At 36.7% G+C, this 72,089-nt stretch overlaps 1 protein-coding gene across 4 annotated transcripts; it reads left to right on the top strand.

Annotated features, from left to right (window-relative positions):
- The first annotated feature begins 42,266 nt into the window (after window positions 1-42,266).
- On the top strand, window positions 42,267-54,632 carry LOC145044565 (ABC transporter C family member 12-like). Of its 4 annotated transcripts, none has more exons than XM_078993209.1 (25): window positions 42,269-42,593; window positions 42,688-43,067; window positions 43,555-43,733; window positions 43,921-43,960; window positions 44,351-44,507; window positions 45,075-45,270; window positions 45,408-45,432; window positions 45,513-45,569; window positions 45,717-45,782; window positions 45,905-45,979; window positions 46,595-46,702; window positions 46,780-46,914; window positions 47,066-47,172; window positions 47,256-47,349; window positions 47,459-47,626; window positions 47,715-48,062; window positions 48,166-48,264; window positions 48,356-48,508; window positions 49,029-49,408; window positions 49,490-49,670; window positions 49,951-50,274; window positions 50,808-51,564; window positions 52,097-52,218; window positions 53,245-53,490; window positions 53,884-54,019. In XM_078993209.1, the coding sequence occupies exons 2-25, from the start codon at window positions 42,735-42,737 to the stop codon at window positions 53,887-53,889; spliced, it is 4,356 nt and encodes a 1,451-aa protein (XP_078849335.1). In that variant the 5' UTR covers window positions 42,269-42,593; window positions 42,688-42,734; the 3' UTR covers window positions 53,890-54,019. The 4 variants fall into 4 exon arrangements, with proteins under 4 accessions (XP_078849336.1, XP_078849335.1, XP_078849334.1 ...); XM_078993208.1 differs by lacking the exon at window positions 53,884-54,019 and adding an exon at window positions 54,157-54,632 and having other exon boundaries at window positions 42,271-42,593; window positions 48,166-48,228; XM_078993206.1 differs by lacking the exon at window positions 53,884-54,019 and adding an exon at window positions 54,157-54,632 and having other exon boundaries at window positions 42,272-42,593.
- Window positions 54,633-72,089: the final 17,457 nt, after the last annotated feature.

Below are 72,089 nucleotides of genomic sequence, written 5' to 3'. Positions count from 1 at the left end.
TGGTGTTGAATTTTGGGTTTCACTTAGAACGTGGTAATCGTATCTAAGATCATTAACACAGATTTTGTGTAACCATAAACCTCAGTGGTAAAGACCAAGAGTCTCATGGGTTACATAAGTGAACCGAAGGTAGATGGAGAATATAAGTAGGTGGTTAAGGAACCGAATGTACCTTCTGCTAGATAAGCGTGACAGAGTAGAGAAACTCTTTACTCAAATGAGAAGAGTAAGGTAGCTCTAGACCGAGTGAGTTAAAATAGTCTGATTTGGAAGAAATGATGGGTATCAATCGAATCATTAAGGCTTACTCGAGATCATAGAGGCTTTATGACAACATATAGCAGCATGCTTCTAGGGACACTTAACTAGTTTGTATAAAAGTTAAATCATACCTGCTTTGAGAATTTTCAACGGTTATTCTTGTGTTTTACCTATTAATAACAAAACAAACAAGCAACAAAAAGAAAAGAAAGAAAGAAAAAAAAATTGGATTTTTGGATATTTTCTGAGAAAAAATAAAATAAAAATAAAAACAGAAAGATCAAATATTTTTGGATTTTTGGATATTTTCTGAAAAAAAAAATATTAAAATAAAAATAAAAACAAAAAGATAAAATGTATATGACCGCAACCTTGTCTTATTAGTGAGAGCAGACATAGCAAAGCCGAGATTCACGGAGACGAGATATATACAGAGCGTTCTGTTTAATTCGAAAAGACTAGAGCAGAGATAGACCGAGCGCTCTGTCTATCTCTGTTGTCCTTATTTTAAGGAGAAAATTGAAGATTCGGTACCGACTCTCCTTCCATCATACCCAAGCCTTGTAAGATTTTATTGAAGGTTGTTTCTGGTAAGGCTTTAGTAAAGATGTCGGCCAGTTGATCGGCAGAACGAACAAAATGTACTTCAACGTTCCTGTCTTCTACGTGATCCTTGATGAAATGATACCTTAGTGCTATGTGCTTAGTTTTCGAATGTTGCACTGGATTATGACAAATCATGATTGCATTTTCAGAGTCACAGTAGAGAGGGATCTTTTTCATACTCAGCCCATAATCTCTCAACTGACTTTGAATCCAAACAACCTGAGAGGTACAAGATGCGGCAGCGATGTATTCTGCTTCTGCTGTGGACAAGGAAACACAAGTTTGCTTCTTTGATTGCCAACTGACAAGTTTTCCATCAAGGAATTGACATCCTCCGGTAGTGCTTTTCCTGTCCAATCCACATCCTCCAAGATCAGCATCTGAAAAGGCTTGTATGAAGAATCCAGATCATGCGGGATACCAGAGACCGAGAGTTGATGTCTTCTTCAGATATCGAAAAATATTCTTTACAGCAGTCACGTGGGGTTCTCTTGGATTAGCTTGAAACCTGGCACAATAACAGACAGAGAACATGATATCTGGTCTACTAGTTGTTAGATACATAAGGGATCCTATCATTTGTCGATAAAGAGTTATGTCTACAGCCGGTTTCTCCAGAGATGGGGTCAGCTTGGTACCAAATGCCATTGGAACCTTTACTTTTGAATCACCCTTCATTCCAAACTTAGTCAGCAGATTTTTGGTGTATGCTTCCTGGTTTATAAAGATGCCCTCTGGTCCCTGTCTAATACTCAAACCAAGGAAAAAGTTAATCGGACCCATTGTGCTCATTTCAAATTTAGTCTCCATCAACTTTCTGAATTCAGCGGTTAAGCTAGGATTCGTAGAGCCGAAGATGATATCATCAACATAAATTTGAACAATCATTAGATGTTCGCCTTCCTTCTTTCGAAAGAAGGTTGGGTCAACTGAACCTTGTTTAAACTTTGACATTTTTAGAAAGCGAGTAAGAATTTCATACCAGGCTCTTGGTGCTTGCTTTAGCCCATAGACAGCTTTATCCAGTATGTAGCAATGATCCGGGTACCTTTCATTCACAAAACCGGGTGGTTGCTCAACTTAGACGGTTTCTTCTAATTCTCCATTCAAGAATGCACATTTGACATCCATTTGGAAAACTTCGAAGTTCTTGTGAGCAGCATATGCTAGGAAAATTTGAACAGACTCTAACCGTGCCACAGGAGCAAACGTTTCTTCATAATCAATCCCTTCTTCTTAACAGCAGCCTTTTACAACCAACCGAGCCTTGTTACGAATGACATTTCCTTCTTTATCCAGCTTATTTCTAAATACCCATTTCAATCCAACAACAGAGGCATCTTTCGGTGTAGGAATCAATCTCCAAACTCTGTTTCTTTCAAATTCATTGAGCTCATCCTGCATTGCTTGAACCCACTCAGAATGATCGAGTGCAGCATTTACTGTTTTCGGCTCTATTTTGGAGATAAAAGAGTTAAACATACAAAATTCCACTTTGGAGAATAATGTTGTTTGTTTTGCCTTCAGTTGAGATCTAGTAACAACACTTTCAGACGATTCACCAATAATTTGCTCTTTGGGATGGTTTTTTGTCCATTTTATAAGCGGAGGATAGCTTGGATCATATTCTGGATTTAATTATGCTTCAACTTCAATTTCAACATCTGACTTATCCGCTTCACCTTCGTCAGTTGAACAATCACTTGTTCTCACCTTCTCCCCCTCGACTGGCAAAGTGTAGCCTATGTCTTCAACAGAATCAGCAGTAGGAGTCTCCCCCTCGATTGGAGTTACGCTTGTTAATTTTGGTTCAGTTGTTTGAGTATCAGATGTGGCGGAATGGTAATTCTCCCCCTCGATAGAAACTCCGGATGGTTGGAAAGTGTTATCGTCCTCCCCCTGGAATGTTTAATTGGAGTTTGAAGTACTAGTTGATGGTTTAGGAGTAGGTGTTTCGGTTTCCAATGATTTGGCAGCTTCGTCTATAACTTTCTTCAGATTATCTACCTTGTTGTCTGCTGCTGTTACTTCCGAATGGATTGCCTTTTCCGGTTCATCGAACAACCGAATGTATTCATCAAACAGATTTGATATTGGAACCGAGACCTGTCCAGATGAAGGAAAGATGTCTCCAAAGGCATCTTCTGTCCGTTGAACCATTTTCATGTAATTGTCGTCAAAGGTGACATAGTAAGTCTCTTCTATTCTTTTGGAATGCTTGTTCAATACTCGGTATGCTTTTGATGACAGAGAATAACCCAGAAAGATCCCCTCATCGGCTTTAACGTCAAACTTATTTCAGTTTTCTTTAGAGTTAAGGATAAAGCACCTGGAACCGAATATGTGGAAAAACTTGACGTTTGGTTTCCGATTGTTTAAAATCTCATAAGGAGTTAATGAGAATCGCTTGTTGAGGAGGGACCGATTCTGAGTATAACAGGTCGCAGCAATGGCATCAGCCCAGAAGTATAGAGGTAGAGAGGCATAACTGAGCATGGTCCTGGCTGCTTCACACAACGATCAGTTTCGTCTTTCAACGATTCTGTTTTGCTGTGGAGTATAAGGAGCAGAAAAGTTGTGTGTGATCCCCTTATCCGCCAGAAAGTCTTCGAAATCCTTGTTTTTGAATTCCAGCCCATTGTCACTTCTGATGTTTCTCACCGTCGTCTTTAATTGAACTTCCACTTGCTTGATGAACATCTTCAGCTTGGGAGTTGCATCTGATTTCTGTCTAAGAAAGAAAACCCACGTGAAACGTGAAAAATCATCTACAATTACTAGAATATACTTACTTCCTCCGATACTCTCTATAGCAGATGGTCCACACAAATCGATATATAACAATTCAAGTGCTTCCACGATCTTGGTATTAGCGCGTGTTGGGTGGCTTTTTCTGCTTTGCTTTCCCATTTCACATGCTGCACACAAATGCTCCTTTTCGAACTTTAGAAGAGGAAGACCTCGAACGTGATCACCAATTACCAGTTTGTTGATATCTTTGAAGTTCAGGTGAGATAGACGTCGATGCCAAAGCCAACTTTCATCAGTGTTTGCCTTTGATAGCAGACAGATAGCTGGTGTCCCTCGAATAGGATTAAGATTCAGAGGATACATTTCTCCTTTTCGTGCCGATTTTAGCAAAACTTTCTTGGTTTGCTTTTCGATAATCTCAGATCCTGTATCATCGAATGATACCTTCAAGCCTGTGCCCACAACTAATTGCGAGACACTTATGAGGTTGTGTTGTAATCCCTCCACATAAGCCACCTTTCTGATGGAAAAGTCTCCATTAGTTATCATCTCGTATCCTTTGATTGTTCCATAGGAGTTGTTTCCAAATTTCACCGAACCGCCATCCTTTAGAGACCGAAACTCCCTTAATTCCTCCTTTCTTCCTGTCATGTGACGCGAGCAGCCACTATCTATATACCATTCATCATCGAACTGCTCATCACTAATTACCTGCAATTTCAAGCAGATTTAGGAACCCAAAGTTTCTTGGGTCCTGGTGAGTTTTGCACAGAGAAAGGAATTACAATAGAAGCATCAACAAAATAAGTTCTTTTGACGAGAGTTGTTTGATCTTTTCTTTTGATAGTAAATACCTTGATTTTTGTTTTATCTTCTTTAAATTTTAAGGTACTTTATTAGTTAGTTTAGTGTTTTTCGTTTGATTCTTAGGGTTAGGGGAGAATCGCTTATGCTTATGTTGGAACGTGGAGGATCCATATCTAGTATTGGGATCGAACCCGGTGTCAGAACTGAATCTGGTGTAAGGACTGAACTTGGGTTGATGACGAAAGCTTGGTTTAGGACCGAAACTTGGTTTAGGACCGAAACTCGGTTGAGAACCGAAACTTGGTTTAGAACCGACACTCGGTTGAGAACCGAATCTTGGTTTAGAACCGACACTCGGTTGAGAACCGAATCTTGGTTTAGAACTGACACTTGGTTGAGAACCGAATCTTGGTTTAGAACCGAGACCTGACTTGTGGTTTTGGGATTTGGAATAATAGGAGTTAGGAGCAAAATCTTCCTTTAACTTTTGCTTCCCTTTATCCATGGATTCTTTCCTAGGAGATTCATAGTTAGGATTTTGAGAATTTCAATGCCTTTTCCGTTCATTTAGATTCGAGGCATATCGTTGATTTATGAGTCTTTTCTGTTCAGCTAGCTCCTGCTGAGATTTGTGAACACTGAAACTTGACTCTGATTTCTCCTTCATTCTCTTGTCTTCCACTCTGGTTTCGGTGCGTTCCTTAGTTTGAACTGCCGATGCTTCCTGTCTCTTGAGTGGAATTTTCGGTTCTTTTCTTTCGATTGGAGCGTCAGGTTGCATTGATGGTTCTTTAGGAACATATTTCGTTCCGCTTGTGCTGGGAATATCGAAACTTGAAGGTTTATTGATGGGTTCTGGTATGTATCGCCCTTTGACTCTCCATGTGGTTTTCTCAGACAGACCCACAGTTTCATCTGCATTGTCAATGGGAGCAAATCAGAAATAGTCTTCGCATCCTTCAGCATTATCCTCTTCAACTATCGTCCTTAATTCAGTTGTTTGTCTGTGAGTGACTCCAGTCACAGCATAAACTTGATTTGGTACGGTCTGTACCTTCTGATAAACCATAGCCTTTTCTTTCAGTTTCGATTTCTGTTCCTTTGACAAACGAGCAAACTCAACTGAGTTTTCTGAAATAAGAGGTTTTTCACTCTTGGCTTCATCTTTCACAAACTCATAACAATCAACAACATCCTCTACTGAGATTTCACTCATCTCACTCTCTGTTTCAAATTCAGAAGTATTATCTATTATAATTTTATTTTCCTTGACGATTTTGGCATTTGATTCATCGAATGTTTGTATAGTTTCGGTTTTAATATTCATCCTATCATTTTCATCTAAGATATCTCTTAACATACTTTTATGTTCCTTAGAATCGATGAAAGTTTCTATCTTATCTAAACCTAGCCTATATGACATGGATATTTCTTCAGAGGAAACTTCTGATTCACACTCTGCTATAACATCATCTTCCTTAAATTCAAGAAAGGGCAAAATCATTTTATGTATTTTCTTTCCAATTTCACAATTAAGATGTAATTGAGCAATATTAGTATAAAGACGCTTAGCAATTAAACAGAAAACATTTCTTTGTTTTAATAATTTCAAATTGTCTCTTTGTAAATAAATACTCTCATCCTTAGCCCTAACTAACTCCGCTTCCTTCTGCTCAATCCAGATCCTTCTCTCCTCACTTTTTGAAGACACCCTGCCGAGTTGGTCAGTTAGGTTAGAGTTTGCAAAGCGAGTTTACATGAGGCTGCTACTTAGGTTGTTAAATTTAAAGTTTAGTTCATTTAATTCTTCTAGATATTCAGTTTTGGAAATTTTAAGAGATTCAAGGAGAGAATGTACCTTCTTGATCAATCGATCGCAGTCGTTGATCTTCTCACTCACTGGCTTGGCTGCAAAACACTTGTTCTCAGTCATGTTCGGTTCTGTGTCTGCACTTTCGGTTGATGGTCCGGCAGTGACTATCAGGCATTTTCCACCAGAACCTCCATTCTTTGCCAGAAACGCCTTTCCGTGCGTGGGTCTTCTAACCTCTTCGTCTTCAGAATCAGCTGACCAGACTTCTACGCCACCAAACTCGTCTTCCCCTGCATCTTCTTGTACAATTAGAGCATTCATCGAGCTGTTGGAAGCCTTCTTCTTTTTTACTTCTTCAAGTTTTCTCATATAATACACTTCATCGTCTTCACCCTCTTTCTTCTCAGCCATCTTTCTTAACATGCAATCTTTGGCAAAGTGGTTCTTGCCGTGACAGTAATTGCAGTCGTATCTAGAGTCTCCCGCACGTTTGTTTTCTTCCACCTTTTGGGATGAGCCTTTCGGTTCTTCTTTTACTTTCTCGGAACTGTAACTTCCTTGCCAATTTCGGTTCTTATTGGTAGGAAATTTTCTTCTAGCAAATTTCTTTGGATTTGTTAGCATCAGAGCATACTCCTCACTTGTAAGATCACATTCTAACATGTCTGACTCTTCTTCTTCTTCAACAGTACTTTTTCCTTTAGAGACAAGAGCCAATGATCCCATGCTAGAGACCATTTTCACCTCCTTAGTTACAACACTTTCATGTGACTTCAGTATGCCAACTAGTTTCTCTAGAGAGTAGGATTTGAACTGTTCATGCGCCTTCACAGTGGAAACCACAGCCATCCATTCTGGTCTGAGCCCGTTCATGAATGTAACTTTCTATTCGATCACCTTCCTTTCAATTCCATGCTTGATCATCTTACTTAAAAGATGATTGAACCAATCAAAGGTCTGAATGAGCTTCTCTTCAGGTTTTTGTTCAAATGCTCCGAATTCTGAAAGCAACAGAGTTTGAATGGAATGTTCCAGATTCTCATCAGTTGAGTAGAGTTCCTTCAACCTATCCCAGATTTCCTTAGCAGTTGTGCAAGAGCCTACAAGCCGAAAGGTGTCAGATTGTAAGGCGGATCTTATCATTCGCATGGCCTTGACATTACACAGAATCTTGTCCTTCTCATCTTGCGGCATCTTTTGAACATCTGTTACCAACTTATTGTAATCTTTCTGTGTCTTGACGATGGTGTTTGTTTCTGAGTGCACGAACGGTCCAAGCAAAATAGCTTCCCAGATGAGATAGCGATTATCCTCGGATCCAACCACCTAATCTTCAAAGTGATGAGCCCATACTTCGTAGTCTTGAGTGTAGAGTATGGGTACTCTGGTTGGAGAACCGATGCTGTTTGATATGTTAATAGGGTTTGAATGCGTATCTTCATGAGACATGGTGAGCTGCTAGAATCTTACCTGTAAACTTTAGATTAGGGTTTTATCAAAAGCTGAGTAATCGTCGTTAAGAAGACGACGGCTTCGATAAAAGCGGAAACCCTAACTATTTGTGAATACAGAAGAGAAGTGTATCGACGAACACAATCTCCTGCTCTGATACCAATTGTTAGAACAAAGTTCTATCAGGATCGTATGATTCTAAGTAAAATATTACTAAGAACGTAAATAAGAACACAAGTATTGCGATGAAGATGTCGAATGATTAATGCAAAATACCCCAGAAGAGCTCGATTAAGAACTTCAATCTGTAGAGGTAAAAAACTAGGGTTACAAGAATCAACGTGAACGACTAATCTGTTATATACGCATACATGCATGCATATATTTATAATAAAACCCTAACAACTTATTTAGATAAAGGAAACTATTCTAGATAACTATGGATGGATAAGCCCAATCCGATTACAAAACAAATAACCCAATACGCAACACTTAAAATATTCAACAATATATATGAACGAAAGCAAGACGTGTCTTCTACGCACTCAGTCTTCGGCAAAAGGATCATCGGGTACCTATCTAATGCGGACCTGAAATACAAGCAGTTTGAAAATTAGCATAAAGCTGGTGAGTTCATAAGCGGTTTTGTTTCGTGAAAATGTACGAGTTTCTTTTTGGTTTCTGAAAATGTTGCGACCCAAGAAAATCTCATATTTTCTTAAAAGTAATGTTTGGTTAACTGTTAAGTTACACAGTTCTGGTTATGTTCGATTGTGATCCCAGGAAAATCCCATATTTTCCTAATGTGAAAGATGTATACTGAATACCTGGTTATCCTTGTAAAGTTTATGTTAGTTCATCTATCCAAATGTAATGTAAAGGATGTACACTAAAAATGTATTAGTTTTAACACGTTTATAAAACTAATAAATATCAAGTAAACTAGTTACTAAACCCATTATTACTAAAATGTAAATCTCTGTTATCTAAATTGCGAGTTCCATAACCATACTATAGACTAGTTATGGCAATAAGTAATCCATTTCACTCTATGACTTTTGTCACCCTTTAACCTTTCGGTTCGGTTGTAGCTAGCAGCCAGGTGTGGGGTAGTCATCCCCGTATAGATCTATACACTCAATTCACGCTCCCTATCTAAGAGATTCTGGTTACGGGGGCGGTCCTCCACTCGCGTATCTCTGTGGAGTGTTCACCGAGGACGTGTCTCCAATTTATAGGAATAACAAATTTACTAGTAATAATACTGAAAGATCAAATGACTATCCTCCACTCGCTTATCTCTGTGGAGTGTTACCGAGGACAAAACCATGTTCAAATGTTATACTTTTAACTGTTATAATGTGGGAAAAACATTTGTGAAAATATAAATACAACAATTTATAATGTATTTCACAAATAACATGATAATGTGTTTTGTAGGTTCAAACGGTTGTTTGTTACGACTGTCAGTGTCAAAAGCATATGTGATATGAAACAAAATGTATATAAAACAAGTTTTGAGTACAAGTATTACTTGTACTTTGCTTGTATTCCCCCTGAAAACAGTGAAAGTATTGAAAATGGGTAGGGGTATGAACTCACCAGACGAGAAAACGTGACAGTTTGGATGCTAGACGTCGGTTTGGGGCTTGATAACGCACAAGTTTCCTATGTAATATGAAATGGTATAAAAATGTATCTAATTAGACTTTAAATCACTAATTAGATATGATTACACACTCCAAGACGCGAAAACACTTCAAATCAAGTGTTTGGAGTGACCTGGGTGACATCTACGGACGTATATGGCTTGGATAACGAGTTTAGACTCCAAGAGTAAACTCCTTAGAGATTTTACGGCCCTAAACACCACACCCACATGAGTTCACAGCCGTGAACTCATAAGTGGTGTTTTTAGATGCTAAATGGCCTTGAAACACTTGGGGGTTAATTCTAGGTTTGGCTTTAAGGCATTGGAAAGCATTTTTAACATTTTAAGGACCATTATGGGAGTTTACGGCCCTAAACTAGGAGTTTACGGCCGTAAGCTCCTATACCCATCTTATATTGATGATTTGGTGGCTTTAGATCAATCACATGTGATTCAAACTAATTTTACAAGCCTTAGAATGAAGTTTGGGCATCGTTTGACTTGTGTAAATGAGTTTACGGCCCAGGAACCCTTTATAGGGCGGTTTACGGCCGTGAACACTCCAATGGGTTGTTTTCATCTAGTTTAAGGCCCCTAAATCGATTGTGGTTGGTTCTAGAATTTATTCCAGGGCTATTGGTGTGTTTAAGTGGCTTTTAAACACTTGGATTTCAGTTTACTCTCCATGAATATGAGTTTGCGACCCAAGCATGTTCTTGGGCAGTAAACTCATGTTTACTCCTCAAAAATGATGTTCAAGGTGTTCTAAGTCCGAATTGGTAAGCCATTTAGTCATATCTAAGTCCCAAAGTTGGTTTGGAAGGGTTTAAAGGCTCAAAAACCCTCTTCACATGTGTTTACGGCCCAAGCATGTTCCAGGGCCGTAAACTCATGAATATGGTCCTTTTCCAAAAATTAAACACGAATTTGAAGGCTAATGGTGCTATACTATGAGTTAGGGAAGTTACCTTGATGAATTTGAGCCTTAAATTGGTGTTTTTGGACCTAATTCTTTGGTTTGAGGAGAGAGGTTAGAGAGAGAGAGAGTAGTGAGAGAGAGAAAAAGCTTCAAATGGAAGCTTAATCCTCTTTAAATAGGTTCTAAGTTATGGACACGGTAGAATTCTACCCGATACCAGCGTTATACGGTGCTTGGTCGTACCCGATTAAGTTACCGTAACCCGATATGGTCAATTTTAAAATGTTTCCGATTACTAATATGGAGTGCTAATATAAGTTCTAAATATGTTTAGACACTCATTAAGTCATAATAGAAGTCCCACATTTATGACTTAATTTATTGACGTAACGGAAACAGAATTGAAAACGACGAATATATTAACGAAAAGGGTTACAATTGATGGAACGAACTATGGGTTGTCATAGTAAACTCATGTTTACTCCCCAAAATTTAATTTTAAGGTGCTCTAAGTCCAATCCAATAAGTCCTTAAGCCATATCTAAGCTCAAATGGTGTTTTGGAAGGGTTTTAAGGCTCAAACCCCCCCCCCTTTTATATGTGCTCACGGTCCAAGAGTGTTCCAAGGCCGTAAAAACATGTTTATCGTCCTAATCCATGATTTGAACACGAAAATGAAGGCTAAGATGTTATACTAGGAGCTAGGATAGTTACCTTGATGATTTGGAGCCTTAATTTGATGATTTTGGACTTATAGTTTGGATTTGACGAGAGAGGTTAGAGAGAGAATGAAAAAGCTTCAAATGAGGCTTAATCAACTTTATATATGGTTCGGGTTTGGGACACGGTAGAATTCTATCCGATACGGACGTTAAACGGGGCTTTTGGTCGCACCCGATTAAATTTGTCGTAACCCGGCGGGACCAATTCTAGAATTTTTCAAATTAATAATTTGGGTTGTTTACATGAGTCTCTAGGGAGTTTGGACACTCATTAGATTATAATAAACATATAAATTTAAATAACTTTTCCCAAAAACGAAATCGGAACGAATTGTTAAAGACGAGTTTTACGGGCGAAACGGGTTACGACAATGGAACAACTTCGGGTTGTCACATTATCCCCCCGTTAGAAGGAATTTCGTCCCGAAATTCAAAATTTAGATACAATTTATGGATTCGGAAAGAAATACGGATAATTCTACTTGGTCGGATTTTCACGCTCTCAAGTGAATTCGGGTTCTAGTGTGGCATTCCAGTGAACCTTCGCTATTGGGGATATTGCTAAGTTCTGAAGGTAGTCGGAGTTTGTAATTCACAGGATCAATCCTAACGAGGATCTCGAAGGTTCCAATGTACCTCGGGTTAAGTTTTCCGCTGTTTCCAAGGCGTACCATGTCTCTCTAGAGTAAGACCTCCAACAAGAAGGTACATCTTTTTGTGTCAGAATGGTTAGGGTTTTGGCGATTCAGGAAAAATTCTGGATGAACTTGTAATAATCGCCACCAAGACTCAAGAATTGACGGGTTTTGTGGATATATTCGGTGCCGACTAATTCTCTATTGCTTTGATCTTAGGAGGATTCCACACGTATGTCTTCATCGTCTACTACATGACCAAGGAAAATGGTTTGACCGATGGGCATCACTACGAACTTATGGTGACCATATTGAGTCCTGCATACTGTCCAAGAAACATCACTCTCATGGACTCGTAGTTGATGGTATCTTGACCTAAGGTTTATCTTTGAGAAGTGGTTGGTTCCCTGAAGTGGATCGGAAAGGTCATCTATTCGAGGAAAGAGGATATCGGTTTTGACGGTCAACTGACTGGATAACTCCGGTATTTCTGTTGATGTCAATCGATATGGAGATTTGGTTGCAGAGTTTGCTCCAGGAATTAGATCGATGCGAAATTCTACTTGATGTTCGGGAGAAATTTCCGGAAGTTCTTCGGGAAAAGACACCAGGAAAGTTATAGACTTCGGGGATGCAACTTACTGTTTCTCAATGGTCACATAGGCTAGGAATTTATGGCACTCCCTTCTGGGAAACCTTTTGAGCTTTGATGCAGGAAATGATATGAAGATTTGAGTTAAACTTATCGCTATAGATCGTGAGAGTCTGACTAGAGGGAAGGTTGAGGCGAATGGCTTTTTCGTAATAAAGGATATCCACATGATTGAACTCAATCAATCAATGCCGATGATAACATTAAAGCTCTCTATGGGAACTAACATTAGGTCGATGGGAAAGGAATAATCATTCGAGGTAAGGGTACAGCCTATGAATCTATCGCTAACGTCCTCTTTCTCACTGTTAAACATCTCGACGGTAGACATTTCGGTTACAAATGGAGGACTAAGGTTAAGATGATGTTTGATTGAATGAATAACGGATTCTCTTCCAACAATATAATTGAAAAAAAATTTGCAAGTATAAGGGTTGTTGAGGAAGAATATATATACCTATGGCAACGGTGGGATCGGCGGCTGCCTCACCTTGTCCTATAGCTAGGACTCTTACAGCGTTGCCAGTTGCTGCTACTTTGGGGCAATTTCTCTTGAAATGCCCTACTTCGCCACAACCGTAGCAAGCTTGAGTAACACCTGCTCCGGATGATTGGTTGGTTGGTTGGGCTGGTTTTCTGCAGTTTCGAGCAAGGTGGCCCTTCTTGCCACAGTTGTTGCTTCTTCGAGGGCTCCTAAGAAAGCTGACTCTTGTTCTTATTCCAAAATTTTCTTTTCTCACCACTCCTTTCTGATGGTTCAGGAGTGGTAGCTGCTTCCTCAAGGTCATCACTATGATCGATTAAGGTTTGTGCTAAGCTTTTGGCGCTGTCGTATGTATCCGGCCTCGTAGCTAATACGTTTCCTTTTGTTGGATGGGTCAGCCCCCAAATGAATCTCTCTATCTTCTTACTCTCCGGGGTAACCATTCCTGGGCAGAGTAGCACCAAGTCATCGAATCTAGAGGTATTCCCGGGTAGAGTAGCGCCAAGTCATCGAAGCATAGGATATTGGCGCGATGGGGACTCAACCAGTCCATGCCCACGATGACGTCGTAACTCTTGATCGATACTGGTATGAGGTCGATAGGAAATGAATGATCATCTAGCGTGAGGGTACAACCTATGTAGATCTCGTTAGAAATTTCTGTCTTTTCGTTAGCCATCTCCACGATGAAGTTTTCTTTTAACGGTTGTGAGGATTGTTTAAGTAAGTGTTTAAAGTTTTGGTTTACGAAGCTTCTTTCTACTCCACTATCGAAGAGGATACAAGCATAATAGTTATCGAGAAGGAACGTACCCATGACTACTGTGGGGTCTGCTACCGCTTCATTGTGACCGATAGCAAGTGGTCTTCCTGTTCCTCCCGCATTGCCAACTTTCGGGCAGTTTCTTTTGAAGTGTCCAACCTCTCCACAGCCATAGTAGGCTTGACTCACTCCGGTACTAGGAACTTGGCTGATGGGTTTGGGTTGAGACCTGCAAAACCAGACGGTATGACCCTTCCGGTTGCAGTTTGTGCAGTGCATTTCACGACAGGGGCCGTGATGATGGAAAGAGCACTTGGGTAGGTTTCCCGCATAGGTTTTCGTTGGTGTAGGGGCAGCAGGAGTAGTGACAACATGGACAGCCACCGTCTGTTGGTTTTTGGAGGATGATTTAGTTAACTTGCCCTTCATTCGGTCCCACCGTTTCCTCTTGTTGTCGGATGACGTGGTTGGTGTAGTGGCAACCGTTGTGGTTGTTGATGGGGTGGAAGGAACTTCATGATCAATCAACCTTTGAGCCAATTCCTTGGCGTTGTCAAAGGTCGTAGGGCGTGATGCTAAAACGTTCCCTCGATACGGGGGCACTAAACCCCAAATGTATCGCTCAATCTTCTTGCTTTCGGAAGGGATCATGTTAGGACACATAGCTACCAGGTCGCAGAACCTAGCCGTATAAGCCACTATCTCGGTCCCCTTCATTTTGAGGTTCCAGAGTTCCTCTTCGAGTTTCTGAACTTCACCCCTAGGGCAGTACTCTCTCATTAATAGGTCCTTCAGTATGTCCCAGCCCATGGTGTTGTCTGTTACTAGGGAGAGTGATTTAACATGGCTATTCCACCATGTCAAAGCCCTTTCGGTGAATGTGCAAGCAACGAATTTAATCTTGCTTTCCTCTGGGCACGAGCACATCTCGAAGACGGCCTCCGTTCTTTCGAACCATTGAGATAATGCAAGGACTCCTCCGGTCCCATTGAAGAAGGTTGGTTTGCAGTTAATGAAATCCTTATAGGTGCATCCCTGTGTCCGTTGATGATCTTCACTATGTCTAGAATTGCCACCCATTCCAGCACAAGTATCACCAGAATTTATTTGAGCCAGAGCTGCAGTCACCGCTGCGGTTACAGCTGTTTGAAACATCACCGGATCGAACTATGGAGGGGGTGGTGGTGGTGGAGGAGTTTGAGTCACAGGTCTGCCTCTGTTTGGGCGCTTACGGGGAGGCGTCTTTTGCTGAAAATTTATAAGGATGACGACAATAGTGAGAAACAATTGTGAGTATGATGAGAGCGTTTTATGAATTAAACCACCATATACAAGTTGTCAGACAAAGTCATATACCGAGTAGGGAAACATAAGAGTATAGACTTTTCCCAATAGGTTAAATAACTGTCAATATTAATGGTATTACTTATGTAAATAAGTTCTGGAAAAATGGTCTAACGGTAGACCTTACATCAAACCATAAGGGGAAAATGATTGACAGTCTAGATGACTACATAGCATACTAAAAGATGAGAATATTATATAGACAAGTGTTTCATTCAAACGCAGATGCTAAAAGCTATCCCTAAGTCAAAAGAATAGATGCGCTAGTCATCTTTTATCGGCGGCGGCGGATGTTTCTCGGACTAACTCGAAGATCAGCCAATTAGCATTCCATGTCGAGGAGGTGTCGCTCGTATACCCTCGTGATCTGCTGCAAACCTCTCCCTAGCATGCTCCAGGCGGCTGGTGCGAAGGGAGTGCAGTCCTCTATTTGTATCAACCTCTGCATTACGCTGGAGGGCTGTCATGCCTTGAATTTCATTGCGGGAAACTATTTGGACCAGGATGGGTAAGACTCTGTCCGCTGATCCTCCTTCGCTTGTTTCATAAAAGCTTCGGTCTCCATTGAATGGCATGGGTTGATTTTGCTCCTCAATCCACGTTTCTATGCATTCCACTCATGCAGGCGTCGGCTCGTGGAAGGCCTGCCGGGGGTTAGGGTTTGGGACCGGGGACACAGGGGGTAGGTTGTTGACTTCAGGTTCGGAGTTAGACCCATCCGAGAAGCCTTCTGCTTGGTGGTCATCCAAAGGGATTTGATGTTCCTCATCAGGCTCTTCTTCAAGCCATCCCGCATTGCCGTGATTTTGGGAAGTATGGGTCACCATGATGAAATCCGGCCATGATATCTATACGAGAAAAGGGGAAGAATAGTTAATAGACGTACTAATCTAAGATACTTATAAGAGGATCATTATTACTTAGACCAATACTTGCATAGTGCATACTAATTACATGAGACCGAAACAAGATAGACCTTCGAATAAGCGACCCTAACTCTAAATCCACAACCAAACAAGGAACAAGAAGTAAAGCAAAGATCACAGATTCTAAGTCTATGACTCTTAGTCACATGTAATCGTAGCATATCTACTTAGCAATTATTACTCTCCTAATAATGATGATTTTAGTTCTCACATATGTAAATTATAAAGATGCAGAATACTCATATAGTATTCTCGTGTTAGAGTTCTTGTGGTAGTGTTGGTAAGTTTTAGACTTGTTGCAACACCACAACCACTCTTAGGTACATGCTAGTCACTCCCAGATGTGACTATATGTCTCTAAGCCTAACTGTTTTGCTCAACAATCTTAATACTTTTGTTCTGTTCTAGTATGATACTATCCCTTTGTATTCGTGGATATATATATATATATATATATATATATATATATATATATATACACTTAGTTAAATATTTTAGTATTAAAAGTATATATTCTTGGTTAGAGTGTTTTAGTCCCGAAGTGTTTATAGTTTGTGTATCTTTTATGGGTTGATATACTTGATTCACTATAAACAATGGTTTGATACCAATCTGTCACACCCCAAAACCGTGAACGGCGGAATACGTTCTGGGGTGGAGGACGTCATGTACAGTATCATAACAATGCATAATAGTAAAAAAAAAAAAAAAAAACCACATCCATTTCATTAATATAAGGATTGTAATACATGTGTGTTCTGTACAATAGACACCAAAAGTATAATCAAAATAAAAGATGAGTCTTATATGTGCTCCATCTTCTCAAAAGCTACATCAGTACCTGTTTATTGTTGACCTGAGAATAGAAGTTATTTTGAAAACGAATATCAGCATAAAGCTGGTGAGTTCATAAGTATTTAGTGTCGTTGCTTGTATAAAAGTGTTTACAATCTTCTAGTGAAATGGCAGTTATCAAAATTTGAAAGTAGTTTGATTCATAGAAAATCCCATATTTTCCAGCAAAAGTAATATTTTACCAAAACTAGGTTATTTGTAAGTTCGCTTCTTTGTAAAGGTAATAGTCTTCTTGTGAAAATACCAGTAATGAAAATACAATTTTAAACTCGTTCATTATAAAGAAGGAATAGAGTTTCACCCCAGTAGCGTCCCTGCCGGTTAAATGTAATATTGAATGTAAAATCCGGATAGTATTAATTTGTGTACACCTCGGGATGTGTATTTAATTAAAGTTTGAATGTGAACTCGTATGTAATCATACTGAGTGATAGTAGTACAGCGGCCGACCCTCCAGATCACCAATAGTGTAGTAGTGTTTTGTCATCCCTGGGCCAAAAGTCTCGGACTGTAGCTAGCAGTTAGGATGGGGGAAAATCTGTCCCGTATAGATCTATACAGGTAGTGGTCGCTCTCCTTCTAGGAAGCGATGGTTACCCGACAGTTGCATAGCAAAGTGTCGTATAGAGAAATAGTACATCACATTCCATTGTAGTATTTTTTCTCGTATAGTATATAGTATTCTCTTAGTGTACTATGTAATGTTCTCTTGATGTAGTTTACAGTGTTTCTTCGTATAGTGGATAGTGTTACCTTAGTATAGTATAGTATATAGCGTTATTTTCACATAGTGTATTGTACATATAGTCTTGTAATTGTACTGGCCATAGTGTGTATCATAGTAACATCGGTAGTGAACTGTAATCCTTAACTATACCTATTATAGTTAAATAGAGTACTTAATTAAATGTCTTCGATATGTAGGAATATCGAACTAGAGTGAAAACTTTTATATCTAACACAAATATACAAGATATATAACTAAGCATTAAATGACAGTTGGATAGATAACCTAATACCCTAAGTACACAAACAAACAAGAACAGGAAATAAGGTCGGTTATCAGTTCTAAGTCCTTCAATACTTATTTATATAAATATATTAGTGTAGATATGATTTGGAAATAATTTAAGGTTTGAAAACATTGAGAGTCAGTTTTGAGACAGTTGATTCGTGAAAATGAGGTTGATAAACATTTGAAATAACTTTACTGACAAGATACTTTGAAAATTTAGATGTCACACCCCAAAACCGAGAACGGCGGAATACATTCTGCGGTGGAGGATGTCATGTACAGTATCATAACAATTGCATAATAGTAAAAACAAGCGACAACAACCATTGCATTAATATAGTAATTGTAAATACAAATGTGTTATGTACAATTAATAGACACCAAAAGTATAACAAAAATAAAAGATGGGTCTTGTATATGCTCCATCTTCTCAAAAGCTGCACCAGTACCTGTCTATCTTTGACCTGAGGATACAAGTTATTTTGAAAACCAGTATCAGCATAAAGCTGGTGAGTTCATAAGATTTTAGTGTCATTGCTTGTATAAAAGTGTTTACAATCATGTAATATAAAAGCTGAAATAAATGTTGAGAGTACTAGAAATCCCTAGAAAATCCTATATTTTCCAGAATTGTATATTTGTAAGTTAAATCCTTTGAGTGTGTAGCATTATTTTCTTTGAAACTTTCAGTGTTAAAAATAAGGTAATAAATTTCATACAAGTAATGTAGATGGGTAAAAGTATTGCTGATTGACTGTAGTAGTGTTGCAAACTTCAATATATTTTTATTTACTTTGGGAAATTAGCTTAGACTTTAAGTCTTAGTGTGGTAATTTGGATATGGATGTGATTTCTCATGTAACCAAACTGGGTGATTATAGAGGGCCCGATGACCTTCCTGGTCATCCGTAGTGTAGTGATGTAGTGCCATCCCTAGGCCTAGTCGGCTCGGACTGTAATTAACAGTCGGGATGTAATAGCATCTGTCCTGTATAGATCTATACATGTAGTGTTGCTTTCCTTCCGGGAAGCCCTGGTTACATGGTATTTACGTAGTAGAGTGTCGTATAGAGGGATAATGTGTTATATTCTAGATTAGTGTATTCTCTTGTATTATAGTATAGTAACTTTTAGTACAGTATAGAGAGTGTTCTCTTAAACATGTCTTAACTTGTGATAGTAATAATTATAGCAGGTATCATAGTGATAGAGGGAGCGAGCAGTAATATTAACTATACCTATTATAGTTAAATAGAGTGTGGACTCGCATGCCTTTGATTTACAAAGGTATTGTATAAGATGAAGACTTTCATATCTAACACAATATATATGATATATAACTAAGAAATCAACGACATTCAGACGAATAACAATATACCCTAAGACCATAATCAAACAAGAACAAGAAATAAGGTGAGCTATCGATCCTAAGTCCTTCAAGTCTTATTTATATAAATATATTGATGTCGATATAGTTTAAAAGAAAAGTAGTTTAAATACAATTTGAAAATAGTTTAACAACAATTTAGTTTAGAAAATGCGTTTGATGAATATTTAAAACAGTTTTATTAACAAATAGTTAAAAGTATAGAAAAATCCTTTTTGGTTGTATGTTATAAATCACATATGATTAGGAACTAGAACTTGTTGCATTTACTTGTATCCCCCCCCCCCTAAAACATTTAAAAAGGTTAATTAAGGGGTATGAACTCACCTGTAGCGTGAAGTGTCGGGTGAGCGCTTAGTGTCAAGTGAAGACTTGAACAAACTTTATGACCCTAGTAACGTATGAAGACATATGTTTACATGAAATTAGTGATTAAGACACTAATTAAACACATATAGACATCCTAATGCGAAGAAAAACTCTTTGGTCAAGTGTTAGGAGGCTACTGGGTTGCAAGGAAGGAGTGTAAGGTCCCACTATGGAGTTTACTCCTTAATTACTCACCTTAGGTGAGTTTGTGGTTGAGGGACCCATTCCCCCACGAGTTTATGGTCGTAAACTCATGGGAGGGGTGTATTTGTGTGCTTTTAAGCTTCATGCCTCACCAAGGAAGGTTCTAGGGTTGATTTCAAGGGTCTGAAGTGGTTAGGGCATGAATTGCCCACTATTTGGAGTTTACAGTCCTAGGACCTTTTTGGGGAGTTCACTACCGTAAACCCATGAGTTTACGATAGTAAACTCATGGTTTATCCATCCACTTCGAATTTTGAGGTTCCTAGATCATCCAAGCAAGTTCCTAGTCCATAAGTCATGCTAGATAGGGAGTTGGGTCATCAAAACACCCTTTTTGGGGTGTTTACGGTTCTTGAATGGTTCTTGGGAGTTTACTACCATAAACTCATGAGTTTACGGCAGTAAACTCATGGCTATTCCATCCATTTCGTGATTTGGGGTCCTTAGGTCATTTATGCAAGTTTCTAGGTTAATATCCAAGCATTGGGAGGGTTTGGGGCATCAAAAACCCCTTTGTTTGGTGTTTACGATTCATGAATGTTCATGGACCGTAAACTCATGTTTATCCCCCTAAATGCACGATTTTGGGTTTCTAATTTCATGCATGCAAGATCCCAAGTCATATACAAGCATTAGAAGGGTTTTGATGGGATTTTGGGGCCTTAAAACCCCTTTATGGGAGTTTACGGTTTTGGGTGATTAAATCCCTAATTTGAATGAATACAATGCAATACAACAAGCTAGGAATGATTACTTGCGGATTTGGAGCTTGAATGAGGTGTTTCTTGGCCAAAACCCACTTGTAGAGAGAGAGAGAGTAGAGTAGAGAGAGAGAGAGAGAGAGAGTGACTAGAGTGGTAAAAAGTTTAAGTTGTTGACCACTCAACCCTTATATAGGGTTTGAGTTTGTGGGCAGGTGGAAATCTACCTGATATCAATGTTAAATGGGGCTTATGGTCGTACCCGGTTTAGTCGTAAACTAAAAATTTTCTATAATTAAATTCGAGCGTGTTACACGTATATTTATTTTGTTTCAACCCTTATGAAATAAAATAAAAATATTAATTTATTTGTCTAACCCAAATCTTAATGGAAATAATAATAAAATATTTTATTAACGGAAATGGCTTACAGTGACGGAATAAATTTCAGGTTGTCACATTAGAAAATCCTTTTGATAGTAAGTCTTAAATCACGTGTGATTGATTCTGCAATGTATTGGATTCAACTTGTATCCCCCTCCCCCCATAAAAGCAGTTAAAAACATTCAAAAGGTTAATTTAGGGGTATGAACTCACAGTTTGACGTAGGGTTCAAGTGTGCTATCGATATGAGTGTTGAGTGTCAACGGATGCTCTGAACGCAAGTAGCCCCTATTAATCATATGGTGACACATATATAAGTTAGAGCTAGGGTGTTTCATGACTAAAATGATGGGAAATCACTCTAAGGACTTGGTATCACTAGGACTAAGTGTCTCGTGTTCTATACTCAATGATCTATGCAAGTTTAAGGCCAAATATGAGTTTTAGGGTGGTGTATAACCATAAAAGTGAGTGTGCGGTTGGGGAATGCGGCCAGACTTATGCATGAGGCTGCACACTAGAGTGTGCAGCCGTACACTCCTTGTTTGAGTCCTATGTGTCGGTTGTGGCCATACTCTCACTTTGGAGGGTGTTTTAAATGTGTGCGGTCACCTGATGAAGGTGTGCAGCCGCACTCCTTCAAGGGGTGAAGAATACGAAGAACACTATGAGTTTTGGGCTTGGATTCAAGTGTTTTACCTCTATAATAAGCTGAAAGATGATTTTTTCACGTTTTGGAGGCCTTCTAAGTGTTCTTGGGTGATGTTTTTAGAGAGAGAGAGCATCCAAAAGTGAATGGAAAGGGGCCCTCTACTATATATAGGGTCGGGTGTGAGGCTGGAGGGGGTTTGCGGTTGGGTGTGCGGCTGGCTGGCCGCACACACCTCTCTTGGTGTGTTTGGCTTGCTTTTGTAATGCAACACCCTTCCTAACCCTTCCTAAGGCCCATATCTATGATATACTAAGTCTAAAGCACTCGTGCGGACCCAAAATTCTGCTAAAAGATGCTAAATTCAAGTGAATGATAGATATATGGATCGATTGCACAGTGTAGACAGATCGGGTTGTCACACATATAATTATAACTATAACCTTAGTTAATTTACTTCACCCAAGAAGTTGAAGGAAAATTTAATAGAATCTAAATTTTTATTAATGGAGGTGGGTTAAAATAACGAAAGAATTTTTGGGTTGTCACACTACTTCTATTGTGGAAACTTAAGAATTAAACAATGCTCATCAAAGCTTTGCTAAATTGCATAGACTTATATTGTGGAACTCAAGAATTAAAAAAATTTCATCAAAACTTTGCTAAACTACATAGACTTCTATCGTGGAACTCAAGAATTAAATAATGCTCATAAAAGCTTTAATAAATCGCATATACTTCTATTGTGGAGCTCAAAAATTAAACAATGTTAATCAAAGCTTTGCTAAATCGCATAGACTTCTATTGTGGAACTCAATAATTAAATAATGCTCATCAAAACTTTGCTTAAATTGCATAGACTGTTATTGTGGAACTCAAGAATTAAACAATGCTCATCAAAGCTTTGCTAAATTGCAAAGACTACTTCTATTGTAGAACAAATGAATTAAAAAATGCTCATAAAATGTGTGTTAAATTGTATAGACTTATATTGTGGAACTCAAGAAATAAACAATGCTCACCAAAGCTTTGCTAAATTGCACATACTTATATTGTAGAGATCAAGAATTAAACAGTGCCCATCAATGCTTTGCAAAATTGCAAGGACTACTTCTATTGTGGAACTCAAGAAATAAATAGTTCTCATCAAAGCTTTCCTAAATTGAATAGACTTCTATTGTAGAACTCAAGAAATACAAAATGCTTATCAAAGCTTCGCTAAATTGCATAAACTTCTATCGTGGAACTCAATAATTAAACAGTGCTTATCAAACCTTTAGTAAATTACATAAACTTCTGTTGTGGAACTCCAGAAATTGACAAAGCTCAAAAAAGCTTTGCTAAATTGCATATAATTATATGGTAGAAATAAAAAATTAAAAAATGCTCATCAATGCTTTGCTAAATCGCAAAGACTACTTCTATTGGGAAACTTAAGAAATAAACAATGCTCATCAAAGCTTTGCTTAAATTGCATAGACTTCTAGTTTGGGAACTGAAGATTAAGCAATGCTCATCTAGGTTTTGCTAAATTGCATAAACTTCTATTGTAGAACTAGAGAATTAAACAATGCTCATCAAAACTTTGCTAAAGTTGCATAGAATTTCATTATGCAACTCAAGAATTAAACAATGCTCATCAAAGCTTTGCTAAAATGCAACGACTACTCATATCATGGAAGTCAGGAAATAAACAATGTTCATCAAAGCTTTGCTAAATTGCATAGACTACTATTGTGAATCTCAAGAATTAAACAATACTCATCAAAGCTTTCACTACTAGAAAAACAGCCTTTTACGACGCTCATTGCGCGTCGTAAAAGGCTCAGACGACACGCAAATGCGCGTCAAGGAAGGCCATGTCATAAAGAGAGACGACGCGCATTTACGATGCTCATTTACGACGCGCAATTACGACGCGCGTTTACGACACGCAATGCGTATCAAGGAAGGCCCTGTCATAAAGGAAGACGACACGCATTCGCGTGTCATAACCTTACGACGCGCGTGTTAATGACACGCAATCCGTATCAAGAAAGCCCCTGTCAAGAAAGGCCATGTCATAAATGAAGATGACACACATTTTTGCATATCGTAAATTTAAATGTTTAAAAAAATTATATATTTATTAATTTTTAAATTAAATTTTCATTTAATTTCTCATAATAGAAATAAAATACTTTTTTGATAGATTTACTAATTTTCAAATTAAATAACACATTAAAAGTCTCATAATACAAAATAAAATACCATAAACAATAAAGATAATTCATTGCACTAAGGACCATGTTAACAAAAGAATATAATATTATATACCATAAGTACCCTCAAGTAATCAATCTCTTACAATGTTACTAAAAATACCCTCAAGTAATCAATGTCTTACAAAGTTAAGAGACTTAGATACTCAGTTGGTATGTAATATGGCACTAAGAAGCCTAAAAATTGTTTGTGTTTTTCTTGTTCTTGGTGGATCCTACATGGACAAAAGGTAAGAATTAACATTTTCAAAGTACAATGCCTCAATAAGGAAATCAATGGTAAAAGGCAAATCCGAATAAGAACAAACTTTATACATATATACATGGAAGTATTGTAATACACAATAACAGCAACAAATACCACATTACCCTTTGCTTACCTTTTCTTATGGCCACCTCCAAAAGTGAGAATTTGATAAAAGATTTTGGTCACACATTCTCTCATCAAGCTTTGTATCCAAAAGTGAGAATTTGATAAAAGATTTTAAAAGTGGGAAAATATCAAGAATATAGAGGATAATACATTAAGATAAAAAAAAATTACCTTCACAAAGAGCAAGTTTCAACCTTCTTCCCCAACAATGTTTGAAAGCAAAAAGCTCATATATATCGATCTCTGCTAAAAGGATATCTATTGCTTGATGATCTTTCTGCAAATTGAAGTACAAAATATATTAGATCATATGCCTAATATATTTTGTACTTCAATTTGCAGAAAGATCATCAAGCAATAGATATCCTTTTAGCAGAGATAGATATATAAAAGGGTTGTTATACTTGTTTACCTCTTCATCATCCTCATCACCAAAGTCCTCTTCATCAGCATCCTTTAAAAAAAGAATTTCAAAAACAAAATCAGTAACACAATAATGAAGGAAGGTGGATTTCAAAAAAAGAAAAAGAAAAGGTTTTAAGAAAGGTTTTATTCAAGCAAACAATAAAAAGATGCTTATTTTTTATGATTAATTAAAAGAATATATAATCTGAACATACTCCATCTTGAATTTAATCCATGTCATCTTCACATTGGGTCCCACTTAACCAACTAAAGAAGCTGTTGCATCAAACCAATCAAGAAACAAAATATAGACCTTTTAGTTTATGTTTCTTGTTTACTTAACAAAAACAAGACTTAATCAAGAAAAAAAATATAGACCTATCCCTAACCTTCTGTGCTGTGGAAAAAGCTAATCCAACCAAACCTCTTATCTTACCAACCTCTTTCTCAATTGTAGCCTTCAACTTAGCATCCACCTGAAACCAAACTCATTTTATACATTAACCAATTATAAAACACTTTATATCAATATCTTAAAATTTTAACTAATGACAAAAATAACCTTGTCAATGCAATGATCAGCATCCAGGAGATAACATAAGTAGAGAGTTGCTTGTACACATCAGCCTCCGTATACTAGTCAAAAATTAAATTTTCAGTTTTTGATCAAGGGTAATGACAAAAATAGTGTTTTTGACTTTGAGATGAAAACCAATCCGTCTCACAAGACGACCATTACAGCGAAGGTAATTTGGGCATACTGTTCCTCTCTCAGATTCACCAACAACATGCAAGTTTAAACTCCATGTTGTATAGTCGCATGTTTCATCATCACACTGAAATTTTACATCCAATTCCAGTAAAAAAAATTAAAAAAATAAAAATCATAATAGCATTGTTTGCATACCATCATAATTCCTTTGTAGTATGTGGATATGAAGAATTCAATTCGTCTTTTTACCTGATTCCATTCCACCAATAATTTACTCACTTTATTTCTTTGATTTCCATGTATTATATACTATATATGTAGGAAAAACAAACCTGATTGGCTAAAGATGTTGGAGGGAGTTCCACTTGACACTTAGGGCAACAGAATTTCTGCCAAAAGGTAGTGGTGGTGTTATATCCACTGGAACCTGCAAAATACAAATCAAAATAAAATAAGGAGTAAATATAAGGGATAATTAAAGTTATATACTACTAAATAGAAGTAAATACATGTTAAGTTATATACGACTAAAGTCATATATGTAGGATGGAATTAAGCACAAAGTCCAGCAAGAAGATGCACACCACCAAGTCGCACATGAGAAGGGTGTTTATTATGAACGACTGCAATGAGCTGATGCAAAAATATCTTGGTCCCTTGGGGAATGTTGTGGATTCCTATGACTTACCAGTCAACAATTCCCATGAAAGGCTACACCGGAACAAGATTCTGCAAGTTATCAAGAAGAAACACATTGAAATGTTCAGCAAGATTGCTGAAAACAAGAAAGATGGAGAAGCTGTGGTGATATCTAATGAGAGGAATTCTGCATCGGGGAGAACTTCTCACTCTAGATTTATGGAGGAGGGTAGCTGTAGTGAGGTTAAAGAATCAAAAGAGAGTCAAATAGAAGTCATTATATAGTGGAAGGGCAAGCTTATATCGGAAGTTACTTGGGAAAAATTCATAACTGTGCCTTACGTTTTTTCCTTTCACCTTGAGGGCAAGGTGCATCTTTTGGGATGGGGTATTGCTAAGGCTTTAGTCATGTTTAAGAAGGATGATGGTTCTAGTTTCCATTATTTGCCCCCATGTTTGATTATTCATGAGAATGGCAAGACTGATGAAGCTGTTAAGTTGATCATGGGTGCAATGGAACAAGTGGGTGGAATATATATGGTGATTGGTGTGGTGGTTGCAGATCATGGTAAGACTGATGGCAAGAAGAAGAGGCCACCTGAGAGAATTTGGGTGTCATGCATTAATTCTATCCACCTTGAGGAAAAGGTGGTTCTTTTGGGGTAAGGTATTGTTATGCATCAACTTCTGCCATATATGATAGATAAGGGCAACATGGGAAAGTCAACAAATAAAGGGAGATTAGGGGCATTTTAGGTATTTTATAGGCGGGGGTTCAAAACTCAGCTTTTCAACTACACATAGTTGACACGAGTTCTCACTCATCGAGTGTTTCAGAGCTTAAATCTTTTCTACATTTGCTTTGCTCTGTATAAAATGAGAGATTCAAAAACAAACACCAAACAAGCATAACTCCATAAAGTAAAATGCAGATTCTGACCTTGCCAACCCACTGCCTGAGACCTGTTATATGCTCACGAACCTGCCTGAGATCTGAGACCTGTTATATGCTCACAACCTGTTATATGGTGTATTAGATATCTAAAAATTAATACAAATGATTAAAAGATAATGAAATGAAATCAATCATAAAAGTTGAAATAAAGAAAATATGTTATAAAACTGACCTTCATTTGCATGTGTTATAAAACTGACCTTCATTGTTGTTAGTTCTTCCACACACTACATTAGAACTCCACACTCTAGTACCTATTCAACCATTTGTGCGTGGATGAGAAGGGGGGGATAGATAGATTTGTTTCAACTTGAAATAAGAGGTGTATACGTGTAACAAAGCTCTTTTGTGTGTTTGTAAGAAAACTCTTTCAAGTAAAGTTACAGGTTTCAACCCATACTGTGAGTACATAAGTAGTATAATACCTTAAATGCCCTTAAAGTTGTTATGTAGCGTGATGTACAACATCATATGGTTCACTAACCCCTTTTCCAGATTCCCAACCCAATAATCATAGTCGAATCCAGAGGTAGAACAGTCTTCTGGGGAGCAATCGCAGCCTGAGTCAGACATTGAAGCAAACACCTCACGGGCGTCAAAAAATTCATCTTCGTTATCACTGTAACTACCCATCTTCGATTCCTAAAATTTCACCTTGTGAAAACCTAACTGACATATGTCACTAAATTAATATAATTTAGCACGGAAGATTGTATCTTGAATAAATGGAATTTTGGTTTAAGAAAAGGTGAAACATCTGAACCCTAATGCACCTAAGAAATCAAACAAGAAGAATTAAAATAAGGGAGAAGGAACAAAGCATACCTGAGATGCTAAGAGAGTAGAAGTGAGGACCGTGGAATGATGAGGAAATCGCCATTGAAACCTGCATAGTTTTTCAATTAGGGTTTTCACATGAGAAGATGAGAAGATCCAAAATCAAAATCAAAGCTATGAATAGAGGAGAGATTAAAGAAATAGAAGAACAAAAACATTAGGAATAGAGAATAAACATAGCATATCTTAGTCGGGCTAGGGTGTGGAAATTTGAGCAGTCTCTGAAGAGGTCACATGAGCCCAAGGTCACCGGAGGAAAATACCCCTAAGTTCGTTGAAGGAGAAGTGAGCAAAGATGTTGCCGACGAGGTGAGGCGAGATCATCGATCGATTGTTGTAGAGGCCAGAGAGCACCAAGTGTTTCCGTTCATGAAAAAAAGCCCTAGTCCCTGCGATTTTGTGGAATTTAGTAGTATTATCCTTGCTTATCTTCTTTTTTTCTTCTTAAATCTTAATAACAATCTCTATGAAATCGCAGGTTGCCTTTTTAGGTTAGAAGAAGAGAGAGAGAGAGAGAGAGAGAGAGAGAGAGAGAGAGAATTAAACAATGCACATCAAAGCATTGCTTAATTGCATACACTTCTATTATGGAACTCAAGAATTAAACAATGTTTATCAAAGCTTTTCTATACTGCAAAGATTACTTCTTTTGTGGAACTCTAGAATTAAAAAATTCTCATCAAAACTTATCTAAATTGAATAGACTTCAATTGTGGAACTCAAGAATTAAACAATGTTGATCAAAGCTTTGCTTAAATTGCATAGACTTCTATTATTGAACACAAGAATTAAACAATATTCATCAAAGCTTTGCTTAAATCGCATAGACTTCTATTGTGGAACTCAAGAATTTAACAATGCTCATTAAAGCTTTGTAAATTGCATAGACTTCTATTCTGGAACTGTAGAAATAAAAAATGCTCATCAAAGCTTTACTAAATTGCATATACTTATATTTTTGAACTGAAGAATTAAACAGTTCTCATCAATGCTTTGCTAAATTGCAAAGACAACTTCTATGGTGGAACTCAAGAAATAAACAATTCTTATCAAAGCTTTGCTAAATTGCATAGACTTCTATTATGGAAATCAATAATTAAACAATGATCATCAAAGCTTTACTAAATTGCATAGACCTCTTTTGTGGAACTCAAGAACTAAACAATGCTCATCAAAACTTTCGTAAATTGCATACACTTCTATTGTGGAACTCAATAAATAAACAATACTCATCAAAGCTTTGCTAAATTTCATATACTTATTGTAGAACTCAAGAATTAAACAGTGCTCATCAATGCTTTGTTTAATTCAAAAGACTAATTTTGTTATGGTAACTCAAGAAATAAACAATGCTCATCAAAACTTTTCTAAATTGCATAGACTTCTTTGTGGAACTCAAGAATTAAAAAATTCTCATCAATGCTTTGCAAAATTGCATAGAATTCTATCGTGGACCTCAAGAATTAAAAAATGCTCATCAAAGCTTTGATAAATTGCATAAACTTCTATTGTGGAACTCAAGAATTAAACAATGCTCATCAAACATTTTGTAAATTACATAGACTTCTATTGTGGAACTCCAGAAATAGACAATGCCCATCAAAGCTTTGCTAAATTGAATATAATTATATTGTAGAACTCAAGAATTAAACAGTGCTCATCAATGCTTTGCTAAATTGCAAAGACTACTTCTATTGTGGAACTCAAGAAATAAACAATGCTCATCAAAGCTTTGCTAAATTGCATAGACTTCTAGTGTGGAACTCAAGAATAAAACAATGCTTATCAAAGTTTTGCTAAATTGCGTAGACTTCTATTGTGGAACAAGAGAATTAAACGATGCTCATCAAAACTTTGTTAAGATTGCATAGACTTTTGTTGTGGTACTCAAGAATTAAACAATGATTATCAAAGCTTTGCTAAATTGCAACGACTACTCCTATTATGGAACTTAAGAACTAAACAGTGCTCATAAAAGCTTTGGTAAATTGCATATACTTGTATTGTGGAACTCAAGAAATAAACAATGATAATCAAAGCCTTACTAAATTACATAGACTTATATTGTAGAAATCAAGAATTAAACAATGCTCATCGATGCTTTGCTAAATTGAAAAGACTACTTCTTTGGTGGAACTAAAGAAATAAACAATCCTCATCAAACCTTTGCTAAATTGAATAGACTTCTGTTTTGGAACTCAAGAATTAAACAATGCTCATCAAAGCTTTGCTAAATTCCACAAACTTCTATCATGGAACTCAAGAATTAAACAATGCTCATCAAGGCATTAGTAAATTACATAGACTTCTATTACAGAACTCAAGAAATAAACAATGCTCATCACATCTTTGCTAAATTTCATATAATTATAAGATAGAACTCAAGAATTAAACAGTGCTCATCAATGTTTTGGTAAACTGCAAAAACTACTTCTATTGTGGAACTCTAGGAATAAACAATGCTCATCACAGCTTTGTTAAATTGCATAGACTTCTATTGTGAATCTCAAGAATTAAACAACACTCGTCAAAGCTTTGTCAAATTACAAATACTACTACATTTGTGGAACTCAAGATTCAAACAATGCGCATCAAAGCTTTGCTAAAATTGCATAGCCTTCTATTATGAAACTCAAGAATTAAATAGTGTTCATCAAAACTTTGCTTAAATTGAGTAAACTTCTATTATGGAACTCAAGAATTAAACAATGCTCATCAAAGCTTTGCTAAATTGAATAGACTTCTATTGTAGAACTCAAGAAATAAAAAATGCTTATCAATGCTTTGCTAAATTGCATAGACTTCTATCGTGGAACTCAATAATTAAACAGTGCTTATCAAACCTTTAGTAAATTACATAGACTTCTGTTGTGGAACTCTAGAATTTGACAAAGCTCAACAAAGCTTTGCTAAATTGCATATAATTATATTGTAGAAATCAAAAATTAAACAATGCTTATCAATGCTTTGCTAAATCGCAAAGACTACTTCTATTGTGAAACTTAAGAAATAAACAATGTTCATCGAAGCTTTGCTTAAATTGCATAGACTTCTAGTTTGGGAACTCAAGAATTAAGCAATGCTCATCTAGGTTTTGCTAAATTGCATAGACTTCTATTGTCGAACTAGAGAATTAAACAATGCTCATAGAAACTTTGCTAAAATTGCATAGAATTTTATTGTGGAACTCAGGAATTAAACAATTCTCATCAAAGCTTTGCTAAATTGCAACGACTACTCCTATCGTGGAAGTCAAGAAATAAACAATGTTCACCAAAGCTTTGCTAAATTGCATAGACTACTATTGTGAATCTCAAGAATTAAACACTACTCGTCAAAGCTTTGTTAAATTACAAATACTACTTCTTTTGTGGAACACAAGAATTCAACAATGCTAATCAAAGCTTTGCTTAAATTGCAGAGACTTCTATTATGGAACTCAAAAATTGAACAATGCTCATCAAAACATTGCTTAAATTGCATAGACTTCTATTATGTAACTCAAGAATTAAACAATGCTCATCAAAGCGTTGCTAAATGACATAGGCTTTTTTGTGGAACTCACGAATTACACAATGCCCATCAAAACATTGCTAAATTGCATATGCTTATTTTGTAGAACTCAAGAATTAAAAAGTGTTGATCAATTTTTGGCTAAATTGTCAACGCTGGTTCTATTGTGGAACTCAAGAAATAAACAATGCTCATTAAAGCTTTGCCAAATTGCATAGATTTCTATTATGGAACTCAAGAGTTAAACAATGCTCTTCAAAGCTTTGCTAAATTGCATAGGCTTCTATTGTGGAACTCGAGAATTAAATAATGCTCATAGAAACTTTGCTTAATTAAAAGACTACTTCTATTGTGGAACTTAAGAGTTAAACAATGCACATCAAAGCATTTCTAAATCGCATACACTTCTATTATGGAACTAAAGAATTAAACAGTGTTTATCAAAGCTTTTCTATACTGCAAAGATTACTTCTTTTGTGGAACTCAAGAATTAAAAAACTCTCATCAAAACTTATCTAATTTGAATAGACTTCAATTGTGGAACTCAAGAATTTAACAATATTCATCAAAGCTTTCCTTAAATTGCATAGACTTCTATTATTGAACACAAGAATTAAACAATATTCATCAAAGCTTTGCTTAAATATCATAGACTTCTATTGTGGAACTCAAGAATTAAACAATGCTCATTAAAGCTTTGTAAATTGCACAGACTTCTATTCTGGAACTGTAGAAATAAAAAATGATCATCAAAGCTTTACTAAATTACATATACTTATATTTTTGAACTGAAGAATTAAACAGTTCTCATCAATGCTTTGCTAAATTGCAAAGACAACTTCTATGTTGGAACTCAAAAAATAAACAATTCTTATCAAAGCCTTGCTAAATTGCATAGACTTCTATTGTGGAACTCAAGAATTAAACAATGATCATCAAAGCTTTACTAAATTGCATAGACCTCTTTTGCGGAACTCAAGAACTAAACAATGCTCTTCAAAACTTTGGTAAATTGCATACACTTGTATTGTGGAACTCAATAAATAAACAATGCTCATCAAAGCTTTGCTAAATTCCATATACTTATATTGTAGAACTCAAGAATTAAACAGTTCTCATCAATGCTTTGCTTAATTCAAAAGACTAATTCTATTGTGGAAACTCAAGAAATAAACAATGCTCATCAAAACTTTGCTAAATTGCATAGACTTCTATGTGGAACTTAAGAATTAAAAAATTCTCATCAATGCTTTGCAAAATTACATAGACTTTATCGTGGAACTCAAGAATTAAAAAATGCTCATCAAAGCTTTGATAAATTGCATACACTTCTATTGTGCAACTCAAGAATTAAACAATGCTCATCAAACATTTTGTAAATTACATAGACTTCTATTGTGGAACTCCAGAAATAGACAATACTCATCAAAGCTTTGCTAAATTGCATATAATTATATTGTAGAACTTAAGAATTAAACAGTGCTCATCAATGCTTTGCTAAATTGCAAAGACAACTTCTATTGTGGAACTCAAGAAATAAACACTGCTCATCAAAGCGTTGCTAAATTGCATAGACTTCTAGTGTGGAACTCAAGAATTAAGCAATGCTCATCAAAGTTTTGCTAAATTGCATAGAATTCTACTGTGGAACAAGAGAATTAAACACTACTCATCAAAGCGTTGCTAAATTGCATAGACTTTTGTTGTGGAACTTAAGAATTAAACAATGATTATCAAAGCTTTGCTAAATTGCAACAAATACTCCTATTGTGGAACTTAAGAACTAAACAGTGCTCATAAAAGCTTTGGTAAATTTCATATACTTCTATTGTGGAACTCAAGAAATAAACAATGATAATCAAATCCTTACTAAATTACATAGACTTATATTGTAGAACTCAAGAATTAAACAATGCTCATCAATGCTTTGCTAGATTGCAAAGACTAGTTCTATGGTGGAACACAAGAAATAAACAATCCACATCAAACCTTTGTTAAATTGAATAGACTTCTATTTTGGAACTCAAGAATTAAACAATGCTCATCAAAGCTTTGCTAAATTCCATAAACTTCTATCGTGGAACTCAAGAATTAGACAATATTCATCAAAGCATTAGTAAATTACATAGACTTCTATTATACAACTCTAGAAATAAACAATGCTCATCACAACTTTGCTAAATTTCATATAATTATAATATAGAACTCAAGAATTAAACAGTGCTCATCAATGCTTTGGTAAACTGCAAAAAACTACTTATATTATGGAACTCTAGGAATAAACAATGCTCATCACAACTTTGTTAAATTGCGTAGACTTCTATTGTGAATCTCAAGATTTAAACAACACTCGTCAATGCTTTGTTAAATTACAAACACTAGTTCTTTTGTGGAACACAAGATTTAAACAATGCGCATCAAACCTTTGCTAAAATTGCATAGCCTTCTATTATGAAACTCAAGAATTAAATAGTGTTCATCAAAACTTTGCTTAAATTGAGTAAACTTCTATTATGGAACTCAAGAATTAAACATTGCTCATCAAAGCTTCGCTAAATGACATAGACTTCTCCACTGGAAATCAAGAATTACACAATGCCCCTCAAAAGTTTGCTAAATTACATATAGTTATATTGTAGAACTCAAGAATTACACAAAGACGACTTCTATTGTGGAACTCAAGAAATAAACAATGCTTATCAAAGCTTTGCTAAATTGCATAGACTTCTAGTGTTGAACTTAAGAATTAAGCAATGCTCATCAAAGTTTTGCAAAATTGCATAGACTTCTATTATGGAACAAGAGAATTAAATGATGCTCATCAAAACTTTGCTATGATTGCATTGACTTTTGTTGTGGAACTCAAGAATTAAACAATGATTATCAAAGCTTTGCTAAATTGCAACGACTACTCCTATTGTGGTACTTAAGAACTAAAAAATGCTCATAAAAGCTTTGGTAAATTGCATATACTTCTATTGTGGAACTCAAGAAATAAACAATGATAATCAAAGCCTTACTAAATTGCATAGACTTATATTGTAGAACTCAAGAATTAAACAATGCTCATCAATGCTTTGCTAAATTGCAAAGACTACTTCTATGGTGGAACTCTAGAAATAAACAATCCTTATCAAACCTTTGCTAAATTGAATAGACTTATATTTTGGAACTCAAGAATTAAACAATGCTCATCAAAGCTTTGCTAAATTCCATAAGCTTCTATCGTGGAACTCAAGAATTAAACAATGCTCATCAAAGCATTAGTAAATTACATAGACTTCTATTATAGAACTTAAGAAATAAACAATGCTCATCACAGCTTTGCTAAATTTCATATAATTATAATATAGAACTCAAGAATTAAACAATGCTCATCAATGCTTTGGTAAATTGCAAAAACTACTTCTATTGTGGAACTTTAGGAATAAACAATGCTCATCAAAGCTTTGTTAAATTACATAGACTTCTATTGTGAATCTCATGAATTAAACAATACTTGTCAAAGCTTTGTTAAATTACAAATACTACTTCTTTTGTGGAACTCAAGATTTAAACAATGCGCATCAAAGCTTTGCTAAAATTGCACAGCCTTCTATTATGGAACTCAAGAATTAAATAGTGCTCATCAAAACTTTGCTTAAATTAAGTAAACTTCTATTATAGAACTCAAGATTTAAACAATACTCATCAAAGCTTTGCTAAATGACATAGACTTCTCCAGTGGAACTCAAGAATTACACAATGCCCATCAAAACTTTGCTAAATTGCATATAGTTATATTGTAGAACTCAAGAATTAAACAGTGCTCATCAATGCTTTGCTAAATTGTAAAGACTACTTCGATTATGGAACTCAAGAAATAAACAATGCTCATCAAAGCTTTGCTAAACTGCATAGACTTCTATTGTGGAACTCAAGAATTAAACAATGCTCATCAAAGCATTGCTAAATCCCATCGACTTCCATTACGGAACTCAAGAATTAAACAATGTTTATCAAAGATTACTTCTATTGTGGAACTCAATAATTAAACAATGCTCATCAATACTTATCTAAATTGCTTAGACTTCTATTGTGGACCTCAAGAATTAAACAATGCTAGAACTTAACCTAGCCTTACTTTTTCGCTTTATCTCTCTTGTTTCTCACTCTTCCCCTGATTCTCTCTATCGGTGGTGTGATCTAGTTCTTGGTTCATAGCGATGATGCTTTTCCAATGAACTTCATTTAATTGGTGAAGCAATTTCTCTTCTATTTCTATTGTCCTAATGGGTGCGTCATCCAAAGCGGAGCGATCGAAGGAAGTGAAAGTTAAACCACTAGATAAAAGTGTTGCTGTCCGGTATGTTAGATCTGAAGTGGATGTGAAAGAACAAGTTCCTCCTGGGGTCATTGATCAATTGTCAGCTACGATCTATAAAGCTCGTCGTAAGCCAAGTGCTTCTGGAGTTGTTGCTTTAGGGATTGGTAAAGCGGAATGGAAAATGGAGAAGAAAGCTTCCAGAATTAAGAATAGAGCTCGGAAGCTTGTAGATGGGATATATGTGATGGATGCTGAGGAATACTACACTAAAGAAGCTACGGAGGAGGAAACAGAAGATGACTCGGAGACTGTTTCGGCCTGGGAGTCGGATACCAATATTTCAGTTCCTGGACATGATAGCTCTGTGAAGGGGTTGAAGGATGGGGGTTCTGGTGAGCTAAAGGCTATTGGATCTCAGGTTGTCTCTATTCCTTCATGTAATACTGCTAACCTGTTGAAAAATTAGGATGGATCGAAGATGAGTGATGAATTATTGAGCCCTAGTTCGGAATTGAAGAATGTCACTAGTGAAATGATTAGGGTGAATTCAAACATTGTTGTGATTGAAGATACTATACTTATTAGCTCTGTGCTGATTGACAATAAAGTTGGGAAGTCTAGTGTTGAAGTCGATAAGAAGGTTATCAGTAATGAAGAGTTTGTTCCAGGAGTTGGCTTTCAATTTCTTAATAAATTGAAGGAGGATACGTATGTGGGGAAGGAAGTTGATAGTGGGGTGAATCAGGATATAGATATGGACATATCTAAGTTGGATAAGCAAGTTGATAAGAAATAAGGTGTTATTGAAGATGATAGTTCTACTGAATAGGAAGGGGAAGTTGATTCAAGTGAGGAGGAGTCTAGTGAAGATGAGGAAATTATGATGGAAGAGGAGGCTAATGCTAAGACTAGTAAAGAGCCTAGTGGGAAGTTGATGTCTGGTATTGTTATTAATAGTATTAATACACTTCCTTCTATTTTGGGAGTTGCTAATAATAGCAAAAAGGTGGATAGTGATATCCAGGGGAAATTAGTGAACTCTTATGCTAGTGTGTTAAAAGGTAATAGGCATAAGGGTAAGATTGATGTCAGATATATTCCTGGGGAAATAGGTAAAGAAGATGGACCTGTTATTATCCCGATTGAGAATTTAAAGAATGCTAGTATTCCTTATACTAATACTTTACATGGGTATATGATTGACAAGAAATTGGTGTTTCCAATGATTCAGAAAGAGGTTAGAAGGCTTTGGAAGAATGTGGGTCTAGAAGAGGTGTTTATGAACAGTAAAGGGTTCTTCTTTTTTAAATTTAGTGATGAGAAGGGGATGGTATCAATTTTGGATGGAAGTCCATGGCTGATGTTCAATAACATGCCTTTATTCCTTTAAAGATGGAGACCAGGTCTGACTTTAACCAAGAATAGTCATGATAAAATTCCGTTATGGATCAAAATTTTTGATTTACCATTAGAAGTATGGAGTGGTGAAAATCTGTGTATAATAGCTAGTAAGTTAGGGGTTCCATTGGCTTTTGATTCTTTACAGAGGAAATGTGTTTGGAACACAAAGGTAGAAATGCTTATGCACGAATTCTTGTTGAAATGGCAGCTGATAAGGAATGGAAGAGGAAAATTGAGGTCTCTACTTGGGATTTTGTCTCTAATTCTACTGTAATTCAGAGTTTTGAAGTGGAATATGCTTGGATTCCTTCGAGATGTAATCATTGTAATATATTTGGGCACTTGGATAAAGTTTGTCTTGCAACTTTGAATGAAGAGAAAGTGGGAAAGAAAGGGGATGATGAGAAAGTTAAGAATAATAAAAGGAAGGAAGTTGTTAATGATGATGGATTTGTGGAGGTCAGTTATAAGAAGGTGACAGGAAGCAATAATGGTGAGGGCACTAGCAAATCTAAGGAGGGTTATTCTCAACTGAACAACCAAAGATATAATGGGAAGAATGGGAATTTTAACAGGGGTAATAGTTTCAGAGGCAATAATGGGTATAGAGGTGATAATGGAAGAGGGCAGAATGGAAATTGGAATAATAAAGGGGTAGGTCATTAGAATTTAGAAAAGAATAGAAGATACGAGAAGTTTGTGAATGGTCAGAATATGGCTGGTAATCAGGGGATAAAGGAGAACAAGAAGCAAGGGTATTCTTACTTGGGCTGCCCACTGATCCGGTGTCTTTAGTAGTACGGGCCCTATATTACTGATTACACCGCATCAGTATTCACCCCAAGTCCTCCTCGTTGGATTTTGGAACGCAAGTACTCTATTCTCGCTATGAATTGGCTACCTACTCGCTATCAAGGCATCTCATAGCAGTAGGATTCTCCTAGACTAAGGCATCACAAATCAGGCCACACTAGTCCTAATATGAATACCTAGTCTACTTTAGCATGCATAACATATCATAGCATATCTCATAACACATATTGTAAGGGTATTTTGGGGATTTTACCGTTCGGGCGTTGGCTGACCGTACACACTGCTCCTTCTTTGGTTATCTCAAAACCTCTTATAAAACTTTATGCTTTTATTATTGGAAATTTTTTCTCAAATCCTCGGTTTGAGTTTAGTTACTCCCGAAGGTGCACCCGAATCCCTCAAACCAAGACTCTGATACCAACTTGTAACAACGTGAATTTTCAAAACAATTTTTCATTTTTCAAATAACATAAACCATCATTCAATATTCTCGAATCTCATGTTTAGCAAACGTCATCATAATAAAAATATATCCCAAGATCATAAAATAAATCTTCCGTCAGTGTATACAGATCATGTCGGCGCCTTCCCACGGTCCTCGCTAGTACCTGAAACACATAACACAATAACTGTAAGCATAAATGCTTAGTGAGTTCCCCAAAATACCACTTACACACACTCGCCCTTCCAGGCCATGACCTTCCGGTCCATTTGTGTCTCAGGGGACTTCCGTCCCAACCCGGTAAACCTTTCGGTCCTACCCATGTCGACCTTCCGGTCCATAACTCCCTAACCTTCCGGTCTACATCATAATGCCTTCAGGCCCATAACATAATGCCTTCCGGCCCATATCAAGCATAACATACACAGCACATACAAAACGGGTAACTAATCACATACAATGCATATATCTTATAGCATATCAAACCTTCCGGTCACACATAGGTACCCTTCCAGGTACAGTATAGTGAGAAGACTCACCTCTGATATCTCGGTAAATCACTGACTCGGTAGAAATACGATCTAGCCTCCGCCTAAACACATAAAATAATATTCTCATAAATATAACTCTCAGAACTAGACTCTACTTTCTCTAAGCTCCCTCAGAAGGGTGAAAGACCATTTTACTCCTCCTTTGGCTCAAAGGCCCTCGTTGTTGACCAAACCCTAAAAGTCAACCAAAGTCAACGGTCAAACCTTAACCCAACTCGGTGAGTGCACTTGGGCAACTCGGCGAGTCCACTTGTGTCCACTTAACTCTTTAGTCCCATTTAACACGTCGAGTCCTTCCCTTTACTTGATGAGTCCCCAGGTAAGAATCGTGGGGCTACCCCGACTCAACACGCTGAGTCCTAAGAACAACTCGGCGAGTACATGCCATGCATACGTTCTATTGACCTCCTAAGGTCAGATCTGTTCCTCAAATCCATAGATCTGTCCTTCCCAAGCAATATAATCACGTAAAGCTCGAAACTTGATGCTTATATATATATATATATATATATATATATATATACATAATGGCATCAAATGGTGATTTATTCCCAAAAATGGCAACCTAAGTCCAATCACCCCAAAAAGACTCATAAAGCTTCATGGGTTGAAGTCTCTAGACCCCTTTGAGTCCAGATCCAAAGCACACTCTCGAGAGGGGACTAAATACTCTACATATTCTTCTCCTAAAGGGTTTAAAAAAAACCAAACTCTATGAATCAACACCCAAAACTGGAGAAGGTCCGAAGGAATACCTTAATATGAAGCCTTTGAACTCTAAAGATACAAGATTTGCACTTCCTTTTGGTCACCTCTTCCTTCAAATTTTACCAACAATTGATCAACAATGGCCTCTCTTATCCTCACAAGCGATCTAAGACTCTCTCTGGGGTGTGGTAGCCGTACTGGATGACCATAAGGGCCTTTAAATAGGCTCCAACCCCGGAGGATTAGGGTTTCATTAAACAACGTGGACTCGCTGAGTCCACTCATGGACTCGCCGAGTCCAACACGAACCTGGATGATCAACCGCGACCCTACTCGGTGAGTCTAAGCATCAACTCGCTGAGTTCCTTCACAAATTCCAAAAATAAAATATTAAAATAATATACTTGGGATTCCAGATGTTACAATGCCTTAGGAGGTACGATAGTCTTTACTGCTTTGTAACCCTAAACATCTCTACAGTCGAAGTTCTTAATCAAGCTCTTTTGAGGTGTTCAAGTTAATCATTTGACATCTGTTCAATCATCTTGTGTTCATTAATTATTTGTCTTTATTTTCTGCTTGAATCTAACGATCATTAAGGTGTTAATATTCCAACAGTAATTAGTACGTTAGAATGTCAATTCATTAGACAACTAAGTACTTATATTTTCCCATTACTTTCATAAAGTGACAGTTCCACTTGAAAGTTAATGCAAGCTATTTTCAAGTCAATATAGTTATAGACTAGGGAAAATCTTACATCTTTTCAAACGACAAACAGAACATTCGGGTCTAGTACATTCAGTAGAAAAGGATCATAATGCTAACCTTATGATTCCTTAATGCATACATCAAGATATATATATATATATATATATATATATATATATATATATAATATCTGATAGGTAATAGGATGTATGCTTTCTACTTCATTTCCTGTTCCTTGTTTGGTTGTGGGCTTAGAGCGGATTCACCCAGCCTATTATCCATTCGATAGTAGTTATATATATATTCCGTATACATTAAGTCATCATAAGGGGTACCAGGTATGGGTCAGGTCATAGGACACTAATTCAATGCACAATTTTCTAGTACAAAACATACTTTTCAAATTAGAACTTTGGATATACAAAACTAGAAACTTACCGGTAAAGGGTTTAATTCATTATATTAAACCATCATTTTAAAGGACCGTAGGTAGTTAACTCTACAATACCTTAGTTTATACATCAAAGGTTATATATAGTTAATATCCAATGGGTAGTTGGATGTGTGCCTTCCGCCTCATTCCTGGTTCCTTGTTTGGTTGTGGGCTTGGGACAGATTCACACAATTAACTATCTGTTCGATATTAGATTATATATAGCTAGTATAAACTAAGTGATTATAGAAGGAACCACTGTGGTTACTATTTTATTATAAGAAATAAGGGTTTTCTTAACGAATCTTTTTCATAAATTATAAAGGAACTATTACAGTTAACTCCGTGAGTACTAAGGGAATACACCAGGGTTATATACAACAAGGATCTAACAACCAATAGGATGTGTGTCATCCGCCTCATTCCCTGTTCATTGTTTGGTTGTGGGCTTAGAGCAGATACACACAATTGATTGCTTGTTTACTCTGAGTTTTATATAACTTGTATCCATTTAGTACTCATAGAAAGGATTGTAGAGTCATTTTTACTTATCTTTCATCAAAACAGGAAATATAGGATTTTCTGGAGGAACGGACGAACTTTTCTAAACATAACTTACAACTTACTACATTTTTCAACTACATTTTACAATAATTTTCTACAACTTACTTACATCACTAAAATCTTATGAACTCACCAACTTAATTGCTGATAAACTCTTTCAAATAACTTGTATTCTCAGGAAACTAGTAGACATGTACTCGCGCTGGGAATTTAGAATATGGAGCTTAGTAGCTTCAAGTCTTGTTTTGTTATTTGATTATGTATTCTATGTTCTGTGAACACACGCATTGTAAACACTTTCTTTCTAAAGAAATGGTTGTTCATTACTTTGCTTAATATGATACATGTCTTGTGATACTAAACATGACGTCCTCCGCCCCCAAACGTTTCCGCCGTTCCGGTTTTGGGGTGTGACAAAATCGTTCATAAAGATGGATTGAAAATTGATTCATACAAATGGGTTTTTTGAGAGATCAATTTGATGGATTGTTCATCCAGATGAGTTTTTAAGAGATCAATTCTCTCTGTGTGGGTTTTGTTGCAGAGATCGAGAGATGTGTGTTATGGTGAGAAAAGAAGTGGAGTGTGGGAAGCCATGGATAAGGGTTGCGTTTTTTGTTATATCTTGTTGGTTCAAGAAGAAAGAGAAATAAGGACGGGAGAGATAATTAAAGAGAAAGAAAGAAAAGTCAAAGAGAGAGAAGATGGATGAGGCTCGTTGATTTTTTTATTTCTTTTTAATTTAAAAAATGTTCAAATAAATAGAAAGAAATGGAGAAAAGAAATTAAAAGGACAACTCGTCTTTTCAAGTTTTTTAAGGACTAAAATCATGAGAATTTCTTAATTTTGGGACCAAAACCACAAAAAATTCTTGATTTTTGGACCTTCTATACAAATCGAAAAGTTTTTGGACCATACCTACAATTTTTCTAAAACCACAAGGACCAATTTTGCAGATTTATAAAAAAAATCTAAATTACATAAGTTGTCTCTGTGGTAAGAACAAATTACATTAATTGTCCATATGGCATGAAAGACAAATAAGTCATTTCACATGTTAACTGAAAAAATTAAACACCGTTAGTCAAAAGGATCCGTTTTGCAAGATTTTCAAACAACAATGACCATCTATGAAAAAAACCACCATAGGAACTAAAATTGATGGATTTTATCAACATAAGGACCATTTATGTAACTTTGTATATATACAATGACTTCCACGAAAAAAGGGGAAAAGGGATTTTCACTTCTCAGCATATGACAAAAGTAGCTGATCACAAGATAATGTTAACAGAATCTTTCTACCCGCCCTTCCTTTTATCAATTGCCTAGAAGAGACTGATATAGCCAAATTTCCTTCACCACCAGCCAAAATTGCCGGCCCAATCTATTTGTCGTACTAACGATTCTCGATCATGCCCTCTTTCAGATTGTTCGTAAGCAGTGACGATCAGACGATTAACCAAATTTTCATATCCCTTCCACAATTGTGGCCACCTTTCAATTTCAAATGGGGCCAAGATCTGTCTATAAGGTGGACTTCGACTGTGGAAGTAAGATCACTCCCGCGGCACTTTTGTTCCCATGCAAACGATCATGTACTTTCACTAGTTGCTCTGTAAGTGACCTAATTTTGTCCTCTAGGGTTTCTGGGTTTGTAACTTGCAAGTAATTGAAGTACCAAACTGATATTTGGTATATCGTCGTTTCAGGTGGGACTCTGTCAGTTAGTAGCACAATCCTTTTCTGTTGTGTGAGAATGGGTTTTGAGCCACTGGTTTGGTTTTGCCGGCCGGAGGAAAATGGCATTTGGGCAAAGACAACCGCTAGTGCTCTTGGTGCTTATACACCGTGTGGCATTGAATCATTTGTGGGTTGTATATCGAATGTGGTTTTGATGGGGTTGTGCTTATACAGATTATGGTTGATCATGAGAGACTTTAGGGTCCAGAGGTTTTGCTTACGCTCAAAGTACTATAACTATATGTTGGCCTTTTTAGCAGGTTATTGTGCTTCAGAGTCCCTATACAGGTTACTCTTCGATGTTTCGATGTTTGAATTTGATGTACAAAGTAGCCTTGCTCCATTTGAGGTATATATTTCCTTTCAAGCTTGTCGTGACACTCAACATCAGAGCGAAAAAAAATCTAGTTTTATCTTCATAGGTGGCTGGGCGTTTATTTAATTTATAGTTTTTCAGCAAAATCTTTAAACACCTCTATTAGTTAGAAAATTTGGGAATTAAAGACTCCAAAAATCTGAATCTCACAGGCTTCAACCATGGGTGGCTAAGCTTGTTGTTATAAAAAAGTTAGAAATTCGGCCAGACCCTACCCAGCTACGTTACTGCATGCATTGTGTAAAGTGCTGTATGGATGACCAGCGTTTTAAAAACACACTTGGGGAATGGAAGGAAAATAATGAGGGAAAATTTGTAAAATTTAGGGCTTAGTGGTTTATTAAACTGCCCTCGTAGTTGTTCAATGAAAATGAAAAGAAACAACGCCCAACATTGTTAGCATATGAGTTGACTTGATAAAAACAAAAAGATGAAAGAGATTTTATTAATGTTTATGCAGGCAGTTTCACTATTCCTTGAGACCCTTGTTTGGAGCTGTTTGGTGATTATGGCCCTTTTGGAAACTAAAGTGTATATTAGAGAGTTCCGGTGGTATGTCCGCTTTGGTGCACTTTATGTCTTGGTTGGGGATACTGTGAAACTTAGTCTCATTCTTTCAGTAAAATATTTATACCCAAGGTACTCAGTATCATGCTACTTATTTCCTTTGTTTAAACTACTTGCATTTTCAATTCTAAATCTGATATAATAGTTGTTGATAAAGGTTTATTTGAAAGTATAGTGCAGCGCTATTATTATAACAATGGCACCCCTCTCAGATTGTGATATTTAGAATGCATACTCACAGTTGTATTATGTTATGCAGCTCTGTACTTTATGCGTACATCAGTTCATTGCTTTGCCAGGTTTGTTTTTGTATTGTAAGAATATATATATATATATATATATATATATATATATATATATATATTCTAGTTATTTTTTGAAAATAAAATTTCAATTTAATTATGATCATATGAAATTAAAACAAAAAAGATTTGTGTCATTAAGAACTACAAACAAAAATGCCCTTGCTATGGAATGGAAGGAATCACCTTCCCTCACCAATAATGGTCTATTTCATCATATCAGACACAACAAACAACTTTTTTTCATTACATTTCTTCTCCGATCCCATCAAACACTACCTTATAGTAGAGACTCCAAAACAACAAAGGAACTAGGAAACCCATTTAAATAGATCGTTAATGATGAACTTATTGATTCTTTATAGTATGATGGATTATGTGATGCAGGCTTTATTTGGAGTATTTCTTCTTTCTTACATACCAAATTTGGATGCCTACATGGGTCATATACCACTTCAAACAGACCCTCATGATGACATCAAGTATGAAGTGCTTCATGGAGGAGAACATATTTGCCCTGAAAGGCATGCCAACATATTTTCAAGTAAGACTCTGTTTATTTTTTGAGATAATAAATATCCTCCTACTTTTTGTTCCTACTATCCTCCTACCTATTTTAGATGGTGACAAGTGTCATTAAATTTGATTGGGATGTTAAATTTGTACACTTGTCATCATCTTAAATAAATAGGAACAAAAGGTAGTAAGATATTTAATTTCTCTTATTTTTTGGATAAATTGAGAAAATGACAGGACACTTGTGAAAATGGAAGGAAAAATTTGTAAAAAGGAAACACTCTAGTGCATGTAATTCGTAATTTGAGAAGCAAGTAGGTCTCCAAAACTCGATATTTTTGTTTTTATTCATGAACATAAAAATCATACTGAAACCCTATATATAAGTGTTCTGAGATAATCCCATCCTAAAATAAAAGATGCTAATAGATATCCTAATCCTAATTTCAAATAAAGATAGGTTGAATAAATAATTAAATAACTACTATCTTGACCAAATTAAATCCATTAAGTAAAAAAGAAATAACACCGGTGTATGTTTATCATGGACGGAATATATGTTGATAATAGGGTGGGTGGATAATGGTTTTGGCAGGAATATATTTTGGATGGATGACTCCCCTTATGGAGCAGGGGTACCGAAAGCCTATAACAGAAAAAGATGTTTGGACATTAGATACGTGGGATCAGACAGAGACACTGAGTAGGAAGTTCCAAAAATATTGGGCTGATGAATCTCACAAGTCAAAACCGTTTCTCTTACGCTGTCTGAATAACTGTGTTGGAGGAAGGTGACTATTTTTACTGCTATTCTATTCATGTCTTTTGCACAGACAAGAGTGATTATTAAGCCTTTTTGTGTGACATCAGTTCCACCGATACCAAACCTGGTTTTATTTAACTATTCGCTGTTGGTTGTCCTCTGCAGGTTCTGGTTTGGTGGCCTTTTCAAAGTAATGACCCTATCAGTTATACTTCAACTTTTGAATTACTTCACTCAACTAACTCAAGATCCACATCATTTCATTTGTAGGTTGGCAACGATCTTTCCCAATTTGTGGGACCAGTTATATTAAACTATCTTCTACAGGCAAGTCCCATTTTGTTTATTTTTCGTATATAAATATTAGGTAACTACAATAAACAATCATCATATCAGTTTACAAAACAAACTATTTAGAACTGAAACTTTATGAATTATGACCATATTGATATGATCCATCTTTTTGCATTGCAGTCTTTGCAACGAGGTGATCCTTCATGGATAGGCTACATCTATGCCTTCTCAATTTTTGTTGGTGTGGTATGTAGTAATTTGTCTTTGATATCCTCCTATTTTATAACTTGACATTTTGTGAGCAAAAGTATATAGGAAAAAAAAAGGTAGTGCTAACAAATAGTCGACTATTCTTTCATTACATCCAGTCATTAGGAGTTCTCTGTGAAGCTCAATACTTTCAGAATGTTGCAAGGACCGGTTTCCGTATAAGGTCAATTTTGGTAAGTTGTTTATTTTAATATTAATATTATCTTCGCATGTTATTTTCAGGTAGTTAGGATGGGAATGAGTGGTTCCGTTTGTTTCATTGGAATGACATAAGCTGTTTGTTTTGTCTCATGAAATGGAATCATCAACCATTCTTGAAGGAACATGAATCCTTCCAATTTGTTAATTTTCATTCCTTGTCCAGGGGAGGGGGTATTCTGTCATGGAATGGAATAGAATAGAATGAAAAATTGTAATATTTATCATTCGTATCTATGTAACATATAATGCCTTTTTCCAAGTATTTCATGATTTTAAGTACATTACAGTTTTGTTTTCTAAAAGTAGATAGAATTATAGTTTTATTTGTGATATTTGTTATGTTTAAATTTCCATTTTTGCAAATAAAAATTCGCTAGATTTAAAACTATACATTATTCTTGCATATGATATATAGTATTGATATGTTCCAGACATATAACTAAAGGATTTTTACCTTGAAATTGTGTGTTGTTTCTTTATTTTAGGACCATATATTATAATTAATATGTGCTGGATGATTCCCTGTAGTTGTGGGTGTAAATGATATACAATATTCGCCAGAAACTCATTAGTGTATATTGTTACAGGTGGCTGCTGTGTTTCGAAAATCCTTAAGGCTGACCCATGAAGCACGAAAGGATTTCCCATCTGGTAAAATTACAAATATGATAACCACAGATGCCAATGCACTCCAGGTGTGTGTGTATGTATGTATGCATTTGTTTCTTGATGTTACCAAAAACAAAAAGTATGAACTTATTCCTATTTACAGCAAGTATGCAATCAACTTCATGGGTTATGGTCAGCCCCATTTAGAATTGTTCTTTCCATGATTCTTCTTTACCAACAATTAGGGGTTGCTTCACTTGTGGCTTGTCTGCTTCTGATTCTCATGTTCCCTGTACAGGTAATTTTAATATATATATATATATATATATATATATATATATATATATATATATATTTCAAGTTTGATATCCTTGTATTAAAAACAGGGTTTCTTTAAAACATAAAAGTTTTATACATACCGTTATTTGTGATGGCTGATCTGATAACAGACGATGATTGTGAGCAAAATGCGGAAATTATCCAAGGAAGGCTTACAGTACACTGACAAAAGAGTGGGGCTAATGAGTGAAATAATGGCGGCAATAGAGACTGTAAAGTATGTATTATATTTAATATTTATTTTCCCAAGGAACCTCACAAATTTTGGTAAAATGTATTATATTTATTTTCCTGCTTCAGATGTTATGCATGGGAGCAGAGTTTCCAAACAAAAGTTGAAACTATCAGGAAAGATGAGCTTCTATGGTTATGGAAATCACAATTTCTGGGAGCGGTCCGCAACAATTTACAAACATTTTTTTATTTTTATTACTGTACATTGTTAAAAAAAAAGTAAGTTCCAAATTGCTTACTTCTGTTTGCATTTGCAATTACAATTGCAGTGCAACAATTTTATACTCAACAGCCTTCCGGTTCTTGTGGCGGTGATTTCATTTGGTGTCTTCACTTTGCTTGGTGGAGAGTTGACACCTTCAAGGGCTTTCACATCACTTTCCTTATTTACAGTGCTTCGAACTCCTTTAAACACGCTTCCTAATTTAATAACTCAGGCAGGTTCTCTCTCTCTCTCTCTCTCTCTCTCTCTCTTTGGGTGAGAATGAGATAGTTAGTGAAGATGGTTGGTTGTTTGTTTTGTAGGCTGTGAATGCATACGTATCGTTACAGCGTTTAGAGGAACTATATTTAGGTGAAGAAAGAATTCTGTTACCCAATCCACCTCTTGAACCGGGGCTTCCTGCAATTTCCATAAAAAATGGCTACTTTTCATGGGACCCGAATGCCACAAAACCAACATTAGCAGATATAAACATAGATATACCAGTTGGCAGTTTAGTTGCAATCGTAGGTGCTACAGGTGAAGGAAAAACATCCCTTATTTCAGCAATGCTTGGCGAGCTTCCTCCTTTGGAAAATACTAATACTAGTGTTGTCATCAGAGGAACCGCTGCCTATGTCCCTCAAATTTCTTGGATATTCAATGCTACAGTAAGACCTTTTTTTCTCTAAAAGTAAACTCCCAATTTTTATTTTTCAATGCTACACAAACATACATCATTTCACTTTACAATTTTTCGTTTTGTGTTTGTAGGTACGTGAAAACATATTATTTGGATCAAAGTTTGAAGCTTCACGATATTGGAAGACTGTACAAGTAACTGCATTGCCGCATGACCTTGATATTCTGCCTGTTGAGTGTCCCAATACTTTAGAGCATCAAAGTTTTGTATCTTTTTAAATTGTGTGAGCTTGATTCTTGAGTTTGGTGTTCTTTTTCTTAGGGTCGTGATCTCACAGAGATAGGTGAAAGAGGAGTGAATATCAGTGGTGGACAAAAGCAAAGAGTCTCAATGGCTAGAGCAGTGTACTCAAACTCAGATGTCTACATATTTGATGACCCATTGAGTGCTCTAGATACTCATGTTGGTCGAGAGGTAAATTTATGGTACCTTCTTTTCGATTTTCTTACAATAATAATAATGATTGCAGAGTATACTAATTATGAAAATATACCTTTTCTTTAATTAATGATTTCACTATTTATTTGGATAAAATGATATTAAAAAAGCATTCAAGGAATGTACGAAGAAAAATTTGTAAAAAGTTAGGATTCCCAGGAGTCCGACTTTCTCTATTAAGTCAAAAAGGAAACACTCATGTATAGGCATAGGCATAGCTTACCAGAATAAGGCCTGCTTCTTTGTTTCCCAGCTATAAGAGAAAATAACTAAGCACACTTGACTTGGGGAAATTGAAGGAAAAAATCTGTAAAAGTTAGGATTTATTAAGTTGTTCTGTCTACATGAAGTAAATAAGAAACAAGGTCCCATACATATTTAATAATATAGGTTATGAGATGAAGTAAATAAGAAACAGCACTTAGGTTAGTCTTTTTATGATAATCTATCTACATCTACTACTGACTGGAAACAGCATACATGACCTGTCCTCCAGGTCTTTGAAAGGTGCATCAAGGAAGAGCTGCGAGGGAAAACAAGGGTGCTTGTTACAAACCAGCTTCATTTTCTTCCTCAGGTGGATACAATTCTGTTGGTCTCAGAAGGTATGGTCAAAGAGGAAGGAACTTTTGAAGAGCTCTCGGAAAGTGGGTTACTATTTCGGAAGTTAATGGAAAAGGTGGGTGGAATGGATGGAAGTGGAACCACTGAATGCACAACCAATACATCCTCAAAACCATATTCTGATCATGATCACGACTCAATAAATGATCCAACAACCATTACACCCACATCATCAAAAAAGAATCATAAATCTCTTCTTATCAAGCAAGAAGATAGGCAAACCGGCATTGTTAGCTGGAAAGTTTTAGCAAGGTAAACTTTAGGGGCTGTTGATAAATTGAGTGATTTCTTTGGAAGCTTAGGGCTGTGGTTATTACATTACATTACATACAGGTACAAGGATGCTTTAGGAGGCCTGTGGGTTGTCATTATATTATTAGCATGCTATATTTCAACCGAAGTCCTTCGAATTTCAAGTAGCACATGGTTAAGTTACTGGACAGAGCAAAGCACTACAACAGCTCGGGGCCCAGCTTTTTACATTCTCATCTATGCCCTCTTGTCCATTGGACAGGTACCTACACTCTACATACTAACCTCAAATCTTTTTTATTGTTAAAATTCCCTCCTCAACCCGTAATATATATATATATATATATATATATATATATATATATATATATATATATGTATGTATATATCTGTATGTTGCTGTTATTATTACGTCAAATCGTCAGTATTTTGTTACCAGTCATATTTTCATATATTTGGAAATGAAAACCTAAGTTAAGGGATTTCTAACATTGAAAAAACTATTAAGCGATAGTTGGTTACCTTTAACCCTTTTTATGCAGGTATTGGTGACATTTGCAAATTCTTTCTGGTTAATTTCATCAAGTCTCCACGCTGCTAAAAAACTTCATGATACATTGGTGTATTCGGTTCTTCGAGCTCCCACAGCCTTTTTCCAAACAAATCCCCTTGGTCGGGTCATCAATCGCTTTGCAAATGATATCGGTGATATAGATCGTAATGTTGCTAATCTTGCCAATACATTTCTGAATCAAGTTTGGCAATTACTTTCCACTTTTGTGCTTATCGGCATTGTCAGCACAATATCTTTGTGGGCCATAATGCCTCTTCTTCTTCTGTTTTACACTGCCTACCTCTACTATCAGGTTAGTAATATATTAGATCTTAATGTGGAGTAGCTAGGCAAGATCGTTAAACTTTAATTTTTACCCATTATAGAAACATACTTACATTTTTTTTAATGATATTATCAACGTACTTATATATTTTACCAACCCTATGGGCATAGTACTCTATGCTAAATATTTCTGTTACCGGTAATAAAATGTAAGTATGTTGCTATAACGAGTAAGGAATTGTAAGTACGTTGTTATTATGTCTAAAGAAAATGCAAGTTTGTTGCTACTATGGTTACATACTGCTGTTATCGTTAAAAAATGTAAATAATCGCAAATTCGGCTATTATGGGTGGAAAATAAAAAGGGTAAAGTACACTGCTATTTCCTGCAACTTGCACATAATAGCTTAGCAACATCCTTATATTATCTTTAATGTTCTACATATGCTAAATAGTATGGGTGACAAATGAAGTACATTATTGGCTAGGAAAAGGAGTAAAGTAGGTTGCTATTTTATTTACAAGGTATGCAGCATGCTAAGATGAAAAGTTTTCGTGCAGAGCACCTCAAGGGAAGTGAAGCGGTTGGACTCCATTACAAGATCTCCTGTGTACGCACAATTTGGGGAAGCATTAAACGGTTTATCAAGTATCCGTGCTTACAAAGCGTATGATCGTATGGCAAGAATTAATGGGAAATCAATGGACAACAACATTAGATTCACCCTCATAAACTTTAGTTCCAACCGTTGGCTCACCATAAGACTAGAAACATTAGGTGGCATAATGATTTGGTTCACGGCCACATTTGCAGTGATGCAATCGGGAAGAACACATGACCAAGTAGCTTTCGCATCCACAATCGGTTTGCTCCTAAGTTATTCCTTAAATATCACAAATCTTATGAGTAATGTTCTAAGACAAGCAAGTAGGGCGGAAAATAGTTTCAATGCGGTCGAGCGTGTGGGCACGTATATCGACTTGCCGTCTGAGGCTCCGGAAATAATTGAAAACAACCGGCCGCCACCCGGATGGCCGTCATTGGGTTTAGTTGAGTTTGAAAATGTGGGATTTCGGTATAGAGATGGTCTTCCTCCGGTCTTGCATGGCGTCTCCTTCGCTGTGTCCCCGTCCGACAAGGTTGGGATTGTTGGAAGGACGGGTGCCGGAAAATCTACAATCATCAATGCATTGTTTCGGATGGTTGAATTAGAAAAAGGAAGAATTTTTATTGATAATTATGACATTTCCACTTTTGGGTTGAAGGATTTGCGTAAAGTTCTTGGGATTATACCACAATCACCCGTTCTTTTTTCAGGTATGATTATCGGCTTGCTTGCATGGGACTCACTCGTGCATCTCCGACAAAATTTCCAATTTTTTCCCCTCCTCAACCTTATTATCCTTATCGTCCAATATAGCCCTACAAACAATGTTTCTATTTTTGGGCCTAGTGGAAATATGTATAAAATACAACTACTTTTTGTCATTTTCCCCCCATAAAAGTGATAGATAACTATTTATTTCACTTACTTTATGTATTGATAACATACGCATGTTTATCATTGAGTTTGCCTCTATTTGGATTATTTCCTGCCTAGGGACATTTGCTATACCTTTTCATATTGGCCATGGGACTGATTGGTGGGGATACGGCTTGCATTTTCTCTTTCTTTTGTTCGTAGGTTTCATTTTTTTAATTTGAAATAAATATTGCCAGATGCAATTATTAAGATAATTGATAATTGATAATTGATGCAGGAAAACTTTATGCTCTTGTTTTTTTTTTCTTTAAAGATTGTTATAAATAACCCAAACACCAAATATCTAATGACTTTCTTCTTTTCTAGGTACTGTGCGTTTTAATCTTGATCCGTTTAATGAACATAGTGATGCGGATCTTTGGGAGGCTCTTGAACGATCATATTTGAAGAATGCGATTTCTAGAAATGCATTGGGTTTGGATGCCGAGGTATGACTTCATATATTTTATTTGAATTTTTGTTTAGTGCAACATATTTGAAAATGCTTCCGGTTTTTTCTTTTTCCCCCCATTGAGTGTCGTCCGGTTGTCTTGATGAATGATGTTTTACAAGGTATTTGAGAAAATCAGCACACTTGGGGAAATGGAAGGAGAAAATAAAGGGTTAAATGCAAGAAATAGCAACATGTCACCATTGGTTTTTCTATAACATCCCACTTTCATTTCTTCCTATTACTATTTTGTACACATTGAAAAATTTTCAAAATGCCTTGATAAGAAAAAAAAAAAAAAATCCGACATTACAATGCTTTAAGTGGATAGATTTTTAAAATATACTAAGATGTACTCTAAAGTCATAGACTACGGAATTAATTGGATTTTTATTTGACGTATTTGAGAATATTTGAAAAAACTTGGACCTTATTTAATTTTTCTCCATTAAGTGTTGCCTTGAATTTCAGATAAAGTATTTGAGAAAATGACGGTATACATGGGAAATGGTAGGAAAAATATAAAGGGTAAATGCAATTTCATTTCTCCTATTACAACATTATACATTGAAAACTCTACCCAATCATAACATTGTCTGTCTGTCATCCAAATGCAAAACAATTCTCTCTGCTATAATTGGACAGACTTTTCAAAATATAATATCTTAATAAGAGAATAATTGGAAGTACAATGCTATGCCCTATAATTAATATATATATATTTCAAAACACATTGCCTTAATAAGAAAGGAATTGAAAATAGTATGCTGGAATAGAAACAAGTGAACGTTGGGTTGGGTGGTATAATAATAGTAGCATAACTAAATGAAAATAGGTTTCTATTTGTTGTAGTTAGTCCAAAAATAAATGAAGGAAAAGTTAGGAGTTAATGGTGAAAGCTTGATTTCCGGGTGTATAAAAAGTAAATGGTGGGGTGTGGTGAGGCGATTATGAATGATAATATATTTTTTTATAAGGTATTGGTTGATGAATGATGGATGGCTTGGTTTGGTTTGTAATGAAGGTGTCAGAGGGAGGGGAGAACTTCAGTGTTGGACAAAGACAACTACTGAGTCTTGGTCGGGCGTTGCTAAGGAAATCAAAGATTCTTGTTCTGGACGAAGCAACTGCAGCAGTTGATGTCAGAACTGATCATCTTATACAGAAAACAATACGCAAAGAATTCAAATCATGCACAATGCTCATTATCGCTCATCGCCTCAATACCATCATTGACTGCACTCGGATTCTCGTGCTCCAGAATGGTCAAGTATGCACCCTTCTTGCCCCTTGGAATATGTTTATCCTTTAGGACTAAATAAATAAGCTTTCTAGGGCTATTTCCAATGATAAGGAATATATATATATATATATATATATATATATATATATATATATATATATATATATAAAGGGTTTAGGGTTTAAGGTTTAGGGTGTTTATAAAAGATTTAGGGTGTTTATAAAGGGTTTAGGGTTTTGAGTTACCCTAAACCCTTTATAAACATCTAAAGTTAGAGTACAGGATCCTTTGGTTGGGCCTAATGGGCCACTAAACTCTCAATTTGATTATTTTGGGTTAAGGAACCCTATTTGGGGCTTAAATAGACCCATATATATATATATATATATATATACCCACCTTTTTTGCAATTTTTGTCAGACATAAGTCCCACTCCTATGTATATACAAGATCGATCGTCTGTCATGCCTTGTACTGCGATTGACTGATGCATTGGACTAGGAGGAGACTGGAACACAAAAAAGTTGGAGACCTCTCACTCCCTTGTACAAAAGGCGTAAATACCCTTCTCCATCTTATCCACCCTTAGAATGGCTTTCAAGCCTAGTTTAATCCCATGTAACAAAAGTGAAGCAAAGCAGTTTTTACTTTTTATATCAAAGCTATTTGTTAAATATGAATTTGTTTTTCCAGATTGCGGAATATGATACTCCAGAAAGATTAATATCACGTGACGGGGCGTTCTTGAAGATGGTTCAAAGTACAGGGGCTGCAAATGCTCAGTATTTACAGGACATTGTACTAGGCAGAGAAGGAAATAAACAAGTTCACAAGTGATTGCTGACATTATCTGATGAGCACAAATTGGTCTGGAAGGATATATAGATATTATTAGATCACATTGAAACTCATGGTGGAAACAATATTGGTGCAGCAGGAGAAGAAAAGACAGACTCTAGTTATGTTGGTAAAAGTCAACTAACAAGGACCTTCAATTCATTCTACCATTAGGACACACTTATTTGTAGGGTATATATGTTGAAAGGGTGTTTTGATATACACCTTAATCTAGTATATCGGTCTCATGCTATGAATTATGTTGGGTTTTGTTCTTCCTATCTTTTAAACCTCAAATCTACTCTAATAAAAGAATGTTTTTGTTTGCCACATGTCACACTCCCAAATATCATTTTGTGGTTATTTTGAATTAATTTTTTTTTGCTATATATCACACCTTCATTTAATTTGCTAAATTTCATTTTGTGGTTATTTTGAATTAATTTATTTTCCATGACATTTTATAAGTTTTTCTATTCTAATAAATTCCGTAGAATATTTTAATGTAATAATTACAATAAATATAATAATAAATGAATATTAAATTCATTGGTGGATTTATATTTTTATTTCAAAATTTCCAAATTAAAGCTCATTATTTATTTTCTTTATTTATTTAGATTTAAAAGATATTAATAATTCATTATTTTTCTTATATTCTTATAAAGTTCTTAAATGATTTTTTAAAATTTTTTTTTTGATTAACCTACGTAATATATGGGTTTTACACCTAATCATTACATAAAATAATCGTTGTTTATCTTTCAATATTATATATTTTATTATTTGAAATTTTCAAATTGATATTTTATTATTGTTTTTAATTTTTAGATTTTAACATTATTAATTATTAACATGATATATCAGAATATATAAATATATTTAGTTGCTTTAATGTGTATTATATGATTAAAAAATAACGTTTTAACATTGATGTCACACGCTCACTTGCGATTTGTTTCTTAATTAACATTTAAAAAAAAGTTATTTAATACACCTCAGCGACTATAATAGTAATATTCATGTTAATTATTATTATGGTAATTTATCAAGGGTTTTTTTTATTTTTTTTTTATTTTTTTTTATATTATTTATTATTTTTATTTTTACCTTATCTAAAAAAAAAAGACAAATAATAACGAAAAATAATATATTAGTCACACCTATAAGTACATAAAATTAGTTATATTTAAAAAATATCGTTAATAATAATGCATGAAAAATGGCATGCTATTTTTAATCAGCATATGTTTATATGTTTTAGTAAAAATAATTTTAAAATCAGTTTTTTTTTATTAATAATGACAAACGATTCTATTATTTATGATAATATTAATTTATTTGTAGTTCATTAATTAATAAGCAAGATTTTATATACTTAAAAAAATATATATATATAATATTGTTTATTCAGTTTAATAAATATATTAAATGTTTGAAAAATTATGACAAAATGTTTCAAAATATAGAGATATTCACCAACGATTACCAAATTGTTTTGGATGCTAGTCACCAACAATTCCCACTTCTTCCATATATATAAACTCTTCCGAAAAAAAACCAATTACAAAATTGTTTTGGATGCTAGTCATTCTTGTAATAAAAGAATTTCTTAAGCAATCAAGACAAATGAACTAGTTTGTTTTAAAAGAGTTCCAATTATCATGATCTTCTAACTTTATCTTAACCATCTAAGACATAAAGAGGGAGAGAGGTGCTAAAAAATGGGATGTGATCAAAGAATAAGATACAAGCCTCTTAAACACTTCAAGAGTAGTTATTACATCGAGTTTATCCACTTTATGCACCATGCTTATATTAATAAAAGCCTATAGATTAAAGGGTATGGTTTAATTAATAAATAAGTCAAGCTTGTCTTTTGTTCCTTACCCTTTAGCCTGCGGTGATAGAAGAAAAGAAAGAAGAAAATGGCTGCCATTTTTTTTTTTATATAGAAAAGAAGTCTTAAAACCCTTATAAAAGATTTATATTTTCCATGCATGTCCTTCTCATGTTCATGACTAATGGTTATAAAGGAAACATGCTTCCAAATGTTGGTGATTTTAGTATCATCATGTCCATTTTATGTAACTGGAACTAACATATGAGCTAAGATGCTTTATAATTTGTACTCTAATATATGTACAGATTTGTGCGGAATGTACATGTATTAGATCAAATTAAAAGTCGGTTTGACGACAAGTCGGGGATCTAGGGGCAGCGCCCCTGGGTCTGGGGTTGCCAAAGGGGTAGTGCCCCTAGCGGGGTCCAAGGGGCAGAGCCCTTGGCTGGGGTTCCGCTGAGGGTGATTATGGTAAAACTAACGAAATTCGTTACTTTTGGAAACCCTAAACCCTCATTAAATTCTGGATTTCCCTGACTTGTTTCCAAAGAAACCCATACACGATCATTAGGTCACTTTTCTTCAAAAGAACATAGAATCCTTATAGCAATTTGGCTTACGATTTCTGTGCCTAGATTCGTAAGTGTCCTCTTGGATTATCCTAGGCTGAATTTCTTGTAACCCATACATATAGTAGAAATATCAGTCCGAAAATTGTTCACATGATCCAATGGGTATCCAGATCTCCAACATAAACCCTAATTCCTCCAACACCAAAGTAGGTGATTCTTAATATTATGAGCATAAAGGTGAAACATCCCAAAAGTATAATCCAAAAATTCCGTTTTACATCATCAAAGAAAAACCCATAACTCATAAAACAGCATAATAAAATCACATGTCGTGTATCTCAATCATCATATCATTAATACTATATCAAAATATTGTATCAAATATCAGAGTCTAAAATCTCCCAGGCTGAAGTGCGGTCATCCCGAGCCTTTCCCTTTACTAGCAGAAGTATCTGAAACCAAAACTGAAAACTGTAAGCATGAAGCTTAGTGAGCTACCCCAAACTACCACATGCCATATAATAACACATAATATCACATACCAGGCCTTGACCACTGCATTGGGCCCCGCCCGGCATCAGACGAATCCGACATTGGGCCCCGCCGGACATCAGACCGAAGTCCGACATCGGGCCCCGCCCGACATCGGTTTGAAGTTCGAAATACATATATCATAGCAACAAGCACATAACACATAAACATATAACATATAAACGTATAAAGCTTCCTCGGGCTTGCCCCGACATTAGACCAAAGTCCGAAACATTCAAACAAGTACATGCAAGAATCACAAAGACATCAAACATACAACATTCCTTGGGCTTGCCCCGACATCAGACCAGAGTCCGGAACATATACCTAAGTATGTATATGCTAACATACATGAACGGGTTGGCATTGGTGCCTTCGACCCGTTCCTCCTGGAGGAAAACTCACCTCTCAAACTGGATGATGATCTCGTGAGTGGGGAATCTCTGCTGGCCGCTCCCACGACTCCCCGACTGACTCTATACAACAATACTTAGTTAGAAAACTGGAAATTCATCGAAGGGTAAAATGACCATTTTACCCATGGTCAAAGCCAATGCTTTGGTCAAAGTCAACATTCTGGGTTGACCAACTCGCCGAGTTCTATAACTCATAAATCCTGGAATCGCAACTCAACTCACCGAGTCTTGTCGAGCTGCTCATAGTCGCGACTTGCCGAATCAACTCGTCGAGTCCCTCTACAGACTCGTCGAGTTCGACCATAAACTGAAACGGGACAACACGATCTGACTCGTCGAGTTCACTCATGGATTCCACGAGTCCTTCTGTCTGTTTGGCCATCTTAACATATTAAGCCCTTGTTCTATAGATCTAAAGCTCATACTTCAAATGTTTACTGGAAATGACCTTTCTAAGGGTAAGGTTTCCAACTTTACCCATTGATAACCCTTTTGAAGGGTTTAGCTAAAACCCTAATTCCTATAGGACATAGATCTTGTCCAAATAGCCTTAGTATCCCATACCAAATCATGAAAACCTAGATCTAGGGCCTAGATACCAGATAACCATGTAAAGTCTCGAGCTTGCTTCCATGCATGGCCCCTTTGGGGTTTTAAAGACCATAACAACATCCTTAGGGTTTGCATGAGGCTCATATGGCATAAATTTTGCACCTTTATGTGTTTACATCCCATAATGATTCCAGATCTGAAAGTATACTCCATTTGGGACATCCATGTCTCATAAATCATACTGCTTGGACAAAAACCCCATAAAAGCGACCACAAAGAGATCTAATGAACTATAAGATAAGTTGAGAGCTTGATTACCAGAAAGTGAAGAGGATGGAATGAAATCCTTGGATCTATAATCTCCTCCTTGAACCTTTAAGCTTCGTCTTCCTCTTCTAGGCTCAAAACATACAAAATCACTCAAAAATGTCTCCCACACTCAAAGAACACTCTAGGGTTTCGTGGATTAGGGTTTAAGACAAGGACGCTGTAAATGAGGCCAAGGGGTGGGGATTAGGATGCTTAAATAGGGTGCAAAACCCCAAAATTAGGGTTTCACCCTGACCGGGCTACTCGCCGAGTCGATAACTTAAACCCCGTGCATAGACTGCCCTCTACTAGACGAGTTAGGGCCACCAACTCGTCGCGTCCTTTTCTCAAAATAAATAAATTATTAATTTAAATGCGTACCAGGGAACCAGGCATTACAATTCTCCCCCACTTGTCTTAGACTTCATCCTCGAAGTTTGCTGCATCAAGAAACAACTCCGAGTAGTGCTCCGTCATCTCCACCTTGGGCTCCCATGTCCACTCTGAACCCTTACGATGCTGCCACTACACCTTTACTAGCTCAACCCTCTTGTTCCTCAACTCCTTTGTCTTGCGATCTAGAATCGCCACCGATCTCTTAATGTAATTCAGGCTATCATCAACCTGAATATCCTCTAAAGGTATAACTACCGTGTCATCCACTAAACACTTCCGTAGCTAGGAAACATGGAAAGTGTTGTGAATCTGGCTGAGCTCCACGGGAAGATCCAATCGATACATTACCCTTCCCACCTGGGCAATGACCCTAAAAGGGCCAATATACCTTGGGCCTAGCTTGCCCCGCTTCCGGAACCTGATAACACCCTTCCAGGGTGACACCTTCAGGAGAACCATATCGCCCACCTGAAACTCCAAGTCTGAACGTCTCTTGTCGGCGTAGCTCTTCTGCCGACTCTGAGTTGTCTGGAGCCTGCTCCAAACCTGCTAAATCTGCTTTGTGGTCTTGAGTACTACCTCCGTACTCCCCATGATCCACTGACCGACCTCACCCCAACAAATTTGGGCCCTACACTTCCTCCCGTAGAGCATCTTGAAGGGAGGCCGGTCTATACTGGCGTGGTAATTATTGTTATATGAAAATTCCGCTAACAGAAGATACGTATCCCAACTGCCACTGAAATCCAAAACACATGCACGAAGCATGTCCTTGAGAGTTTGAATCGTCCTCTCGCTCTGTCCGTTTGTATGGGGGTGGAAAGCGGTGCTGAAGTGGAGACAAGTACCCATCTCATCGTGAAACCGCTTCCAAAATTTGGAAGTAAAATGGACATCTTGATCTGACACCACTTAGACATGTACTCCATGACGCGCCACTACCTCTCGCACATAAATCTCGGCCAACTTCTCGGCCGATATTGTCACGCCCCCAAATCGGAACGACGGAAACGTTCGGGGGTGGAGGACGTCATGTTTAGTATCACAACACATGTATCATAGTAATCATAGTAACAAACAACCATTCTATTAATATATAAGTGTTTACAAGTAGTGATTCAAAAGAGATTGAATCCAAAAGTAAATAACAAAACAAGACATGAAGCTACCATACACCATCTTCTGAATCCTAGTGCGCATACCTGTGTACTAATTTCCTGAGAATATAAGTTATTTTGAAAGCATAGATCAACATTTAAGCTGGTGAGTTCATAAGTATTTTAATGATGTAAAGTAAGTTGTAAGTTATTTTCAAAAAAGTTTGCCTGTTCCTCCAGAAAATCCTATATTTTATGATATGATGAATGAAAGTAAAAATGACTCTATAATTCATTCTATGAGTACTAAATGGATATAAGTTATATACAATTTAGAGTAAACAAAAAATTGATTGTGTGAATCTGCCCTAAGCCCACAACCAAACAAGGAACATGCAATAAGGCGGAAGTCACACATCCCATTGTTTGTTAGATCTTCACTATATATAACCCTGGCATTTTCATTTGGTGCTTACGGAGTTAATTGTAATAGTTCTTTATATATGATGAAAACATTCTTTAAGAAAATCATATATTTCCTTTAGTAAAAATAGTAACCACAATAGTTCCTTCTATAATCACTTAGTTTATACAAGCTATATATAATCTAATATCGAACGAACAGTTAAATGGGTGAATTTTCCCTAAGCCCACAACCAAACAAGGAATAGGAAATAAGGTGGAAAGCACACATCCAATTGCCTATCGGATATTCATTATATATATACCTGATGTATAAACTAAGATATTATAGAATTAACCACTAAAGGTCTTTTAAGTTATACTGGTTTAATAGAATGAATTAAACCCTTTTTACTAATAAGTTTCTAGTTTAGCCTGCTAAATCTTCTATCTGAAAAGTATGTTTTTGTACTAGAAAACGGTATACTAAATTTATATGCTATGACCTAACCTATACCTGGTACTCCTTATGATTACTCGGTGTATGCGGAATATATATAGCTAAGACCGAATAAATAGTCGACTGGGTGCATCTGCTCCAAGCCCACAACCAAACAAGGAACATGAAATGAAGCAGAAGGAACACATTTTACTATCTGTCAGACCCGATTAATATATATCCCTGATGCATCTACCGATGAATCATAAAGTTAGCATTATAGGCCCCTTTCTAACTGTATGTACTACCTACCTTAAAACCATTTTGTTAATTAAGGTTAAAATGTGAGATGGTTGTAACCATGCTTGATTAACTAGTATAAGACACGACGTTCCAAAGACATAGAAATGGCATGACATTTGTCACATGTAGACCTGCAGGTCCCATTGTAGCTAGAATCAACGTGTGGGATGGTCAATCCATTATAGATCTATACTCAAAATCACACTCTCCCTCCAGGAGACTCTGGTTACAAAATGCAACTTAACAAGTATATTGCTAAGTCGTGAAGTAGTGGTTTCACATTATTGTTATCTTGTTCTTGTTATTGTATGTTCCTCCCTGTTTCTCTTTATAGTATGTCCTTTCTGTTTCTCGTTATAGTATGCTCTGAATCCCTAAACTATACCTATTATAGTTTGCTAGTATGTTTTGTTTTGAACTGACTCTGATTTGTAGAAAAGACTCGTTTATCAACTGAGTTATGCTCGTACTTTTTAAAAAACGGAGTTTTATAAACAATAAAGTAACATAATTTAAAAGATTTTTTGAAATGATTTTGATCACTTATAAAGTATAAGAAATCCTTTGAATATGATGGATATCACAAATAACATTTACACAATTATCATTGTGTTCAACTTGTATTCCACCCCCCGCCTTAAAAGCATTTAAAAACATTTAAAAGATTGGTTATAGGGGTATGAACTCACCTTATGTGGGTGATTCAATTATAGATTTGCGTAAGGATGAGAAGTTCCACGAATGAATTCCCGAGATAAAAAATGAGTCCTAATTGACATATAATGGCACATATAGGCATGTAATTAGTGTTTTAAAACAACTAAGTGCAAGGAAACACCCTTAGGAACTAGAAAACACTTTGACTAAATGTTACAATCACATGTGATTGACCAAAAGGGGTGTATGGTCACACAAAGGAGTGTACGACCAAAGGGGTGTACGGTCACTGAGTGTACGACCGTACATTCATGGAAACATGCAAAAGAGGGTTTTTGATCCTTGGGTTCAAGAGTTCTAATGGATAACAATCACCCATCAAGTGTTTAAATCTTAGGTTATGATCCAAACAAGGGTATACGACCGTAAATAGAGTGTACGACCGTACACTCTTGATGTTCATGAGTTTGATGATGTTTCAAGGCTATGATCTAGTGTTTAACATGTCTAACTAGATGATAGAGGGAATACTCACACTTTTGAGGGTCTTTAGGGAGTTCACAACCACCAAGGACAAGTGTGTGTTCTTGGTGTTCTTGGTGAAAGATGATGATTTGAAGATCTAGACAAAAAGAGTTGTTTTCATGGATGAATCACAAGATGTTTACAAAAATAAGGAGGATATTAAGAAGGATGGATGAATCACTTACCACTTTTGGAGATTAGAAGGAATGTTCTTGATGATAGTTGAGAGAGAACCGATTTTCTAGACTTGGAAGTGTAAGAAAGTGTGAGAAATAAAGGAATGCCTTATATATGGGCATGGGTTTACGACCACCTTGAGTGTATGGCCGTACACCCATATGTACGGCCGTACACTCCTCTTGAAGGAGTGTATGGCTTGAATACAACTCGATGTATTTAAGATAACATAACCCTACACCCAATCCTTAAGTGTACTAGGATTAGAACTCATAAAACGATCCTTAACAATGCTAAAATATAGTAGAAACAAATCTAACTCACGATTGATTGGCTGGACTTACAAGACGAAATTTTTTGGGTTGCCACATCATCCCCCCGTTAGATGGAATTTCGTCCCGAAAGTAGCTTTCTTAGCAGTACTACTGGGGTTGTGCTCCTCTGATTGGCAGAATACCCACTCGTCGACCTAGCAACTTTGCCCTAATGTTGATGATAAGATTCATACCTGGTGCATCTATCATTACTTCATGTATACAAGTCGTATATAATTAAGATTAGTAAGATGGTCGGATGTGCGACTCTACCCCAGGTCCACAACCAAACAAGGAACAGGAGATAGGAAGGAAACACACATACTAAATCTGCGTAATCATAATCATATACCACCCTCACGTATATACTTAATAGTAATAGGTGAGCTGTATTCGTCCTTAGCCTCTGTGCTTGAACTTGATCTGCTGGACGAGTGGTAGTTTGGGAAGGTCTGTGGAGTATATGGTGGCGGGGTTTCGGAGGGCAAGGTACTCCTCGCATAAGTACTTAGGGGTTTTAGAATACGAGGTAGATGATTCTAAGGTCTGGGTTAGGCTATTTGTAACAACCCGAAATTTCCGTACCATCTTTTGTAAATCTTTCGTAGTACAATTCACGCAACTAATCGTCGTTTCCAAATTCGATTTCCGATCTTCCGTTTAATTAAGTCATTAACTGGTACATATTTAAAATGACTTAATGGGTGTCTTAACACATTTAGAAATCATTTTAACACCCAATTTTAGTGATCGGAATATTTTTAGAAATTACCGTATCGGGTTACGGCAACTCAATCGGGTACGACCAAAAGCCTCGTCTAACACCGGTATCGGGTAGAATTCTACCATGTCCCGAACTTAGACACTATTTAAAGTGATTCAAGTCTCCATTTTGAAGTTTTTGCTCCATTTTACAACTATCACTCCAACCTCTCTCCTCAAACTAGATTTAAGGGTCAAAATCTCAAGTTTAAGGCTTCAAATCACCAAGGTAGTTTCCCTAATTTGTTATGCAACATCTTTAGCCCTCAAATTCGAGTTCAAACCATGGGATAGGACCATTATCATGAGTTTACGGCCCTAGAACAGTCCTAGGCCGTAAACTCATATAAAAGGGGTTTTTGGAGAAACAAAACCCTTCCAAACCTCAATTGGACCTTGTATATGGCTAGAGGACTTTATGAAATGGAATTAGAATGCCTCAAACCAAGATTTGAAGCTTTGTATATGAGTTTACGGCCTTGGAAGGTTCCTAGGCCGTAAACACATATTTAAAGGGTTTTTAAGCCATTTAACCCTTCCAAAACACAAACAAGACTTAGATATGATTTTTAGAATATTGGAATTGGACTTAGAACACTTCAAACATAAATTTTGAGAGGTTTATATGAGTTTACGGCCAAGGCATGTGCTTGGGCCGTAAACTCCTCAAAAATGGGTATAAATTCATTTCTAAAGTGTTAGAAAGCCATCTAACACCACCAAAAGCCTTGGAATAAATCATAGAACCAACCAAAAATAGTTTAAGGGCTTTAAACACATCAAAATCCCACATTTGAGAGTTTACGGCCATAGAACATGCCCCATGGCCGTAAAATCGTAAATGGATGTCAAATGGTTCCCAAAATTGATTTCTAGGCTTGTTAGAATTTTTAAAATCACATGTGATTAATTTTGAGACCTTAAAAACACTTATTCAAGAGGATATGTGAGTTTACAGCCATAGAACCCATGCTTAGGCCGTAAACTCCCTTAAGTGTTGTATTTGATGATTTTAATTCAATCCAAGCCTTAGTTAAACTTATTCCAAGCATTTCCAAGTGTCCATACCCATTTGTGAGCCATTAAACACCATAAACCACCCCTCTACGAGTTTACGACCGTAAACTCATGGGGAATGGGTGTTTAGGCCGTAAACTCAATTAGGAAGTTTACTCTTGGGGAGTAAACTCAAATCCCAAGTCCCACGCTTCAATTCCCGTCCGTAGATGTCACCCGGGTCACTCCAAACACCCGTTTTGAGGTGTTTTCGTTCGTTGGAGTGTAACCTCATATCTAATTAGAGTTTGTAAATCTAATTAGATATATTTGTATGCCATTTCATTTTACATAGGAACCTCGCGTATTATCAGGCCTCGACTCGACGTTTAACATCCGAAATCGACACACTTCCGCGTCCGGTGAGTTCATACCCCTACCCTTTTTAATGGTTTTTCAATGTTTTCAGGGGGGGAATACAAGCAAAAGTACAAGAATATATTGTACTCAATCACATGATTTCAGTTAAATGTTTTCATAATTGTACATTTTAAGAATTGAAAACCTTTTAAACAAACTGTTTTAACTTGCAGAGTTGTTTGTTTTCAACCCGATTTTCAATTCTTATTATACACTGTTATATTGTGTACTTTGCATTTGATTGTTCATACTTAAACTGATAGAATACATATACCATTGTAATGTTTGTAATAAAACACTAAGGTTCAAGTGTAAAAGACAGACTCCATTAGAAAACATAAAACATCTGTACGTCCTTAACAATACACCTAGGCTCGAGTGTGATAGACAAATACCATCATAACCCACAAATCACTGTAATGTCCTTAATAATACACCTAGGATCGAGTGTAAAGGACCATAATCATTAAATAACACCTAGGTTCGAGTGTAATGTCCTTAATAATACACCTAGGGTCGAGTCTAAAAGGACAGCCATCATTAAATAACACCTAGGCTCGAGTGTAATGTCCTTAATAAAACACCTAGGCTCGAGTGTAAAGGATAGGTACGTAGAATATAGTCAGTCGTAAATACTACTTTCCTAGTCGAAAAGTAAAGAGTAATCTTAATGATTGGAGACACGTCCTTGTAACACTTCCATGGCACGAGATAGTGGAGGACTAACCCTGTAACCAGAATCTCCATTCGTAGGAGAGCGTGGCTTGAGTGTATAGATCTATACGGGATTGACAATCCCACACCTGGCTGCTAGCTACAGCCGAACCGAATGGTTCAAGGGTGACAAAAGTCATAAAAAGGATACTGGCCATGGTCCGAGTCATATCCAGTCTGAGTATGGTTTAGGACTCGCAATCTAGATTATTAACGTTTTAGACTCAATTGCTAACTTTATGTGTGTAGTAAAGCTAATGTATATTCAAGAATGACAGACTCACACACACATATATTCAGGAAAATATGGGGTTTTCCTATGGATAATAATGAACATAATCAGAATTGGTAATGGTACACACACACATACAGGAAAACATGGGGTTTTCCTATGGATAATAATGAACATAATCAGAATTGGTAATGGTACACACACACATACAGGAAAACATGGGGTTTTCCTATGGATAATAATGAACATAATCAGAATTGGTAATGGTACACACACATACAGGAAAACATGGGGTTTTCCTATGGATAATAATGAACATAATCGGAATCAGTAATAGTCCACACTTACACACATAGGAAAATATAGGATTTTCCTGAGTAACAGTAGTAAGTAACTAGAAAGTCTAACAAGTTAAATAACTGAACCACATTTCACAAGAACAATCATGTTTTCATTGTACATCGTTTACTTTTCTTTCGGATTTGGAAACTAACTTAACTATTAAGAAAATATGGGATTTTCTTGAATAACCACTTTTTCAGGAAAACAAAGGAACTCATACATTTTCAAAAAAACTAACCGCTTATGAACTCACCAGCTTTATGCTGATTTTCAAACCGCTTGTATTCTCAGGTCCGTGTTAGACAGGTACCCGAAGATCCTTTTGTGCGAAGACGGAGTTCTCAGAAGACTCGTTTCGTGTTGTTCATATATACTATGTATCACTTGTATAACTTATGCTTTTGAAACAAATGTAAAACTTTCATATATGTAATGTAATGGTTGATTTACTTTACTTACTATGTACATTGGATTTGATACTCGACATGGAGTCAACCCCGGAAATGTTTCCGCCTTCGGTTTTCGGGGTGTGACAGATTGGTATCAGAGCCCTTGTTTATAGTGAATGAAGTATACCAAACCTTACATGGTATAAAACTATAAACATTAAAGGGCCTCAGTGCTCTGAATTAAAAGTATCTTCAAAACTATAAGTATTTTCAAAAGTATACAAGTATACTGAATCGTCGAAATCCGTAACTATAAGTAGAACAAAACATAAGTAAATGGGTGTTGTACACTGTGGTTAAACCTGGGCAATTATGTAGTCGTGTCTAGGATCAATATAGCCTGGCCAACTATATTCATTCGAGACACGGCCAACATGTACTCGGGAGTGACTGTGGTACGCAACATGCCTAAAACTTACCCAATATCTCAAACAACAAATCGTCGCTGCAGCGAACCATGAAATACTATGGGAGTATTTCTCGAGCCAATCCTTCGTAGAAAATCCTCGTTTACGCGATGTTACTTGAACATTCCTCTAGCGATAAAATGTTCTATCTTGATAACTCTTTCCTGCTTTATCGCTTAGTATAATGCTATATCTATCTTGATGAGATATCCCCTGTTCCATATCTCTTGATTCAATTCAGAGGACTTATGATCCTCTCTTTCCTGATCTTTTTAGATCAAGATGCCTCCAAGAAAGAGACCCAGCTCGAAAAACAACGACAATCCTCCTCCGCCACCACCTACTCCTCAACTTGATCTCGTGTCACTTCAGACAGTTCTGACTGCCGTAATGGTAACAGCCATGTCACAAATGAATCTCGTTGGCTCAGGAGGTGGCCTCCAGCCCCAAAACCCAGAAGATAGCTAGGGACGCCGGAAAGAGGGTTCCTATAAGGATTTCATGAACGCCAAACCCACGTCTTTTGATGGCACTGGAGGTGTCATTTCCCTTACCTGATGGTTTGAGAAGATCGAATCTTTCTTTGAAATCTGCGCTTGTTCAGATTCAGACAAGGTGAAGTTTGCCGCCTGCACCTTTCTTGACAAAGCTCTAACTTGGTGGAACGGCCGAGTCAAATCCCTAACCTTACCTGTAGCCAACGCCATGGGTTGGGAAGCCATGAAGGAACTTCTGCTGGCTGAGTACTGCCATCGGGGAGAAATGCAGAAGTTAGAACATGAAATGTGGAACCTGAAGATGAAAGGTTCCAACATTGCTGCTGATACTTCCAGGTTCGACGACTTGGCACTACTTTGTCCGGGAATGGTTACCCCGGAAAGTAAGAAGATAGAGAGATTTATCTGGGGGCTGACTCAGCCAACGAAAGGAAACGTCATAGCTGCGAGGCCGGATACGTACGACAACGCCAAATGCTTAGCACAAATCCTAATCGATCACAGTGATGACCTTGAAGAGGCAGCTACCACTACTGAGCCGACGGTGAGGAGTGGCGAGAAAAGAAAACTTGGGAAGAAAGAGAAAAGCCAAACATCACACGAATCTTCAAAGAGACAGCAAACGGTGACAATTCACGCTGTCACTTCCTTTGCAACTGTTTCTGTTGATGGGTCCTCAACCCGAAAATCTGCTAATAGGTATGCTGGAAACCTTCCTAGTTGTGGCAAGTGCAACTATCATCATCTTTCGTCCGGTCCATGTATAGAGGTAATTTGCAACAAATGTGGCATAAAGGGTCACATGGCGAAGAACTGTAAGACGCCAACTCAATCAACGAGTCAAACTTCCGGAGCGGGCATCGGTTGGGCCTGCTATGGTTGTGGAGAAGTGGGGCATCTCAAGCGAAACTGCCCCAAGGCTACAACACCTGGTAACACTGGAAGAGTTCTAGTGATAGGACAAGAAGAGACAGCCACCGATCCCACCGTTGCCACAGGTATATTTCCCCTCGTTAAATTTATATGCCTGTGATTCTTTTCGATTCTAGCACCGAAAGAAATTCGTTAACCATCCATTTGAACATTTTCTAACCCCCTTCGTTTACGAGTAACTGAAAATGTATGTCTTCGAGATGGTTATCACATGAAAACGAGAACGCTTGTGTCGTATTCGTAGATTGTTTTCTCAATCCGAGCGATTATTCTTTTCCATTCGATCTATTGGTAAACATTTTATGAAATGCTTTGATGCCACCCTTAACATGTAATGACTGAGCCTCATTCATATTGTCTTTCCTAGTTTCGAGAAAGCCATTTGTTCTAATCTTCCTCCAACTCGACTCTCATGATCTTCGTACATCAAAGCTTAAAAAGTTTGCCTATGTATCTCTCGTCCAAGTGATCATCGAGAAACGAGAAGTCTACGATCTTTTCCCGATGCTGTTTCTAAAGAATTCTTGAGAATTCTTTCCGAACGCATAATCTAGTCTCGCATCGACCTAATCCCGGGAATTTCCTTGTAACCAAACCTCAGTAAGCACAATGTGTGCAAGTCAGCAATCAGGGCATGATACGATCACTACGAGGAGGTAGTGACGCCCTTCGGTCGAACCATTCTCTTGTTCATGTAGATAAGCAAAGCAGTCATACTCATAGATCCTTTCAAAAGCTAAGGCAATAAAGAATTAGTCGACACCAGGAGCACCCATGGAACCTGTCGATCTTTGGGTCCCATCGGCTATGATCGTAGACTCACGTAGAAGTTTCCCTTAGAACCATTGGACCTTTAGTTACTCTGACATGTGAAAACGTACCCACTTGTTGAAGGTTTTACCCTGGAAAGACATAGTACGTCTTGGGAAGTGCGGAAAACTTAACTTGTGGAACCTTAGACCCCTCGAGATCTTTGTTAGGAATCGATTCCATAGCCCTCTCCGAGCTATCTTAAGGACTCAGTAGCAACCATCTGGTATTCCGCATCTTTATTCGTAAGGCTTGCCGACCTGACGAAACCCTAGTAAATTCCTTTGAGGAAATGAAAATCCAAATTTTCATATATGAATCAACTAAGATCGTAGATCGAGAGGTTAATCATGCGTAACAAAGCCACATCCTGACAGTGAGGGTTTGCTAGAATGTTAAGCGGAGACCCGAATGCAGTAAATTCATCTCCATATATCTTTCCACTTCGTGATCTGTGTTCATATCTTTGAATTTCGGGATGAAATTCCCTCTAATGGGGGGATAATGTAACAACCCGAAATTTCCGTACCATCTTTTGTAACTCTTTCGTAGTACAATTCACGCAACCAATCGTTGTTTCCAAATTCGATTTCCGATCTTCCGTTTAATTAAGTCATTAACTGGTACATATTTAAAATGACTTAATGGGTGTCTTAACACATTTAGAAATCATTTTAACACCCAATTTTAGTGATCGGAATATTTTTAGAAGTTACCGTATTGGCTTACGGCAACTCAATCGGGTACGACCAAAAGCCTCGTCTAACGCCGGTATCGGGTAGAATTCTACCATGTCCCGAACTTAGACACTATTTAAAGTGATTCAAGTCTCCATTTTGAAGCTTTTGCTCCATTGTACAACTATCACTCCAACCTCTCTCCTCAAACTAGATTTAAGGGTCAAAATCTCAAGTTTAAGGCTTCAAATCACCAAGGTACTTTCCCTAATTTGTTATGCAACATCTTTAGCCCTCAAATTCGAGTTCAAACCATGGGATAGGACCATTATCATGAGTTTACGGCCCTAGAACAGTCCTAGGCGGTAAACTCATATAAAAGGGGTTTTTGGAGCAACAAAACCCTTCCAAACCTCAATTGGACCTTGTATATGGCTAGAGGACTTTATGAAATGGAATTAGAATGCCCCAAACCAAGATTTGAAGCTTTGTGTATGAGTTTACGGCCTTGGAAGGTGCCTAGGCCGTAAACACATATTTAAAGGGTTTTTAAGCCATTTAACCCTTCCAAAACACAAACAAGACTTAGATATGGTTTTTAGAATATTGGAATTGGACTTAGAACACTTCAAACATAAATTTTGAGAGGTTTATATGAGTTTACGGCCAAGGCATGTGCTTGGGCCGTAAACTTCTCAAAAATGGGTATAAATTCATTTCTAAAGTGTTAGAAAGCCATCTAACACCACCAAAAGCCTTGGAATAAATCAAAGAACCAACCAAAAATAGTTTAAGGGCTTTAAACACATCAAAATCCCACATTTGAGAGTTTACAGCCATAGAACATTACCCATGGCCGTAAACTCGTAAATGGATGTCAAATGGTGCCCAAAATTGATTTCTAGGCTTGTTAGAATTTTTAGAATCACATGTGATTAATTTTGAGACCTTAAAAACACTTATTCAAGAGGATATGTGAGTTTACGGCCATAGAACCCATGCTTAGGCCGTAAACTCCCTTAAGTGTTGTATTTGATGATTTTAATTCAATCCAAGCCTTAGTTAAAATTATTCCAAGCATTTCCAAGTGTCCATACCCATTTGTGAGCCATTAAACACCATAAACCACCCCTCTATGAGTTTACGGCCGTAAACTCATGGGGAATGGGTGTTTAGGCCGTAAAGACAATTAGGAAGTTTACTCTTGGGGAGTAAACTCAAATCCCAAGTCCCACGCTTCAATTCCCGTCCGTAGATGTCACCCGGGTCACTCCAAACACCCGTTTTGAGGTGTTTTCGTTCGTTGGAGTGTAACCTCATATATAATTAGAGTTTGTAAATCTAATTAGATATATTTGTATGCCATTTCATTTTACATAGGAACCTCGCGTGTTATCAGGCCTCAACTCGACGTTTAACATCCGAAATCGACACACTTCCGCGTCCGGTGAGTTCATACTCGCGTGTTAATTTTTAAAGCAATTCTTAATTCGAAGACGTACCGCTGGTCGCTGGGGACTCCGAGGTAGTTTCTCCTGCAGTGATCATCAGAATCCGTCCATGCGCACCTTGGTTCTTTGTTATCATAAAGTCCCTCTTGTAATGTCCTGTCTCACCATAGCCATAGTAGGCCTGGTTTATTTCTACTTCGAGGAATTGGGAGACGGTTGTGCTGGTGCCCTGCAGAACCAGGCAGTGTGCCCCTTCCTGTGGCAATTCAAGAAATGCATTTCTCGACATACTGCCGTGTGGTGGTAGTTACACTTTCCACACTTCAGGAGAGCTCCAACATATCGACTGGCAGGTGCTGGAATAGCAGGTGTTGTGGCGGCGTATATAATACCCATTTGTTGCTCCTGCAGGGTTTCCTGGGTTGCTCGCTCCTTCCTCTTTTTCCATGACTTTCGTTTATAGTTTCCTCCCTTTGAGGGCTCTGGAACAGGGGCCACTACTGTGACAACCCGAAATTTCCATTATGAACAAACCATTTGAAGCCAATAGAAGTGGAACAGTTACA

Source organism: Lactuca saligna, chromosome 1, assembly GCF_052625555.1.
Source record: "Lactuca saligna cultivar CGN05327 chromosome 1, ASM5262555v1, whole genome shotgun sequence".
NCBI classification, from domain to species: domain Eukaryota; kingdom Viridiplantae; phylum Streptophyta; class Magnoliopsida; order Asterales; family Asteraceae; genus Lactuca; species Lactuca saligna.
This window is presented reverse-complemented; position numbering and strand designations above follow the sequence as displayed.

What these genes read in the sequence shown, in the direction of transcription:
- LOC145044565 (XM_078993206.1), top strand. Translation starts at nt 42,735, where the DNA reads ATGGGTTTTGAGCCACTGGTTTGGTTTTGCCGGCCGGAGGAAAATGGC. An exon ending in AATCACAATTTCTGGGAGCG is followed by an intron (nt 47,350 to 47,458) that starts GTCCGCAACAAT and finishes TTACAATTGCAG; the next exon opens with TGCAACAATTTTATACTCAA. An exon ending in ATGACCTTGATATTCTGCCT is followed by an intron (nt 48,265 to 48,355) that starts GTTGAGTGTCCC and finishes TCTTTTTCTTAG; the next exon opens with GGTCGTGATCTCACAGAGAT.